The sequence below is a fragment of the Tiliqua scincoides genome, chromosome 3 (assembly GCF_035046505.1).
Source record: "Tiliqua scincoides isolate rTilSci1 chromosome 3, rTilSci1.hap2, whole genome shotgun sequence".
Lineage (NCBI taxonomy): Eukaryota > Metazoa > Chordata > Lepidosauria > Squamata > Scincidae > Tiliqua > Tiliqua scincoides.
Window position 1 is genome coordinate 205,901,681 of NC_089823.1, and position 72,089 is coordinate 205,973,769.

Consider the following 72,089-nt stretch of genomic DNA (forward strand, 5'->3'; position numbering starts at 1 on the left):
GAAGGAGGTGGGGCGGAAGGGGCACCCCAGACATTAGAGGTCCAGTGTTAAGAGTAACTTTAAAACAATTTCTGACCAGAGACACACACCTGATCAATCAGTCCTAGGACTGGATTGCAATCCTCTCCGCAGGGCTCTTTTCCAGGAGTAAGCCCCTCCTGCAACTCTGATTGTCTAGGAATAAGTCCCTTGGAGCTCAGTGAACCCTCCTCGCGAGTAAACTCGCAGAGAATCGCTCTGTCAGATCTCCAGCAGGCTCCAAAAAAAAAAAAAATGCCAAAAAACCTCCTCGGAAGTCAGTTCCTCGAACTGTTCAGGAAATCCCGATTTTAAGGCTGTTTGTAATAAAGGGTGACTTACTTGGGGCAGGTTCCCACCGAGTTTCATCCCCTGATTTCCGCGGGCGAGTAAAACACGCTACCGGCTCACTCACAAAGAGCAATCCTGGACAGGTTTCCTAAGGAAGTCACGCCCAGTAAGTTCAACTGGGCTAAGATCCTATAGTATAGGGTCGCAGCATTAAACGCAAGCCTGTCTTAGGGTTTTCGTTAGCGTTTACTCCCGAGTAAAACGTTCATCTGCCAGCCTTTTCTAGGACAAACGTTACCTGCAGTTGTAAATCCCGTTGCTTTCAATGGACATCGCTTCTAGGGTTGCTATTTAAACGCGCGCACCGTGTAGTAAATCCCACTGAACCTTGCGGGGCTGCTTACTACCTGTGTAAACAGGCGTAGGAGGGAGTGCAAGCGGTAAACAGATAAATAGCATGGCTGGGTTTCCCAGCTCTGTCCGACGGAATAGCACTGAACATGCAAGGATTACCTCTGTGGCTGGCTGTCTTAGGGGCTGCGCCCCCCCCCTTTGGCTTCCTCGCCCCGCTCAGTGTAAATGTGACCCCCCCAGAGGAAGGGGGGCAGTCCGAAGTCCTTCGATTCAAGTAGCCTGAAGATTAATGGCTTGAAGGTTTCCTTCGCCCCCCTCTTCCCGAAACAGAAGACGAGATGGAGAAAATAATATATATACACTTTTTTTTTTTTAACCGTCGGGGCCTAGGAAAAGATTAACATTTAGAATCTTCTGAAACGTAATCTGCATATCTAATTGATTCTCAGCATATCAGTTTAAAGGATAAAGATGTGTATCTGCGCAGGGGGATCATGGCATTAAGAGCCCCACAAATAAAGGTTGAAAAGTCATCAGGGAGCCCTTTGAAGCTCGTGCAGGGCACTTTTTATGGCCCAGCCACACTTCACAGCGGTCTGTTTCGCTGCTCGTTGCTGTTGTTGTTGGAAGAGAAAGCCGAGAAATGAAAGAGCAGGTTAGTGGGGCACCCCTCAGAGGAGCCTCTCCCCCAAAAAAGGTGTGGGGAGGGGAGAACCAGACAGGTGCATACAGTGGATGGAAAAGGTGGTGGGTGAAAGCCCTTTGCCATCTATCCAGGAAACAGGTGGGAGGGGGAAGAAGTTTCGTTTGCTTCCTTCCTTCACTTTTTCCCCTCTCCTCTCTAAAGACGATGGAAGTTGAACTTAAATAAAGAACTTTAAAAAAAAATAAGTTTAAATCCAACACATCTGAAGTTGATCAGGGCTAGAGAGCACTAGAGTGCCAGGCCAGCTCACTCCCCCCACCCCCCAATATAAATTTATAGCCTAGTCTAAATAGAAAGGGCGATCGAGGCTTCTAAAGGCGTTCTCTGAGTCTGTGCTGGAGGCTCAGCACAGATAAAACACAGCACTGGACAACAGTGGGGTTGGAAGGATGGAAGGGAGGACCAAGGTGTGGGACAAATGGCAGAGTTCACATTTACAAGCTATTTACAGCCCAAGCCTATCCATATCTACTCAGAAGTAAGTCCCATTATAGTCAATGAGCTTTACTCCCAGGAAAGTGTGGATAGGATTATAGGTTTAGGCTGCAATCCTAACCACAGTTTCCTGGAAGGAAGCCCCATTGAACATGATGGGGCTTGCTTCTGAATAGACATGATAGGATTGTGCTGCTAGACTGGAGATTTTAATTAGCCCTTATTAGAACACAGCCAGCTTTTTCCTGATCATGTTTACTTACTCCAAGGAAAGGTTGTGGACTTAAAATAACAACAGTATCTTTTCAGATTGCTCCGGTTACTTTCTGAAATGGGCTGCTCCAAATGCAGATCCTAAAATCTTTGTGACATGCCTGCCCCAAACAGAGATGACTCAGGAGTCAGACTCACAGATCTGGAAGGCATTTCCTTCCAGTGCGCTCCAAAGCTCTCCTCCTAGGGAATGACTGCTAAGTAAAAGAGGCATCCCAGTCTAAATGAGTTGTACCTGTTTTGGTTCTATAGAGTAATGGTTATATAATCTGTTTGAAAGTGTATCATCCACCTGGATTCAACTGTGTTTGCTTGGCAGCAATGAGAATCAGAAACCTTCTTTGCTTGCAAATCCTATTGGTTTCAGTTTGCTTGTTGTTAATGATGGTACTTGATTTCCCAAAAATGTGTTTCCATCAAATACAACACAATCCTATGCATGTCTACTTGGAAGGAAGTTCCTTAAATTCAGTGGGGCTTACTTCTGGGACAGTGGGTAGGACTGTGGCCTTGAATACTGTTAAAAATAATAATAACTATTATCTAACCATTGAACTGATCATCTCCTCCTGCTCTGCCAAGTCAGGATGGGAAGAATCCTGTAATGGCTGACTTGAAAGTAAGTCTAATTCTCCCAGGCTAGAAACCTGTTTATTGGCTCCACTTCATACTGCAAATGGATGTCCACACAATTGTATTTATACAAAAATTAATTTTTAAAATCCCTGCATGCAGAAAACTAGCTTGTCAGATAATTCTATAGCTTAGTATATGTGAAGGGATTTATTTTATATTATTTAGCATGCTGTAGTATCCACTCAGGTGAAGATCCACATGGTAGATGGTGTTGCACAGTCGAGGTAGAAGTTCACCACCTCACTGACAACCAGGCCTCAGTGGATTCAGTAAGAGATTAGGGTGGTGACTGAATCCAAATATTTTCCCCTCCCCCGCACCTTCAGATGTCTTTGATCCGAAGATGGGCTGCAGTGCCATCAAACCATATTTCCACCAAAAGCATCTTTAGACTTCAATCTTATGTATTATGACCTGGGAGCACTATGCACTATGTTCCGTTGGCATAAGTGCAGCTTCCAAGTTGGCATGTATACTAGGATCACAGTGTCAAGGTTGCTACTTGGGAATCAATCTTAGTGCTGCTGGGAGTCTCCTCTGTGCAGCACAGCATTTCCAGGTCAGACCAGGAAACACCCCTCTGCAACTCTGGATTACTGCAGCCAATGAGTGTAGCCAATGGGCTGACAGCCCAAGCCTAGACATGTCTACTTAGAAGTAAGTCCCATTATAGTCAATGCGGCTTACTTCCAGTTAAGTGTGAATAGGACTGCAGCCTAAGGGCCCAATCCTATCCAACTTTCCAGCACCTGTCAAACCCTAAGGTCAGAATAAATGTTCCCATATCTTGAGAAGGACTCTGTGACTGCCTCTCCACCACAGGATGCAGTGCCCACCCCATTGGCACAGCTGCACCTGAACTGGAAAATTGGTAGGATTGGGCCCTAAGTCATTTAAGGGAGCTTCCTGTGATGTCTCTCTCCATGAACACATCCTCCTCCTACCCAAAAAATCAGAAGAACCAGCAATGGATTCACTTCAATCAAATTCCCCACTTTTAGATTTGAAAGGAAATGTCTGTCAGGTGCAGGGTGACCAGGAACCCTCTTTTCCCAGGACATGTCCTCTTTTTTTAGCCTTGTGTCCTGGAAAAGAACTTAAATGTCCTCCTTTTCCCTTTTAAGCAGGCCCCTGCAGGCAGTGCATAGCCTTCTTATAATTAATTATATCTAATAAACTATATGTAATATAGTTTTAAATTTAATAATACAGTGTTTAAATTAACCACATGAAATCAATATATGAGTATTTTTAGCTTTTCTTTTGTCATGTCCTACATTTTTCTTGGATGTCCTACATTTTGGGGTGCCTTATCCTCTTCTGCAGTTATGACATCTGGTCACTCTGGCCAGGTGCCTCAGTGAGACCAGTAATCACACTGGGTGGAACCTTCCCTTCTGGACAGTTTTCAAAGATACAACAAATCAGATGATGACAACCACAATCATTCACTGTGTGGGCACATCAGCATCTCCCACTTCTTTTAAAAAATGCATCATTTCTTTAATAAAGTAGGTACAAAAACCATAGCTGGCACATTTTCAAAGAGACATTCCCACTTCTTTAGCACATAATAGGAAACATGATTCCTGCTTCAAGACAAGTGTGTTTCAAAGGAATTCTGTAGAATTGAATAGAATAGTCTTTCTGAAAGCTTAAAACATTTTAATCACTACTTAAAATACAGGTATGTATCATCTAAAAAGAATGAACTATTGTTTTTTACCAATAAGCAAATTGTAATGGATTAATGTTGCCTAAACTGTTATTATTATTATTATTATTATTATTATTATTATTATTATTAATAATATTATTATTATAAGATTTCTTTAATTGGGTCAGAATTAGTGAATATCTTGCCATTAATTTCAATATAATTTCTATATTTTCATTCACAGTTATTTTACTATAGTCCACCACCACCAAGTCCACCAAAAACAATTTTCCAGACTACTTCCTTTTACATCCTCTGACAGCCCAATCGTATCCAGACTTTCCTGGGAGTAAGCCCCATTGACTGCAATGGAACTTACTTCTGAGTACACATGCATAGGATTGGGCTTTCAGATGCTTAGAATCATAGAATGTTAGACGGGATCTTGAAGACAAACCCCTTTCTCAGTGCCTGCAAATTTGATGTCTCCTCTACCCCCTTGTCCAGATTATTTAAAAAGTTAAACAGCACAGGGCCTTTTTGCCAAATTCCCTTTCCAAACTTGGTCTAGAACAGGGATGTCCAAACTTTTTGGCAGGAGTCTCAAGTCTGTGCTGGCAAAATAGCCTTGAGACAAAATAGCCAGCAAAGTCTGGGGCTTTCCTCAGGGGAAGGGAATGAAGGTCCTCTTCTGTCAACAAGGCCTCTGGTGGCTTCACCATGCCTGCAGGATACAGCAGTTTTAGCATTGCTGTTCCTCCTGTCTCTGGGAACCATAGAATTGGGCTGTAATCCTATCTTGCTCAATGGAACAAACACCTATGTCCATGAGTTCTCAAAGATTACAGACAGCAGCTCTGAGATCATGCCCACAAGCTCCTTCAGGATTGTGGGGTGTAACTGCTCTGGACCTGGGGAACCAGATAAGTTCCCTGTGGTTTCAAAATTCTTTAGACAATGCATTTCCATGGGACAACAACACCACTTTCAAAATCAACGGACTCTGTTGTCTCTCCCAGCTCAGAAATGCAAGGAAGTATTCAGAGATGTAGGAAAAATAACAGAGTCTGCCTCATCTATTCAGAGGTAAGGGTAATGATTCAGGCAAGACCTCCCCCACCCATCTCAGCACAGTTTACTGATAACTCTTCTGGACTTTCCAAGTCCTGGGCACCAGTCCCATGTAAAGTCGGTAATGATTCCTTCCAACAAGTTAAATCTTTTAAGTATCTTGGGATTACTTTTCACCACCGACTCAGTTGGTCTCTCCACAGGAAATTGGCTATTTCTTCCACAACACTTCACCTTAATGCAATAGCTTGTTTCCACTTTAATTGTGGTAATCAATATATTCCCGCTGCTCTTCAGATATTGCACACAAAAACCCTTAGCCAACTCCTGTATGGAGACCCCATATGAATTGAGGCCGCGAATAAAGAACTGGACCAGGTAGCGTCCACTTTTCTCAGGCACATTCTGGGCGTGCCTAACTTAATCAGGCTATCAACCATGGCCTTGGAACTTGGAATTCATCTCCCCTCTACCATGGCGTGGTCTTTAGCCTTTAAATATTGTTTGGTCTCCATCTCAATTTTCAACCCGATTCCCTTCTCCATGATCTACTAAAAGATTCTTATACTTCTGCTTGGTTTAGGCTTTTTGAAGCCAAACTACAAGCCTTGGATATTACTTTGGAATCACTTGCCGACATTGGTCTCCAGCAGGCCCACTCTATCATTAAGACCAGACTTTTTGAAGTCGAATCCCAGTTTTTAATTTCTAGCATCAACCCCATTTGTTCTCCCCACTACTTTGGCCTATCTTTTACTTCTTGCCATGCAGCCAATTATCTTAGGGAACTAGTAAACCCAAGTAAGAGGCGGGCTTTTATGCTCACCAGATTTAATATCTTTCCCTCCGCAGTTCTTGAGGGAAGATTTCACAATGCCCCATTCGAAGGTAGGACTTGCAAATTTTGCTCTTTAGAACCTGACGGTGGCTCATATCCTGTGTCTCTGTCCGGCTTTTTGAACACTTCATGATTCTTTTCTAGACCCAATTTTACCTGTCCCTTCTGGTTCTTCTGATGATCTTTTGCGTTTTCTTCTGGGAGATAATTTTGCGGCTACCACTGATTTGGTCGCCAATTATTTGTTAGCCGTTATAAAGAAAACATCCCCATGTGTTCCATTTATCTGAATTTATGCTGCGAACAGAATTTGTTGTTTCTTGTACCCTTTTAAATTTGTTTTATGCCAACAAAGGTTCTCAAAAAAAAGAAGAAGAAGAAAACTCTTCTGGACTCAGAGCCCAGGGTTGCTTACCTGAGAAGGAGACTCTAGTCATGTGGCATAAGCTGCCTCAACCCAACCATTGCACCTATCCTATAGTTGGGTTGAATATTTGTAGGTCTCCAATTAGTTAATCAAGTCATGGTCTGAACAGAACCCGTATCAGATGGTTGCATCTCTTATTTATGGGTGGGAGCACAACAGCTACTGCACCAGTGGCTCTTATAGCCAGTGTTACCTAATGGACCATATGTTGTCTGAAGAACCTGATCTAAGGATGCATTTCTGTTTGCTTTGCCAGGCAGACCATCTAGCTGTCTCAAACCACAAAGGGAGCTGGAATCTTGAAGTGGGGTCATGACCTGAAATCACAAACCAATTCAAAATGTTTATTTTAGTATCCCAGCAAGGGAGAGACTGCAGTGGGCAACCATAATACAAATAAATCACAAAAGAACCACAACATGCAATCAGAAGAAAACAAATTCTACCCATCACATGACAAATTGATACATTAGAAGAAAATGCATCACAGAAAGCAAGATTGTTCCCCTTCCCACCTACCCACCCCTTTCTGAGGATGCCACCACATCCACACAGCCTGACTACTTTCACTTATTCTGTCAGTAGTAGATTACCATAAAGATTAGATATGGTAGAAAGGTGCTCCCTTGTAATGTAAACACAAGAATTCTATTCTGTTCCCAGACAAAGTGCTGGGAAGTTTTCAATTGCCTGCCAATTGCAGGCCAACTCAGAAGCAAGTCCCACTGAGGCAACCAAATAGAGGAAGTGTACTTGGAACTGTAGTCTGAGAAGAATTTATAGGGTCCCCACCCTAGTTTGGGGATCATAATATCATTAAATGCAGTATCATTAATTGCCACATTACAGTTACACTGAAGTTTCTGCACTAACAGCACAATCCTGTGCTTCCCAGCTCTCAGGGCTGCAGCAGTCCTGAAATGGCTACCATTGTACTCAGTGGGGCTGGGAAGCCGTTCGAGGTCTACTCGTGGTAAGAGAGCTTATGCTACCTTATCTATGAAATCTCCATGAAGCCCTGATGGGTCTCCTTGGGCCTGAGCTCACTATCGAGCAGGCGCAAATTCGAGGAGACCTATGTCGTATTTCTTGACCTGGGAGGGAAGTTAGGATATGGCAGTGCACCTGCCAACATCTCAACATCTCAACATGCACCCCCCACCCACACTTACCAGTCTGCTGCCCAGAGCTCCCTCTGTTGTGGCTGGCTGTAATGGAAACGCACAAGATTCCCAAAGGAGATAGGGTGTGTTGTCAACAGTGGTCCCTTGCTCTGGCAGGCAAGCATGGGGTTAACACCAAAGCCTGGGCTTTAACAGTAAGTGTGCTGCACAGTTGCAGCCACTAGAGGCAACATTGTCCTCAGGGATATAAGCAGTACCTGGAGAGGGAGAGATTGTGGGTAGAAGAAGCAGAAGGCTGGAGGAAGGATAGCTGTCTAATGGACCTGCTGTCTGTTTAATGGACTGTCTGACTCTACAGTCTAATGGAACAGTTTAATGGATTGTCTGACTCATGGTACAGTTTAATGGATTGTCTGACTCTACAGTCAGACTGGAACTACTGGAACTGCAAAGGTTGGAGGCTGATGGTTGATGGAGAACTGGGGGAACTAATTAGCTTAAAAGTGGACCTAACTTCTCTGGAAAGTTTGGAGAGGGGACATGGGCAAAACACTAGCTCAGGGCTAGCACTGGCTTCCTTGTGCTAGTATGGTTGTCCCTAAAGAATTCTGTGTATGTTGCAGTGGTGGTTATATGATTTCCATTCCATATGAATCTTCAAACCATTTATTTAATAGGGAACATTCCTGGTATGAACTTCCAAGTAGTATGTGCAATTAAGACTAGACTATATGAACATATAAATGACATTGTTCACTACAATACTACAAGTAGGGTAGCAGTTGCCATATGACAACAATACTCTGTTGAGAGAAGATGATTTTTTTCAGATACAGAGGAAGCGTGAAATTGTGACCCTGTCCAAGTCAATTGCAAAATTCCCTTTGACCTCAGGTGGGGTCATGATTTCACCCAGCTTCTGTCTTTTAAAGGACAGAGCATATTTTTAAAAGATTAACTGTGTAATCTACACGGCTGCCGGACTTTCTGTTCTTGAGCTGAATCCATCAACTTGGCTCCCATTTGTGATTTCTAAATCCCAATAGAAGACAATCGCCTCTCAGATTACTGCAGAAAAAAGGAGCTGAAACTCCAAAGTCTATTTTCAGTTAAAATTTTTGGGTTTCAAGTCCATCTGCTAGAAGAACATTCTGATTGCTTTCTGCCATCAGTTGCACATCTTATTGACCAGATCTTTGAAACTAGATAGAAATTATATTGCCCTGTGTCTGTTTAAGCTATCATATTCTCCATGTAGGAACACTATGAAGTGATTTTCAACAACATAAGTGTCTCAGCAACACTGTGTAATGTTATTGATTGATGAGTTGAGTTGAGTTGAGTTGATTGATTGAATTGGTTGATGAGGTCTCTTGTTATCTGGTGTGCTCCCTGGGGCATTTGGTGGGCCGCTGTGAGATACAGGAAGCTGGACTAGATGGGCCTATGGCCTGATCCAGTGGGGCTGTTCTTATGTTCTTATATAACATAGGTCATCCACTGAGCATAGATAGGTGGTCATGAACTTTCCACCTTAGAGAATGTATTCCCAATAGAGCTGTTGCTCAAATAAATCATAGTTGGTTGATCATATGAATCATGTGTTTAATCATGTGATGATGGCATCTGGCCTGGATGCCTTTAAAAAGCGATTGGACAGATTTCTGGAGGAAAAGTCCATCACAGGTTACAAGCCATGATGGGTATGTGCACTCTCCTGATTTTAGATGTAGGCAACCTCAGAATGCCAGATGAAAGAGAGGGCACCAGGATGCAGGTCTCTTATTGTCCCTCTTGTGCGTTCCCTGAGGTATCTGGTGGGCCACTGAGATACACAAAGCTGATCTAGATCGGTGTTCTGCCAAATCCCAATCCACTGGGCCTCGTGCCCGCTTAAGGCTGATCAATCCCCCTTGTGCAACTCACCAGTGCAGCAAGCAAAAGTGAGTCCAGTTCCAGTCCACAGATGCCAAGTAAACCAGTCCAATCAATTAGAGTTGCCAAATCAGAGTCCAGAGCCAATAAGCCAAGTTATAGTCCAAGGTCAGGTTCCAGGTAGGTCAGTCAAATCAGGGTATCCAAGTCCAAAGCTGAAGTCCAGTCAGATTCCAAATTCAATAAACCCAGTCTCGTCTCCTCTCCTACCTCCAACCTGCACTCCTTCAAAACCCACAAACCCTTTCTGCCTCAGGTGCTCCTTATATCCCTGAGGGCCCTATTGCCTTCCAGTGGCTGCGGCTGTGCAGCACACTCTCCTGGATGCCCAGGCCTTACCCTTAAAGGGGCCACTGCTGACACCACATCTACCTCCTCGCCAGTTCTTCCAGATTCCAATACAATAGGCTTTTGGCTTGATCCAGTGGGGCTCTTCTTATGTTCTTATGAAATTTAGGGCACAAGCCTAACTAATTTTCCAGCACTGATATAAGGGCAATGCAACTCTTAGGTAAGGGAACGAACATTGCCTTACCTTGAGGAGGCCTCCGTGACTGCCCCCCAACTGCAGGATGCAGCTGCCCCACTGGCACAGCTATGCCAGTGCTGGAAAGTTGGTTAGGATTGCACCTGTGTAACACAATCCTATCTTGCGCTGGAACATGCAGGCCAGTGCAAGATAGGGCCCCAAAGTGGCTCAGCCGGAGGCAAGGGGAAACTCTTCCCCTTACCCCCAGGTAAGCCAACACAGCCCCAATGGGTCTCCTCAGACTTGTGCCACCTCAGGAGGTGTTATAAATCCAAGGAGACAGGAACGACTTGCAGCCACTCCATGCTGCTTGGGGAACAGGGTTGGCATAACAGCTGGCTCCCAGCCCCGGCTCCCACTCCCCGCCTGCCCATCCCCACAACTGCCCTCTGTCCACCCTTCCCCCATTCCAGAATGCCTCTTACCAGTGTTTGTCACATGGCATTTGGACTCCCAGTCTGGAAGTAACTGTCTATAATATAGCCAGCTACTTCTGGTGGTACTTCCAATAGGTGAACCATACGAAGTGGTATGGCAGGGGACAAATGTTGAGAAACACTGACCTAGAAACAACCAACTGGAGGCGACCTTGTAGGCCACCTAGTCCATCCCCCTGCTCATAGCAAAAGATGTGTTTCCAATTACCCACTTCCATCAGAAAAAGAGCTGCAGTGTCAGCTGGAACTTCTGACACTCCTATCCTATTCCGTTTTCTAGTGCCGGTGCTGCTGTGCCAATGCGGTATGCACTGCTTCCTGTGGTGGGGAGGCTATCACAGAGGCCTCCTCAAGGTCTGGGGACACTTGTTCCCTTACCTCGAGATTGCATTGCAGCTGCACCAGTGCTGTAAAGTTGGATAGGATTGGGCCCTAAGACAGGCCTGCAGAAAACACATTACACTCTGCAGACTTCAGGATCACCACCATTGGAAGCCAACAACACATGTTCTATTGATTAGGGTTAAGCCCCTTCATACCAGAATACATCTGTTTAGTATGCATCTCCTAGTGGAGCTGGTATGAGTTAAGCCCAGACCGGGCACCCCTGCCTACCTGACAAGGGTCCATTACCGGGTCACCTTACCCAAGTGACCTGAAAAATGAAACAGAATGGTGACATCATTCAACAAAGAAAAACACCAGGTGGGCAGCCCAATCCTATCCTCTGCCCCACAGAGGGATGCAGTGGCTTCAAAATGGTCTCTGCTGCATCCTATGTGGGGGGGAAAGGCTGCTGGTGGGCACCTCGGTGTAAAGGAACATTTGCTCCCTTGCCTGGGTAAGCCCCAGAACCTGCAATGGGACTACTTGGGCTTGCGCCAGCAAAACAGTTACAGCAAATCAGGCCCGTGAAGAGGGATAGGATAGGATATGGTGGAGGCCTCTGCCATGATTTCTACCCCCCTCCTTGGACTGATTCCAGCATCAATGCAGCCATGTCAAAAAGCATGCATGGCATTCTATGGTTGGGGAAGTGCAACTGGATAACCTGCAGGAGGTAGGTAAAAATATTTTGTACTTACCTCCTGGTAGGCTGCCCAATCACCAATAGGTCTCCTCAGACATATGACACATATTTTGGTGGCAAATGTCAGAAGAGAAGAAAGGGGAAGGGAGGTTTTAAAAAGAGGGGATAAGATCTATGTGTCACTGTTGCAGGATCCACTCCCCTCCTGTCTCCTCCCCACCCCTAGTTCCTTCCCCCTCCCAGCCCACAAACACCAAAATCTTATCCAACTTTCTAGTGCCATTTCAGCCACAATGCAACCCACGGGTAAGGGAATTTGAGGAGGCCTTTGTGATTGCCCCTCTACTGCAGGAAGCAGCTCATGCCCCATTGGCATGTGCTGTACTAGCACTGGAAAGTTGGAAAGGATTGGGCCTCCATTCCTCCCACTCCCTCCCCCATCCCTCCAACCTGGATCCTGCTGCTTCACCAGTGGAATGGCACATTCTGCTCCGCCGGCAGATAGGAATGGCAGCCCATTTAATAAAATGCTTTCAGGCAACAATTGAAAATATTCTGCAATGTTCAACAGCATTTAAATTCCCAGTTATATCTAGCAGGTAACACAATCGGTTGTGGTACTTTTGAACAATAGTCATATATGAAATACAGCAGCTAAGTAAGAATTCAAGTCTTAACAATATGGAAGAAGTTTCACTAGTTTACATATAAACTCAGAACACAGCACTGACACCCATAAAGGAGAAGAAATTTTCCTATACAAAATCAAATGTATAAACAGAGTTGTTGCATTTTCACATCTATTACATTGCCAAAAACAAACCACAACACATCTGTTTCCATCAATAACTAACAAGTTTGGTTGTAATTTGCCACACAATTATTTTATTCCTTCCAGATTTATAACTTATCTCAGTACATATTTTGATACAGGAAAGAGAGTTTTACTTTTCCCTCAGAAGTAACTGTCCATAATAAGCAGCAGCCATTAATTACTGGAGGAATAGATAAAGCAACTTTCTTATCTATCTTACAGCTGTCTTGTAATACAGGCAACTGGTTATGCATCTATATAGCAAGGAAAAATAGTATATTTATACAAAAATTATGTAAACCAGATAAATTTACATAAATTTTGATCAATGAATTTTGGAACATATTTGTAATACCATAATATAATCAAGAGTAGTGGTTCCCAAGCTTTTTGGCACCAGGTCCTGTTATCAAAAGGGGCTGTTATGTTTTAAGGGGAATTATTATATTACCCTTTTGGAAACTTCAGGATCACAGGCTAGATAACAAGACAGCGTAATGCAAAGAAATTCCTTTTTAGCTTGAAAAGAGACTGGGAGAAAGATAACTTTCAATAGGATTATATTTTTATTACAAAAACCCACAGGTAAACATAATGCACATGGAAAATTGATAAGTGTATGTTTCTAGTACTTGTGTCTAGTGTACCTAGCTTCTGGTGGTTGCATGTGAGCAGTATTTGGTGCATCCGAGGAGATCAGGAAAAGAGAAATTTGTAGGGGAGGATTTTAGGGGTCCCTGGTCTGCATATTATTATTATTATTATTATTATTATTATTATTATTATTAATAATAATAATAATATTAACAGTATTTATATACCGCTTTTCAACTAAAAGTTCACAAAGCGGTTTACAGAGAAAAATCAAATAACTAAATGGCTCCCTGTCCCAAAAGGGCTCACAATCTAAAAAGATGCAAAAGAATACCAGCAGACAGCCACTAGAACAGACAGTGCTGGGGTGAGGTGGGCCAGTTACTCTCCCCCTGCTAAAAAAAGGAGCACCCACTTGAAAAAGTGCCTCTTACCCAATTAGCAGGGGATGCATAACCCAGTTGCTGACTAAAGATGGGTAGAGAAGGGGAGAAAAAGGGGGGGGAAGGGAAAAGGTTCCAGACGCAAGATATAGTTACCTGTCCTGAGGAGCAGTTGGGGGGTGGGGTGGAGAGTCCTATGGAGGACCTCTGCCTTAAGGGCAGCCGGAGAGAGAAGGAGCACATGGCAGCCTTCTCTTTTAAGGGTTTTTGCTGACCTGAATGACCCGGATGTGGCCTAGAGCTGTCCTGGATGCACATGCTCCCTACACACAGTGGGACACGGAGCATGCAAGAAAAACAGGATGATCAAAGAGTCAGCTATCAGCAAAGGCTGGCCTCCTGGGGTGGGGGGTAGCTGGGTGTTCAAATCTGCATAAGGTACTTAAGAGTGATCAAGCTACAACAATAGGAAACATTTAAACAACGATTTACAGTGATTGAGACAACAATTTGCCCTTTAGACTTTGCTGCTAAAGTCTTTGTTGCTGTGTGCATGGAGAGCTGGAGTTTTTGTAAACTTGTGACTTTTACCAGAGTTTTTGGAAATTGGGCTTGTTTGTTTGGCCTGTATGATATTTTAGTCCATAATAACATAACCAAATATAAAATCACAACTTAAAAGGAAACAGGGAATTTTCACGTAACAGTCCCACTTTTTAAAACGACACTCTGTTGGGACCCACCTAGGTTTACCAGACATTTAAAAAGGAGATCTAGAAAGATATATTTTATTTGTTTGTTTGTAAGCAATAATAACCAGAAAAAAGACCCTCAAACATTTATCTCTCTATATTTACAGGAATTGCAAGAACTTAGTTCCTTGCAGGGCAGTTGGCAGCTATCTTGCAAACAGCAAGAGCTGAGCTCTTTGCAGGGTAATTAGCAGCTACAGTATTTGATTTTTGAATTGCCTCAGCTCTCGAGGCAGGGCTTGAAGCAATTAGTTATCTGATCAGGACATCGCTATTTGTTGACCCACCAAAACTCAGGTCCCAACCCCACAGTATACATGCCTTTTGAGAGTACTGTCTTTATGATCAAATTTACAAATATGAGTTAGAGAAGGCAGAATAATAATTCATTTGTTTCTTAGCAAAGGCAGAACAACAGAAGGCAGAATAACAATTCATTTGTTTCTTAGCAAATTGTATTCATGTACACAATTCATATATCTGAAATCTTGCTTTTCACTGTTAAAACCAGACACAAGGTGACTAACAACTTAAAAAATTAAAAAAAACAACTTTAAAAAATATTTTTAAAAATTACAAAGCGAAAAGGCATTATATAACAAAGCCAGCATTAAAGCAGTTGTCTAAGACAAAAGTACAATTTCACTGAAATAAATATTTAAAAGACTTTGCATATAAAGGTATTTGAGTATCATTTAAAAATAGCTAAAGTGGGAATCAGAGGCCCCTCAAATAATACACTAAACATAAAGCTAGTTTTAAGAGCTGATGGGCTTGTCTACATTTTTCTAAGTAGCAGCTAGATTAGGGCTACAGTGTGGGGGACAGGGGCTTTAGAGCCCAATCCTATGCATGTTTACTCAGAAGTAAATATCATTGTAGTTAATGGGGCTTACTCCCAGGTAAGTGTGGATAGGATTGTGGTCTCTGTTCTCCATCTCTGCTATGGTTCCAATTTGAATGGGGATGAAGGCACAGTTGCTGTTTGCCCCAAGAGAGAAGCTTCTATTGAAGCAATAGGGTAGTGTTTGTGGGTCGCGATGCACTAGGTGGGTCACGAGCCAATTTCTGGTGGGTCCCCATTCATTTCAATGAGCATTTTATTTTTAGTATATTGGACTTGATGCTACCACGGTATGTGGCTGCATTTCAGGAAATGTTACTGATCTTTCAACAGGCTACTGTGTATGTACCTTTAACAATGATAGTCAGTGGGGCTTATTCCCATGTAAGTGTGGATAGGATGGCAACCTTTGGAATGTTTGGGAATTTTTTTTTTTCAACAGTTCAGCAACTGCTTAGGAGCATTAGGAGGGTTTCTCTTTATTTTAAATAAGCTTATAAATTTATACTTCTTCTAAACTTTTAATTTACTTACTTCATTAATTAAATGATTTGATTCTGTCATACGGAGGTGTTAAAAATTTTTCTGAAGATGTCACTTTTGGCCATGACATCACTTCCAGGTTAATGACATCACTTCTGGTGGGTCCTGACAGATTGTCATACTAAAAAGTGGATCCTGGTGCTAAAAAGTTTGAGAACTACTGCAATAGGGGCTTCATTCCATTGCATTAATAGAAAAAGCAGCTGTCACTGGAGCAAAGCAGTACTTGAATCATGGGGTCAAAAGAAGGGGGCCATTAAAGACTTCATCAAGCCCAATTCCTTGACTAGGCCCGATTTTACATAAATCTTAACCACCTTCCATAGCATTCTAAAGGGGGTGGGACAAAAAGTAAAGAGGCCAGACCTCCTCTGGTCCCCTGTAGTTTGTTTGATGCACAAACACATGGTATGTTTGTGTTAAAACTTACAAACAGCACAGTTTTAGGCATGTCCACTCAGACGTAAGTTCCATTGTGTTTGATGGGGTTAACTCCCCAGAAAATGTGAATAGCAGCAGTTCCCAAAGTCCTGCTCCGACTTTGGAATCATTGTGTTTGCTGGGATGGGTCGGGGCAGGGGAAAGCCCTGATGGCACTGCTGCTATTGCACTGCAACTATTGATAGCACTGCAACTGTCATTGCTCTGTCTGGACCTAGGAGCTTTTAACCTTACCTGAGGAGTTGCACTGGCTTCTGGCAGGGTCCAGGGCCTCCCCACAGCTGTACAGAGCTTTGACCTTTGATTAGAGCCCACTTCAGGTTTCCTATGGAGCTCCAACTGGAAACCAGAAGTGGGCCCTGATTGGTGATTTGAGCTGTGTGCAGTCATAGGAAGGTTCAAAGAAGCAGCCTCCCAGACCTTACTGGTTAGCGTGATCACTCAGGTAAGGTTAAAAGCCCCTGGTTCCCCATGGTGCTATGATCGCTGCAGTGCTGTTGGACCACTCATTCATTGATCCACTCTCCTTAAGGGGAAATGGCTCATTTCTGGTTCCCCTGGTAGATAGCAACTCACCAGTTTGGGAACCACAGGCGAATAGGATTGCAGCCTTCAAGAAAACAATCAAGCTCATCAGTCCTAGTAAGGTGCTTATAGTAATGTCTGGTTTGGCCCAGTTGCATAACCTTGGGGAGAATTCAACAAGTATGATGTCCCAATCCAAAAGATTCTGTATTTTTTACAGACTGGAATACAGGCAAATACAATGTACAACTACATGCCTTGCAAAGGTAGCCATAAAGAATAACAATAATTACACAGCCAAACATTTTAATATAATATTTTGAATGATTCAAAAACAACAATCCACCAGCTTCTGGCTCCTTTTGACTATTAGGTCTTGCTGGCAGAGAAAATGTGCATTCTTCATTTGTCAGTTCCAGTGCCAGGTCATGGCTCTCTGAACCAGTGGGACCTAAATAACAAGCTCATCCCTCAATTCTACCCTACCTTTTTATTAACACTTCACACATCAGTTACTTTAAAATTGTTTCACAAAAAACCACATAGGGGGCAACACCACAAAAAACCATGCTGCTCCAGGATCTTTTTTTAACTGATCAGACAAACTTATATGAGCTACAAAATACTTACTAATTTCAGAGAAAGAAACCAGGATTCATTTGTTCAAAGTTGCACCTTCTCCTACTCTTTGATGGGTGCTAACATTGTTCTTTAAAGTGGGGAGGTGAAAGGCACTCTGTACATGCTTAGAGGTACATCATACTTTGGGGTAAAGTTTTATTTATTATTATTATCATTAACAACTTTATTTTTACCCCACCTTTCTCCCCAAAGGGACTCAAGGTGGCTTACAAACAAGGTTAAAAAAACAACTTATAAAACATAATTTAAAAACAGATAAAAACATATCATAACAGAGTTTTAGTAGTTAAGGCCTGAATCAAAACCAGTGGTGTGAGAGAGACTTCTGACATACCATCTTTCTAACCCACTCTTCCTTTACCAAGTACAAAGGGTGCAGACCATCAACCACTCCATGACAAGGAGAAAGCCTTTTCCAGCAGGGCCTCTCCATATGAATGCATGAAGTTTCCATTGGTCCAATACCAGGTAGGTGCTTGGGTTGAAATCCACTGCAGTGTCTTTTCCTGCCCTGCCACTGGCTGTCTCTTTTAGGCAGACTGAACCAGGGACCTGGTACTCTACAGGTGAGATATTAGCCTTTCTACCCATCATGAAATCTGAACAATTTAAGAAAAAGGGGGAAAGTGGCAGGAAGACTAAGGGCCAGAAGTCCCTCCACACACTCACTCCTTTCGGAGCCAGGGCAGATCCGGTGTTGGGGGGGGGGGCATGAGCACTACTTTAACCCATTTTTGCCTGGCCCACAGGTGCACACATTTGGTCCCTGTTTCGTATATGCAATGATGCTTAGAAATGGCTTAACTCCATAGCCCAGGCCAACTAAGGCAAGTAGACTTGGGCTCCTGGTTGAACTTTGGCCTCTGTGGCTGAGGTTTGCTGTGCAGTTAGACCTGAGTTCCTGCCCAGTCCTGGAGCGCAGATCTACCTGCCAGGGAGACCTGAGGCTCTCATTCCGCCTCTTCCAGGCATGTAGACCTGGGCTCCTGGCCATGCTTGGGCTGCTCCCCATCCCGGTGGGTACCCTTCCCCACTGGAACAGCAGTTTGGCGGGCAACACACCCATGGCCCCCCTTGGATCTGCCCCTGCTTGGAACAGGGCCAGGGCTGCTACCTGTTTCCTGGCCAGGCTATGCCTTGAACAGCAGGCAGACGTCAAGAGAGGTGCCCAGAGGTGCAGTGATGGAAAGACGCTCACAATACTAGGCGGAAAGGGGGCAACCCAAAGCCACCTTGCCTGGATAAGGGGCTCAGCCAGAGGACGTTGCCCGCCTCCTAAGGAAGATGGTCCGCTGCCCACTGGCGAATCTGAAGTAGAAGACCAGGAAGGGCAGCGTGGAGCAGAAGAAGAGGCCCACAGCCACCGCCAGGAAGATGGGCAGAGGGACCCACCGCAGCCAGGCGGCGGCCAGCAGCAGCACGGCCAGGACGACGCACAGGCAGCCCAGCACCTTTCTCCAACTCGCGCAGCAGAGGTCGCTGCCGGCCTGCGGGGAGCCGAGGCTGCTGCCCTCCGAGCCGCCGGCCCCGGCCCCGTCCGCGCCCTGGCCGTCATGCTCCGGCAGGGGGCGCTGGTGGGCAGGCCCGGGCGCCCAGCCGTGCCACGGCAGCAGGGTGGCCTGCAGGCACTTGGTGTTGGCGGGCAGGCTGTGCGCGCTGCCCCCGGGCAGAGCCGTGCGGTGGCTGCACAGCGGGCACCTGATGCTGGCGGCCCCGGCGCCGCCTCCAGTGGCCCAACCGCGGGCGGCGCGCAGCTGCAGCTGGCGCAGGCAGTGCAGGCAGAAGGTGTGCAGGCACTCCAGCAGCTTGGGCGCGTGGCGCTCCGCGTCGAAGAGGTTGTAGCAGATGCGGCACTCGCGCTCCTCGCAGCCGGCTGCGGGCGCCTCTGGGGCCAGGAGAAGGGCCGTGGAGGGCGAGGCTGCCCCGCAGGGCTCTTCTCGGCCGCTCTCCGCGTGCTGGGCGCCCTCCGTGGGGCCGCTGGGAGCCTCCTGTTCAGCCATGAGACGCTCCCCTGGGAGGGCTGCCTCCCACCCAGCCCCTGCTCTGGATCTGGGTGCTGAGCCTGGGGGGGGGGAGAGCCAAGCTCCAGCCGGGCCCCTTCCCCGCAGGGCGTTCCAGGGGCTGCCCCGGGAGCAGCTCGTCCGCAAGAGCGCCTGCTGCCCTTGCCCCTCTGCGCTTCTTGGCTCCGCTGGCCACTCCTTAGCCCAGCCCTGCCCGGCGCCTCCACTTGGATGGAACTTTCCAAGGACCAGCCTGCCGGTGATGTCATGCGCAGCATCACATCAACGCAGCAGCAGCAGCTCCTGGACCATTACTTCTGAACGGGATCAGCCCTGTGAGCTCATCACCCCAGAGACGTCGGAAGTGCGTCTTGGCCTTCAGTGGCCTCGTTTCTTCTTTGGGAAATAAGCAGTGGGATCCATATCCGTACTGGAATTGGGGGGGCGGGGATCTGATCCAGGTCTATCACCACCCATTTTTCCCAGGAGAGAAGCACCCATGGGAGTTTTCACTCCTGGTGCAAATTGCAGGCCAAGGGGGCAGTCTGGATCTCCGGTAGCAGGGGCAAAGAGAGGGTGAATGCCCCCATCCATCCATCCCACCACCGTGTTCCAGCCCCTATTATGTCACTTCACAAAATACAAACTTAACAACTCAGAACTAATAATACTTTGAAGATCAAAGTCTTAAGCCACAGGTGAACTGAGAATCTCATTAGCCTCTAGTACAGGGGTCTCCAAACCCCCGGGCCTGGGTTAGTTACTTAGTTTTTTTTTTTTTTTTGCTAATTTTTTTTTCTTAATGGGGGATATGAAGACTGGGGCTGGAGTGTGGAGAAAGAGGGGCTTTAATTCTTTGACCCATCTCCTGTTTGCGCCAGGAAGGTCTCAGTTATTCTATTGTCATAAAATGAGGACAACTTGTCACCTCATCATTCCAGTTAATTTGGCGATTCCCGCTAGCAAGGGGTAAAGCCTAGCCAAACATCTAGTCAAAAATGGATGAATGCTAACAGTTTATAACATAAATCATTTATTGATTTATTTTACTTATGTAAGCTGCTTTGTGAACTACTGTTGAAAACCAGTGCATTGTAATAATAATAATAATAATAAGTTTTGAACTAGATAAATTCCATGTTTCTGGTTATATTGCTGCCCACCTAAAACTTGCATTTCTCCTATTACCTGATTATGTTATGAAAAGATTCAAGGATATTGCATTGCTCTCACTAATTGGTCTCATGAATTTTTATTTTTTTTGTCTTAGAGAGCTCACCTTAGTAAGGTGAACACGAGTGGACCTTGAAGTGTGTGACCAGGGGCAGGCTGACTTGGTGGTCAAATGACTTGGTGTCCAATCCGATGGGCCTCTAGCACCAGTGCTGAGCTCCAGTGCTGGCACTGGGTGTCACAAATGGACAGTAAGGCACGCACACAACACCCAGGGAGGAGTGAGTACCAGCACCAGCCCAGTCCCAGTCGGTGCTGAACCCAGCACCAGATGGATGCTGCCCAGAGAGCCTCACGTGGCAGTGGTGGCCCTGGGAGCAGAAGAGAGGCACTGCAAAGCTAGGGGAAGGCAGGGCGGGGAAGGAACCGAGGCGGGAGGGGGTGAATATCCTCCATGTTGGACTCAAAAGCCCAACATAGAGTTTCTCTCACCTGCACTGGCATAATAGCTGACACAGACTTGAGAAGCCCCATTGCAGGGCTTGGGGCTTTCCCCAGGGAAAGGGGTCAAAAGTCTCCTTTCCTCGAGGAGACCTCCAGCAATGCCACTGGATGCAGCAGTAGCCTTTTTGGCACTGCTGTACCCGCTGGCAGCACCAGGGTTAGGATTGGACTGTTGGTCCAACTCGTCCTCCACATGTTCACCAAAGGCAAGGAGGGAATTGTCTGAAGAAGGGCTGGTGTTTCCATATTAGCTCATCCTTGCCCTCTTCTTTACTTTGAGCAGCGCCAAGGAATAGAATCCTAAAGAACCATCTTAATTCATGTGTTTCTGCCCAACAGCCGAGACCATCTGGGGAGGTTTTGGCTTGGGTTCCCTTGCCAGCTAAGGTATGGTTGGTGAGACAAAGGCTTTTCCAAGATCTGGAACGTTCTCCCCTGGGAAGCCCGTATGGCCCTATCATGGTTGTAGCCTTTAGGAAGGTGATGTAAAAAGTCCCATTCGGCCAGACTTATGGACTAGTGTGAGGGTGGATGGACTATTTTTGGATTGTATTGCCACTCTGTGAATTTTATTTTTGGAGTTATTTTTATTTCTGGCACTGAATGAATATAACTCTGCTCACTGTCTTTCCTGAATGTTCTTTATGAATAGAAAGTCAGTCTAGAAATGTTTATATAAATAACTTGAGAGTTAAAAGTATACCCACATGCATAAATGGATTCAAGGTTCATCTATTGTTGCTGTGAAAGAGTCCCTCAGTCCTGTAAGTTAACAGCTTAACATGAATAATTATTATTGTTATAATTAGTAGTAATATTCAATAGGACTAATTAATTAATATTTTAAATATGAAACAAAATATCTTTCAATATACAACTCTCCTTGCATATATAGTATCAAGTTTTGCACAATCACATGGAAGAGAGCACATGTAAAAATCTGACCAAAGAAATACAAAAAAGCTTTCACCAAAATTCTTACAAACTCAAAATATAGCAGTGAATCATATCAAGGAGGAAACATCAGTCTAAGTGCATTACAAAAGTGCAAATAGCATTAAGTTTACATGTCTACTGCCAACATCATATTGGCAGTGTCGATAGTCAATGGCCCTGACCTGTTCCTATTCCAGTGGTTCTCAAACTTTTTAGGGATCCAGAACTGGGACCCAGAATGATAATCTATTGGGATCTACTGGAAATAATGTCATCCACCTGGAAGTGATGCCATAGCCCAGGGTTGTCAAACTCATTTCATACCAAGGGCCGAACAGCATTCATGGTGCCTGCTGAGAGCCGTAAGTGATGTCATTAGGCAGGAAATGATATCATTAATCAGGTCATAACCAAAAATAAGCACTTTTTCTCACTTAGGAACTCATTAGCTGCAAATGACAGAAGAGAAAAAACACAAATCTTGATCATATTTCAAGTTATGGCAGAGCCCAATTTTCATGTGGGCTGCCTTTTCAGCAGTAACACCTCAACACTGCTTAGCAGCTGAGAGCCTGTGGGCTGGATAAAAAGCTTCCGTGGGCTGCATCTGGCCTCTGGGCCTTATGTTTGGCACCCCTGCCATAGCCAGAAGTGATATAATCAAGCAGGAAAATTTTTAACAACCCCCATATGACAAAATCAAATCAAGTAAGTAATTTAGGGTGCAATCTTAACCCACTTTCCAGCACCAGGGTAATGACAATGCAGCTCCAAAGTAACAGAACAAACATTCTTTTACCTTGAGGAGGCCTCCATGACGGCCACCCAACTGTAGGATGCAGCACTTGCCCCATTGGCCCAGCTATATCAGTGCAGGAAAGTTGGGTAAGATTTGGGCCTGAGTATATTAAAAGTTTACAAGAAGTATAAGATTAAAATTTATTTAAAATAAGGAACCAATAAAGAACACTCCTAGCCCTCCCAAGCAGTTGCTGATCTGAAATAATAATAATAATAATAATAATAATAATAATAATAATAATAATAATAATAATAAAATCCCCAGATATCCCAAAGGCTAAAATCGTATCCACACTTACCCGGGATTAAGCCCCACTGACTATCATTGTTCATACCATCCTATAAATGCTCCGGCTGCACTCAAGCCCAATCCAAGTCCCTCACTCCCTGAAAAGACATGGCATAGTCCCCCCCCCCCACCCTGTGGTCTAGGAGACTTCCCCAAATGGTTGCTGTCAGTGCACAAAGTGAACCAATCATCTCTTTCCCTTCTACCCATATCAGTCTCCCCTCTTCTTGGAGTTTTCTCTCTTCCCTTTCCACTTGCACCTATCTAATGTAATCTTATGTAATATCTAATGTCTTTTTGAAAGGGGAGACTGTCTGGAGCAGCAGAGCTGTGGGTTAAACCTAGGCACTCTAGCACACTGCTCTGCACCTCAATTCTGCCTTCAACACCCTGTTGCAAGGGGAGCTAAGTGTTGCTGGGTAAGGAGAGGGGTGGGTAAGGAGAGGGGTGGAGCAATCTAATAGTGTCATGGGGTGGCAGTGGAACTGACAGTGGGGCATCCCCACTGCCCTCTGTCAAGCTGCTGCCTCACCTCACCTCCTTTCATTAGGGTGCAGGTCATGCCTTCTTTCTGATATCTAGTCTTCTATGAGAAGGGAATTTTTATACATTTGGGGCAGTATTCCATCCTCCAATCATACACCTGTAGTCTGTGATACTATAAGTCCAGAAACAGTTTCACCACATGACCTGCTGGCCAGTAGACTCATGTAACTGAGCATAATCACGTATAATTAGAGCCAGTTCACACTCACATGTACGTACTATATTGGATTCCCAACAACCCAATCTGGGACTGAACTGGACTCCATTGAACAATACTGTAGTTGTCTTGAAAACATCACTGCTTTGAAAATTGTACCTACAGTATTAGATCTGTGATGGCTCCTTCACATATGAAAGTCACTACCTGATATTGTAAACACCCAGCAGGTGTTGGGTTTGGTTTTGGGTACTAAGGAATCGGCTGAACCATCACCATTGTAGCACCAAGTGATGACTTGCATATGTCCCACAGCTGATGTCTACTCATGTCTGCTTTTGGGAGGAAGGAATAGGGGAGGGATGGCCACCTTGGGTGCCCTTTGAAGAGGAAGGCAGGGTAAAAATAAAATACATAATTGGGTCCATCCACTAGTAGTTGCCATTTTGCAAGTGGTCACCATTTTTCCCCCTTAATGAACCTGATATACCATCATTCCAGGACTTGGGGGGGGGGGGTGGCACCTGCTGAACAGAGAACTGCCACTGCTGCCAAGATGCCCATAAATTGTAGGGCATTCAATGGAGAGAACTTGCCAAGAATCCCTTTTAAATCTGAAGCCTGTTCTGCACCCAAATCACAGCTTACACAGCACAAGCAGAACATTCATTTTGCCCATGTCAGCAGAGGTACAGTAATTTTCAATGGGGAGGTTCAGGCATTCATCAGAGAATAATCAATCCTGTGAAGTACATGTATGTCTGAGCTTTTGGTACAAACTCTCTTGTATACTCTTAATATATTGTCCCAGGTGTCCTTAAAAAAAAATACAACAATGCTTTGCCTGCTTCTAGCACTTGCCATTTCTTGCTTCCTCTGCACCAGAGATACTGGTGAAGTCACTGACAAAAGCCTAACTGATATCACTGGAGCTGGGTAGCAGCTAACACACTGACTAACTTGGGCTTAATTCAAACAAACTCATGAGGAAGGGAACCTTTTTTTGGCTGTATAGCTTCAGACTGTACGTAGATGTACATACAGTTAAGAGCTGGTTTACTTCAGTGGCTACACAAGTCTGAACTATAAATCAAGAACTCACTGGTTTGAATCGTGCCTCCTTAAGGCCAGTTCCAAGTGGAGTGTTTAGTCTGGGGTTGTCACATTTTGTTCACTTGCTGTTTATGGGGTGGGGGATGGGGACGGCGAATCCATGACACAGCACCATGATTCAATTGTTGTCCTGTATTGTGGTTGAAGGATCACATTTATTAAAATCTGACCTTTTTGAGAAAACAGCAGCCCAGAAGTGCAATGAGAGCATGTCTAGACATTCTTAGCAAGAAGGTTCCTTTCTTCTGAGAAGCACATGTCCAACAGACCACAGCAGATTCAACAGACCACAACAGAAACAGGGTTCCAATCCTATATGCACTGATTTGGGAGTTAGTCCCTTTCAACTCAATGGGGTTTACTTCAAAGTAGATATACACAGGATTACATGGAGGGGTAAAAGCCCCCCCCCCCATACCTACTGTGGTGTGGAAGGAACGTTGCAATTCTACATATGACAGTAAAGCTTGTGATCCTATACACACTTTCCTGGGAGTAAGCCCCACTGAACACAATATGGTTTACTTCTGAGTAGACCAGCATTCCTCAACCTTTGTCCCCCAATGCATCATTTCACATGGTCCACATATCAGAAGTACCAACAGAAGTAACTGCTGAGAACATCATCACCAGTTGCATCCAGGTTGGGAGGTGCAACATGACAAACACCAGTAAGAGGCTCAGGGTAGGAGGGTGGGCTTTTTCAAGTGCATGAAAACTGCACTGGAACTCTGCCTGCTGAGCTGAACCTCTGGCAGCCATTTGTTGCATCAAGGTCTTGTTGCTGGGTGGCAGGTATCTGGGAATATTGCGCGTACCACTGGAACCACCTTGCAAACTACCGGTGTTAAGTGTACCACCAGTTGGGAAATGCTGGAGTACACAAAGCATAGGATTGTGCTGTAAGTGGACCAGCTGGCAGTACAAAGAAGACTGACTGGAAGTGCCCTAGGAATATTCAGGGCCAAATCCTAGCCAACTTTCCATTGCTGATGTAGCCTTGCCAACAGGGCAGGTGCTGCAACCCGCAAAGTGGAGGGGAGTCACAGAGGCCTTCTCGGAGCTACATTGCAGCTGCATCAGCACTGGAAAGTTGGGTAGGATTGAGCCCTCACGTTTTAATTTAAAAAACAAAAAAATTATGACCAAGTGGCTAAATAACTTGTCCAAAGACCTAAAAGATGCAGCAGTCAAAGCTTTACCAAAAACAAAAATACTCAATTTCCAGCTCCAAATTCCACTTTATTGCTTTGAGGGTACTGTCAGTGACAGTGTCTTTTTCAGTTGCAGGTCTCATACATCTAACGCAGTGCTTTTCAACTTCTTTGCAGGGGTCAGAGCAACCCTGTGCAAAAGAGGGCTTGCATCCAATCCAATAATGGTACTGCCTTATCAAAACTCAGTTCTTGATATAATTCTGTACAGCCTCTTCTCACCGCCTTGCCCCGCAGCTCTGCTCAGGCTGCTACCTCACAGGGTTATTGTGAAGACACAAGAGGTAGGGGGAAGCAGGGTGGTTGGGGATGGGGTGGAGCAGATCAGGTCCTGGATCAGTGGTTGGTCCACAGTCTCATACTTTATTCGTTTGCTTGTTTGTCTATTTATTTGGGTCATGGCATGAAAAAGATTAAGGATCTAATGGAAAGTCTTGTCCCAGTGATTAGTAATTGCAAGCCACTTTGTCACATATGATGGTTTTATTTACAATCCACCTTTCTAGAACAATCTCACATGGCTATTATGATTTTTATTTTTTTATATCCCGTCTCTTTACCATGTATATAAAGTGGCATACAACAACAAGAATCATAACAAACAATATACAGTGAAATGCACAGAAAAGGAGGTAAAAACAAACAAAACCCCATTACAATGGAATCAATGAAAACAATATAAACAACAGTAGCAGCAGTGTGAAGATATAGGATTCTAAAATCAAACCCGTAGCAGCAATCATGGCAAAACAATTTGTATAACAGTTTTGGTCCCAGGACATGAACTAAGGGTGTGGACATTCTTGCTGAAGCTAAGAATATCTGAATGCGAACCTCCTTTCTGACTTGGGTTACACTGTCTAGAAGAACATCGTGGAAGAAAAGTGGGATATAATGTAATCAGTGAACACACTTCTTGAAAAAGAACAGCTTTCACTGCCTCTGTAAAGGCTGGGAATGATGGGACCAGGGGGACCTCTTTTTGGGAAGGTCCCAAATTGGGAAGCTATTTTATGTCTTGGGCACCTCCCAAGAAAGGCACATCTGACTTCATCACTGCTCACCATTAGATCATAACGGGTAAAAACCACGATCAGTGATGACCCAATTCTATACTTACTGACCACTGGTGGTGCTCCTCTTCTGCTGGCAAAGCAGTCAGCATCAGTTGGTAAAACACACTCCAAAAGCTCACTACTTAGCATGCTGCTGTGGACACTGGAAGAAAAGCCAGCCCCTTCTTACCCATGTTAGCAACTCTCCCTTCACCTGGCTGAGCAGGTAAGTCACTTGGATGGGAGACCGCCTGGGAATACCGGGTGCTGTAGGCTTATACCATAGTCTTTCAAGACTGAAGGTTGCCAACCTACCATTGGGAGAGGCATATGGAGGCCAAAACTGGGGAGGGAGGTGATGGGGGGTGGGTAGGTAGCAGCAGCTGCTGCCAAATCCTAGCCCCATTCCTGGTTCCAATCCCACAGCATGGGTCTACATGGATCTGTGCCACCTCTTTAGCTAGAACAGGACTGAGTAGACCGTCCTGCCCTGTGGAGGCATCAACAGAGGAGACCTCTGCAAAGGCCCCCCCACTGCTTGATGCAGCAGTCGCAGGGGACAACGACACAATAGCATTGGGCTCTAAGATGCATAAAAGAATGAGAGTCATGTCTGATCTTGCATTTCTTTACATGTGATTTAACAATGCATGCTTGGAAGCTTCAGACCACAGCATGCATCTTTGTCCTATGGACAGCAGTGTGAACTGTACAAAGATTCCCAGGAGCTCTGAGTGTTGTGGGTCTAATTCTCACCATCCACTTACACTTAGAAAGCACTAGCACAATGAAGGGAATAGTGATCGAAGAGGGTATTCAAGAGCTGCCTATTTGAATGAACGATCCCACATTCCTCCCTCCTCACAATCTCATCACATAAAGCCATGCATTTATTTCAGGCCAAAACAAACTGCACAAGATAGCATTGAACAGACATTAGGGATCTCCAGGATTTCTTTTCATTGGTCAGACAGCTCTGCAAAGGTTGGGAAGCAGTGCTTAAAAAGAGAAAAATAAGTCAGCCAGGGCTCATCTCTCTGAAAGCAGCACCTTCTACATCTTATCTCTGATCTGTGTCTTTCTCAGAGGATTGTTCTGATACAGCAAGGGGGAAAAAAAAAAACACTCTGCACATGCTTAAAGGCACACTCTTCATTCTGGAGCTGAATGTTGGCACAAACAAATAGATGTCAGGGCAAAGTAAGGCCTGATTCAAAATCAACCTTGGAGAAGAGGTCATTGGCATAGCACCTTTCTAAACCTTCCTTCCTGGGGTAAGGGCAAAGTCCTTCTTCCGTCTGTGTGTCTGTCCGTCTGTCCTCCCAGCAGGCAGCACCCAGGCTCTGAGCCCAATCCTATGCAGGTCTACTCAGAAGTAAGTCCCATCATAGACAATGGGGCTTACTCGCAGGAAAGTGTGGACAGGATTGCAGCCTCTATCCCTTGACAAGGGTTGGGGTTGCCACCTATTTTATCCAGCTGGGCTTCTGAGCCCAATCCTATGCGGGTCTACTCAGAAGTAAATCACATTATAGTCAGTGGAACTTAACTCGCAGGAAAGTGTGGATAGGATTGCAGCATTTAACCCCTGACTAGGGTTGGAGTTGCCACCTATTTTTTCCTGCTGGGCTTCTGAGCCCAAACCTATGCGGGTCTACTCAGAATTAAGTCCCATCATAGTCAATGGGACTTACTCGCAGGAAAGTGTGGACAGGATTGCAGCCTCTGTCCCTTGACGAGGGTTGGACTTGCCACCTATTTTTTCCAGCTGGGCTCCTGAGCCTTCAAGGGCAGACGGGGAGCGGTAGCCTGCAGGTCTCCATGCACGGGGACATCCTCCCTAGGAGAGGCTCCTGCCGTCGGCCCGGCTGTGGGGGGTGAGGCGCCCCGGGGACGCCTCCCTGGAAGTGCTGGCTGCCAGGGAGGGCAGGAAGACGGTCCCCGGCTGGCTCCTGAACCTGATGCGGTACATCACGAAGGGCATGGTGGAGAAGAAGAGCAGCGCGAGGGCCACCCCCAGGAAGATGGAGCCGCTGAGCCACTCCATCCAGGCGAAGACCAGCAGCACCATGGCCAGCGCGCAGAAGAGCGCGCACACGCAGCCCGCCTTCCTCCTCCAGCTCAGGCAGCACAGGTCCTCGCTGCTCGAGTCCCGCGAGCCCAGCCCGGCGGCGGGGGAGGCCCCCGCGCCGCTCGGAGCCGGCAGGGGGCGCTGGCGGGCGGGCCTGGGCACCTGCAGGAGCAGGCGCGGCGGCGGCGGCGGCGAGGAGCAGGACAGGCGGTCGCGGAGGAGCGGAGCCCAGCCGTTCAGCTGCAGCAGGATCGCCTCCACGCGCTTGGTGTTCACGGGCAGGCTGTGCGCGCTGCCCCCGGGCAGGGCCGTCCGGTGCCTGCACAGCGGGCAGCGGATGGAGGAGGCGGCCGCGGGGGCTCCGGAGCCCTGCTCCTCCTCCTCCTCTTCCTCGCCGTGGCCCCGGCTGCGGGGGGAGCGGGCGGCGCGCAGGTGCAGCTGGCGCAGGCACTGCAGGCAGAAGGTGTGCAGGCACTCCAGCAGCTTGGGCGCGTGGCGCTCCAGGTCGAAGAGGTTGTAGCAGATGCTGCACTCGTACTCCTCGTAGCTGCTGCCGGGGGACTCCGCGGCCAAGGCTGGGGCGCCGGGCGAGGAGGAGGGGGCGTCCCCACCGGCAGGCCCTCCGCGGGTCCCGCTCACAGCCTCCGCCTGCCCCTGGCCTCCCGCGATGCTGCTGCGGGCGCCCTCGCCAGCGCTGGGGTCCTGCTCAGCCATCGACCCTCCCGCCCACACCTCTTCCCCGCCTTGCTCTATCCGTGGGGGGTGCCTGTCCCTCCCCTACTCCCTTCAGGGCATTCCTGGCGCTGCTGCGCCAGGCTCTTGGCAGGGGCCGCTGCCCGCAAGAGTGCGTGCTTCCTTCCCGGGCCGCTGCCTCCCCGGCCGGCTCCACGCCCCTCCGGCTCCTTCCCCCTGGCCGCCGGCTTCCCTTCGGCGGGCCTTTCCCGCGATGAGCCTGCTGATGATGTCACGCGGGGTTCCAGTTCCCATCAAGCCAGCACGAGGCTGGCCGCGGCCCCAGCCAGGAAAGGATCCCCCTCCCGAAGGTCTCATTGCGCCCGGGAGGAGGAGGAAGAGGAAGAGGAGGAGGACCGCAAGTTAAAGCCATAGAAACGGGAAGGCCGGGCTGTCTGCTGTCTCCCTGGTTCTGCAGGCGCTCTGGGGCTGGAGGTGGGAGGGGTTTCTAGCCCCTACCATCACCAAGGCCGGGAGCTCCGCCCATCATAAAATTAGGACGCTTTTAGTCCAAGCCTAGGCATGTCTACTCAGGAGTAAGTCCCTTTATAGTCAATAGGGCTTACTCCCAAGGTAATGTGCATAGGATTGTAGCCTGTCTCGCCTGCAGCAGGACATTCGACCTGGAGAATTCACTTCCTAAGACTGGCAAGATGCCCTCAAGGCTGGAAGGACTGCAGCAGCTGAGATATTTCCTTTGAACTGCGGAGATCTGCGGAGATCCTGATTATATATATAATTTTTCCATTTCTTCTCTTACAGCAGTGTTTCTCAAACTTTTAGCACCAGGACCCACTTTTTAGAATGAGAATCTGTCAGGACCAACCAAAAATGATGTCATGGCCAGAAGTGACATCATCAAGCAGGAAATTTTTAACAATCCTGGGCTGCAATCCTATCCACACTTACCCAGGAGTAAGTCCCATTGACTATCATTGTTAAAAGCATATACGTTGAAGCCTGTTACAAGTACAGATCTATCACATTTCACCAAATGCAGTCACATACCAGGGTAGCATCAATTCTAAGAGATTAAAAATGAAATATTGAAATGAATGCGGACCCACCTGAAATGGGCTCATGACTCACAGTTTGAGGAAACACTGACTTAAGGACATTGCAGGGAATTCTCACCTTTGCACAGGTAAGTATGACTTCATCTGGTTGAGAATGGATAGCATACAGGCAGAACATATACCAGGATGCGCTCACTGCTGTCATCACTGTGAAAGTGCTTTCATCACCATGCAAGGGGTGTCTCACCACAGCGTGCAAGGGGCCCCTCCCCTTTGGAGCCATTCCAGGCAGGGGGGAGCAAAATGGAGGTGAACACCTGGCTCTGGAGGAGGAGAGGCACTCCGCAATGAGACTCCCCACAAAACTTAGTGCTTTGCACCCCCTCTGGCTATGCCACTGCATTGTAGCATCACCCATTTGTTGCTGTTCTATATTGGCCAGGTTGTTCACTTTCATGGTGCTATATTCCGACTGCTTTATGGGGCACTCCCAAGTACAGGTTCGTATGACATACCCCACTGTGTGCACCTGTAGAGATAGGGGGGAGGTGCCCTGATGCCACTACCTCAACTGCCCTATGGTAGGTGCAAAATCAGTAGACTGAGCTGCCAGCACAGACGGAGACTGTCTTTGGCAGCTTCCCTCCCACCTACATTGAGAATTCTACCAAAGCCCAGTCAGTAGTGTATAGTGCAGCATACCAAGGATGGGGCAGTGGGTGCAGTCCACCCAGGGCGCAGGCAATAAGGGGGACATTGTCTTCCAGCTGAAGTAGGAACTTAATGCTTTGTCTGCCTGCAAGAGGGTCAGAGGAGCATCTCTGTAATCCCTCTTTTGCTGGCACTGACACTGACTGACACTGTGAAGGAAGGCAAGGTAGAGCCCCTCCCCCTCCCCACTCTTTGGAGGAGGGTTTAGCAACCTTGTCTGTGCACTGGGTGTCTGCCTCAGGAACAGAAAAAGTGCATATATGCCACTTTTCATGCCACACCAACCACTTATAGGCACAGAGCGAAGTAGGTGGAGCTTTGCTGTCTTTCTCTTCCCACCTCTTTTGTGACCAACATCTGCCTTCTTGGACTTTGAATATATAGCCCGGTATGGACTGGGGCAAGGCTCTCACTGAGTTCATCACACAGACAGGTGAACAGTTAAATATCCTTGACACACACACACACACACACACACACACACACACACACACACACACACACACACCCGTGTGTAAGTAATATAAGGAGAATCAAACAAGTAGGCTTGGGAAATTGCTTGGATGTTGGCAACGCCCAGGTGCAGAGCTTAATAAAAATTCAAGCAATTACAGGCAAACATAAAATGAAAATATGAAATGAAATGGAAACAGCTCCCTAATTTATCCAACTCTCACTGTTCCCTTGGCATCAACTGTTACCCTGCACATGCCCAATCTCGTCTGATGTCAGAAGCTAAGCAGGATCAGGCCTGGTTAGTACTTGGATGGGAGACCACTTGGGAATACCGGATGCTGTAGGCTTATACCATAGTCTTTCGAGACTGAAGGTTGCCAACCAACCACTGTTCCCTTACTTACTCCAGAATCAACTTGAAGATTCCATCTCTCCTCTTTGATCCCCAGGAAGTAGGTGAGAGCTTGGGTGCACACTGCTGGAAGCTCTCCAGGAGCCAAGCCAGAACACACCCAAGCATCTTTCTGCTTGACCTTGCATTAACCTAGATTTGATTATGTCATTGATCCAGCTTGCTGGATGGATTTACAATCACCTGGTCAGGTGCACCTGGATGCCCAGTGAGCTGGTACATTTTAATCCCAGCAGGTGAACTGGCTGGTTGGACCCAGACAAAGAAGATGGTGAACCTACAAACCAGCCTTCTTGGCCACATGATTTTTCTGATTTCAGAGTGCCCCAAGGAGGCCTCTTTCCTAGTGAACCTGCAGCTTTCCTTAGGGAGAGGCTTTTCTTAGGGGGGGGGGAACAGAAGAGCAGGGGAGCTCAATCATTACAGCACCTCCACAAAGGAAAAAGAGATAAGAATCATGTTGACATATTGACTTGCAGTTCTTTTTGCTGTTTCTCCTATCTCCCCCCCTGCCCAAACAAAATGAAATGTCAAGTGCAAGATGGAGTGACTGACCCTCCCTGTTCCCCCCTTTCCATGCAAATAATAGAAATATGAGTACTAATTTTCTGGACACAGACTGAACAACCTGACCCCGGATAACCAGTGGGGAAAGCACAGGACCCAAAGAAGGAGGGTCCAAAGAGGTGGAGAAGGAGGTAGAGTGATAGAACTGCTGAACTCTAAGATCTTGCCAGGGTAGGAGCCCGACAGAGGCAGGGAGCAGGTGGCAAGAAGACCCAGCCTGGGCAAGAGGGTTCTCTGTGCAGGGTCCTGCCACCCGTGTACCATGTGGAGAACATATTCACTAATATATTGTTACTTACATATATTGTGTATTGTGTGACTGTACTCCTCCAAGAGTACAGTAAAGAGGACCTCTAACCCTGTCAACTCAACAGGAAATGAAAAGACATTGAAAGGGGTACACAAGTACAGAAATGCACAGGTGTGGTATTACCTGGCACAGCTGTGTACATGGTGCTGGGTGCATGCCAGGAGAGTGTGACTCGGGCCAGTCATGTACTGATGGCAAGGAAGTCATGTGCTGAAACAGTTGTGGATTTGCGCTGTTGGCAAGAATGTATCAGTTTCAATAGCCCTTTGGATTAAAGGTCAAACTTTGATACATTGGAGCAATTACCCTCCCCTCCCCACCCATGGCTGATTTCTGAGAAGTTTCGCTTGGAAAATTCCACACCTTGCTTTGACAGCCATTCAGACTTGTAAACAAGGCCACAAACTGAGAGCTTCCTGATTTTGCAGGAAACATGACTATTTGTGGTTACAAAAGGAGTGCTTTCGGTCTTGGCTTCCTTCAACAATTTCACTAGAAACCCAGTTATGAGCTGTATGCTAATTGATGCCCAGAACTTCAGAGCAATGAACTCCCCTGTTGCACCACTCTGAACATAATAGGAGGAAATCATCAAAGGTCATCAAGAAATAAAAGACTGATTCGAGATGAGAACCCTACAATTGCTTTCATGCTTTCTTAGGTGGCATTTCTCTATGAACAGTTTGATCACAAATCCCTTGTGTGCACACTCTCCTCCATTCTATGCCAAGTGTGCCTCATTGAGGCTCCATCAAACATATCCATTCCCTACATGACCCAAGAACTGCTGTGCTAGCAGTATCAAGGATACATACCAGACCACTCTCTTTGTTTCCAAGCCTTCTCCTTTCTTGCATCCTTTTCTCCTAAGCACCTTCCAAAAATCCTTCCCTTGGGAATGTAATCTTGGGGTCCCTTGCCTTGCTTCTCTCAAATTGTTTGAGACTATTACCTGGTACTTTCTGGGTTTGCTTATCAAAGTCTTTTACCCTTCAATGAATCAGGAGATTCTTGTGTGTTGGCAAACTGCCCTCCCCAAGTGAGCCTTATCCCAGCAGGTACAGATGGGCAACCCTGGCCAATTGTTCCCTGACAATCTTTTTATTTGAACTGTAATATGTGATGTTTGTTTGCACGTATACAGGTGACATTTCAGAAGAGCAAAAGCTCCTGTGCTTATGAGAGTTTAAGCCTTAAACTTAAGCCTTAAACAGTGGTTCTCAAACTGCCGGTCAGGACCCATTAGGTGGGTTGTGAGTCCATTTCAGGTGGGTCCCCATTCATTTCATTTCAATGTGCATTTTATTTTTAATACTATTTTTGGAAGGGTTAGGAGGGTTCTTCTTTATTTTAAATAAATTTCTAAACTTTTGATTTACTTAATTAGATTTTGTTGTATGGTAGGTGTTTAAAATTTTCCTGCTTGGTGATGTCACTTTTGGCCATGACATAACTACCAGGCTAATTACATCAGTTCTGGTGGGTCCCAAGGAAGGTTCAAGGTATAAAATTTGAGGTCATAGACCCCCATGTGTCTGTTGGTCCATGTGCTTAGTTCTTTTACTTGTTCCTTTTACCTACCAGCACTATATCAGGCATCCCCACTTCACCTGCTACCCAAGCACCACTGTGCCTTTCTCACCTTCTTCCCCATTTCCCTACTGAGTGCAACCGAGAAGCCACTGCTGTAGCACCTGCTGGGCACCCATCTTTGGTGAGCCACCTCCCAACTTATCCCTTCCCTTGCTTCCCTGGAACCAGCTATGGTACTTCCTAGTCCCTGGGCTTGTTTTTCAAGCCCTTCCCTGCTTTCTTGTCCCACTGTGAACCAGGAAATTACTTGGTCTTGGCAACCTAGCCCCTCAGTTCCTGCAATGTTTCAAACTAGCAGGTACGGATAGGTAACCTTGGTTGTTGACAAGCAGGGTGACTAACCCACAAAATCCCCCCTATTGTTGTGCAGTCATATTCATGAAAAGTTTAATGCTTCTGGCAATGTGTGCGGGAACCAAGTGCAAGTGGCCAGTGGCATGACTCAGTGGAGTGGAATACAAAAGAAGGAAACAAGGCTAAAGATGCAACAATAGAAAATTTTTTACTGTGAGGATGATAATACAATAGCAGGGAGGAAACTGAATTGAAATGAAATGCAATATATTCACTAGTCAGTCACACAACTAGGCCTTGAATGTATTGCATAACCTTCTCTATAGGCAATAGTTTTTAAGACAACTTCACTTGAGGTGTAGCTGCACCTGTAACATGAGACCTGGGATGAGAATTCATATTGATTTCATATCCCTGTCCACTTTTGTAGTTGTAGAGATGATCAGAGCTGGGCACCAATTCAGTCTCAGCCTGGAGTTCATTGCTTGGAAGGAGATCTGCATGGCTCTGTTGGAGACTTCAGCAACCAGCCACTGGCAAAGAACCATCATGCCCTGTGACATACAGATGAAACAAACAGACTTGGCAGCTTTAGAAGCACTCACATGAAAGCAAATATTGCTCTCAGAGGAGTCCTAAAATTATGTAGAACAGTGGTTCCCAAACTTTTCTGCACTGTGACCCACTTTTAAAAACGATACTGTATTGGGACTAAACACTATTGTTTTTATGAGACTTAAACAGTAAAAGATAAATAATATATTTATTGCAAGTAAAAATATATTTTTATTTATTAACAAAAAGCTCAATCCTTTTCGCTTAATGAAGCAGCCCTAATGAACTTTTATGAATACTCTTCTTCCTTTCCCATCTCTCCCCAGAAAAATAAACAAATGAAATCATCTAAGCTTTTTTTTTTATTCTTTATTAGAATGCATCAACTACAACACATTTATTTCTCTAACAGCCCAATCCTAGGCTGCTCTTCCACCGGTGCTGCAGCTCTAGTGCAGGTGGTGCATGTCACAAATGCGCTGTGAGGGAAGGAGGCCACCCCAACCCTCCAAAAGGCTTGTAAGGCCCTCTGAAGTCCAAAAAACATGAGCTTAGGACATGAGCTCTATCTGCTAGAAGGACATACATACACATATACATACAGTATACATATACTGTATATACACACACGCACATATAAAACTTCTATTGTCACTTGACTGTTACAAGTATACATGTTTAAGAGTTCAGGCTATGTATCCAAAGACTGGTCTTAGTTAGTCACTTATCACTGTGCTTCATATGTAAAATGGGCCCACTGTTCTCTAAAATGATCTGAAATCAACATAAGGCACATATTTCTTGACTGTATTTTTCTTATGCTGTGTCGCTTTCTTCTTCACTACGCTTGTGATTGGGTGCAATTGGCCTGGAGCAACTGCCTCCACACTGGCCCGACGCAACTGCTCTCAGCATGAGGGCGACAGTTTGACCTCTCGCGTTAGCTAAGGGATGAGGGCTTCCTCCATTGCTTGCTGTTTCACGTCTGTGATGCAGTAGTGGCAGCAAAGGCTGGCCTTGCTCTGTGCAAGGCCTTTATAGGCCATGAGCTATTGCGAGACCTTCATTCAATCATATAAGTTCATCTTTAATATAGTCATTTATGTAAACTTATGTAAATTTATTCGAATTTTAAATGTAAATTAATTCTCCCTCCCCCCCCGGCCCCTGACACAGTGTCAGAGAGACAGTGTGGCCCTCCTGCCAAAAACTTTGGACACCCCTGCTCTACACACTTGCACTCTCTCTTCCCCCCCCTTCCCTGCCAGAAGCACCAAGCCCTCTTCTGTGCATGAAAAAAGTTGCAAAAAGGGCTTCAAATCACCCCCAAATGATGTCATAGTAGACAAAAAGAGGACAGGTTTGGAAAAAACGCTGGGGGGGGGGGCAAACCGCTGGATCAGAAGGGGCAAAGCCCCCTTGCCACCCCTAGCTACGGCCCTGGTCCTCCTTCTTCCCGAGGAGCCCTTTTGGAACTGCAGATAGTACAACAACAAGAAAGCAAAACGATGATCACAATAATGGAAAAAGGCACGAGAAAGGGTTCGGTGTTGAGGCGACGGTACACGGACACCCCGACGGAGACCAGAGCCAGCGCGCACAGGATCAGCGAGGAGCAAGCCCTCGCGCACAGCCCGCAGGAGCACTTTTCCTCCTCCTCCTCTCTGGAGCCGCTCTGTGCCGCCAGGGGGCGCTCAGGGGAGCGCGCCAAGGACTCCGAAGGCGGCGGCGGCTCTGGAGATCGCGGGGACCCCTTGGCCAGCTTGGTGTTGAGCAGCAGGTTCTGGGCGTCGCCGCCGGGCAGGAGCGTGAGGTGCCTGCACAGCGGGCAGGGGATGCTGTCCGCTTGGCCCCCTTTTGCGCCCCCGGCCTGGGCGGAAGCGCTGCGCAGGTGCAGCTGGCGCAGGCAGTGCAGGCAGAAGGTGTGCAGGCACTCCAGCAGCTTCGGCACGTGGCGCTCCAGGTCGAAGCAGTTCCTGCAGATGGGACACTCCGGCTCCTCGGAGCGGGCAGGGGGCTCTCCCGGGGGCGGGGCGGCGTCTGGCTTCCATCCTGCGCCTCCCGCCTCCTCCTGCCAGCTGCCTCCCTGCGCTGCTTCCCAAGGCTGGACCATCATCATCATCGAAGGCTGGGCCATCGTCATCGCGCGCTCTCTCCAGGAGGGGCAGCCCCCCAAAGCCCGGCTGGCCTCCCCGCCTTTGCCTTTGCTCAGTGGCAGCCGGGAAGGGAAGGAGGGAGGACAGCCTGGGGGAAGGGGATCCTCCGCGACTGAAGCCCGCCGAGCTTCTCCCCTGCGCTGGCAGGATCACCGGGCTCCGCTGGTGGTTCCTCTTGCCCCTCGCTCCGTCCTCAGGCTGCCCAGAAAGCAGCCCCCCAAACCACCGCGTCCTGGTCCTTCTCCTGCTAGCTTTTATCTCACGTTGTCCTCAGTGGTGGGAAGAGGAGGCGCTTCTCTCGCCCCTTCCCCTACAAGGGTTTCTGTTTCCCTGCGCTCCTACGTCACCGGGTGGGAGATTCTTCAGAACTGAACCGGACGGCATCAGGGAGCGCTCGGAGGGCAGGCTTGGGCTTCCTGGCAGTGACAGCACTAGGGCTTGCATCACTGGTGAGGGAGGCCAGCACGTCACCCCATGACGGACTTCCTTCCATGCAGTGGGCGGGGCAACGCTCCAGGCTGTGGGTGTGCTGGTGCACCATTGCCCACACTGGTTTTTTGGGCTATACCTGTGTTACTCAAACTGTGGGTTGAGATCCACTAGGTGGGTTCCCATTCATTTCAATATTGTATTTTTTCATCTGTCAGACTTGATGCTACCATGGTATGTGACTGCAGTTGGGGAAATGTTACATATCTGTACTTATAACAGGCCACTACATGGGACTTACTCCTGGGTAAGTGTGGGTAGGATTGCAGCCTAGGATTTTTAAAACTCTGTTTGATGGTGTCACTCCCAGTCATGACATCACTTCTGGTGGGTCCTGAGAGATTCTCATTTTAAAAACTGGGTCCCAGTGCTAAAAGTTTGAGAACCACTGGGCTATATCATTGGATAGAATAGAGATATTTCAACAGGGTTTGTTTTATTGAACTCTGCATTAAATTACTCATCAAAGATATAGAACATGATCGTATTATTCAAAAATACCAATATTTTAACCATTTTGGCTTGTACTGGTGTGTCACCCCCCTCCCGTATGCATCACCTGGTGTGGCCCACACACCCCTAGCGATGCCACAGCTTCCAAGATCTTCCATGCTTTGTTACTCATCCGAAAGCCAATCGCCTTCAGCCAGGAGGTGGCAAACAGTAGCTGCAGTGTAAAGCATCTCTTGATTTCTCTGCTTTGCCTTTTGCTGAAGTCAGGTTGCCATAATGTAGCCTGTTGCAACATGGTACATGCACGAGCATGTGGTGGGCTACATTGGTAGAAGCTCAAATCCACAGGGGAACGCTGCCTTATTAGCCTAGCAGCATGTGGAGTTAAGGCTGCAAAATGGTAACTTGTAACTTCTCCCAAGAAGTAGTGGATCAGTCCAGAAACCCCTTCCCATGAAGCCAGCCTGTGACCTGTGAGAATAGGCCAGAACAACAATTTTCAGCCTTTTTCATTTCATGGCACACTGACAAGGTGTAAATTGTCAAGGCACACCATCAGCTTTTAGACAAATGACAAGGCACACCATGCTGCAGGTGGGGGCCTCACATCCCCCAGCAGCCATATTGGTAAAGGACCCTTCCCCAAACTCCTGCAGCACACCCATTTACCATTCATGCCACACCAATGTGCTGCAACGCACTGGTTGAAAACAAGAGCCAATGACAGACTTTTACAGCAAAGTGCACCTCCTTACTGTTTGAAATACTGGGTGCTAGAGAAACTGGACAGAGATCTCAAAACACCTGGCTCTTTCTGAATCCAGATCAGTACCTCTCACCCAGTGTACAACTGGCTAGTCTTTGTGAGTAGGAGATGGTGACTCCGGGTGGGGGTGGGAATTGAGCCTAGCTTGCTGAATAAAATCTTTGCAGAACAGTCTGTCTCTTTAGTATCAAACAATAAAGTGCCTTTTATTTGTTATCACTACAGGTGTGATTTTTCAGTGATAAGGAAATAAAAACAAATAATACCACTTTCTGCACTTCAAAAAACCAAAACACCAGAAATCTACCCACCATTTCCTAACACCTAATAGTGATTCGATGTGAGTCATAAACATTAAAGCTGCTCAGGAAAGAAAGCTGTCAGAATGGTGCAGTTCGGCTTCTCAGGGCAAGGTGACCAGGTACAAAGGGGGAATGAGTGCCTCTACCTTTAACCATTGTATAGAAGAGGGGATTTGGGCAGGTTCAGCTCAACATGGAAGGTTTAAAAAGATGCACCTGCCAAAATTCCCTCTTCTACAAAATGATTAAAGGTAGAGGCACTCTCTTCTCCATTGTGTCTGGTCCCCTGGGGAAAGACAAAAGGCACAGTTCAGCAGAGATGGAAAGCTCAGGCAGGCCTTCAAGACAGAGGTAGATTTGAAACAGACGGACTACTGGGAACAGCTTCCAAGAGATAGGAAGTTGCAGTGTCCCTAAAAGAAGAATGTAGAGGATGTAATGAAGCTGAGGGAAAGATAGGGCAGAGGAGGGGAAATAACTCTGGGTCAATAAGGGCCTAACAGGCCTCTGAAGAAGCCTCATACTTCTTCAAGGTAAGGGCAGGAAATTTTTTGCTGGGAAAGGAGTGTGTTACAGCAATGGTTCTCAGACTGGTGGATCACAACCCACCAGTTTGTGGAAAGCGTCCCCTGTTTATTTAAGGGGCGGGGAAGGGGAGAGGCAGCAACACAATCCCCAGGATTGCATCACTAAGGGAAGGCGAGGGTGTAATTCCAAGCTGCTGGAGGCTCCAAGAGGTGTGGGGAGCCCCACACATCTCTCCATAGGGCTCTCCGATGCTTGGAACAATGCAAAATCAGTGGGCGCAAAGCACTTCCTCTTTGCATCACAACCAGGAAGTGCTTTGCGCCTGCTTATTTCTCAACATTCCAAGCATTGGGGAGCCCTGCAGAGGGCTGTGCGGTGCTCCCTGCACCTCCGGAGACTGCAGCAGCCCTGAATTAGTAAAAGTAAGTGAAAGCACACACCACCTTGCCCCCTTAGTGACACAATCCTGGAGATCACGTCACTGCTCTCACCTTTCCCCTGCAAAGACCTACTTAGGGAGTAAATCTCCCTAAATGTTTGAGAACCACTGTGTTAGAGCACTGGTTCCCAACCTGGGGGTTGGGACTCCCAAGGGGATAGCATGCCAATTTTCAGGGGGTTATGGAGAGGTCAGTAGAGCTCTGAAAGACAAGAGCTTAAGAACATGGTTGGTGAGAACATGTGGTGGGAGAGTGAGAGCCTGAGTGTTAGCGGTTGTTCTTAGAGCAATTGTTTGGTGATTAATATACTATTGCTAGACCTCCATTCCAATGCCTTTCCTGTGTGCCCCTCCACACTAGTCATCAACTTAATTTTATTCTATTCATGCATCCTTCTGTTGTCATCCAGAAATTAATTTGGTGCTGTGTATTGCTGCAGTGTGTTAGGACCACAAAATGTTGCCCCCAGGCCTAATATCGTAACTAGGAGTAGGGCTGTCCACTTTTGGCAAGAAGGAAGGCAAGGGAGCCATAGAGGACTGGAGGGTTGTAGACCAGGAAACCAAGGAGCTCTAGGGTTGCCATGATATAGGCTGTGGTGTATCAATATCATTTGGCACCCGCAACCAGGGCTGCTCACAAGCCACCCTCTTTGGACACCACTTTGTATGCCACACTTGATGCAGTTACAGAAGAAGGTGAATGAGCTCACAAGTACAACAGTATGTCCCCATGTTGTAAACATTTTTACTTGTGGAATTCCTTGGGCAGATATTAAAGTCATGGAAGCCTGCTGGGAAGAAAGGCACTGGTGCCAGTAAGGAAATGATTCCCTTCCTTCCCTTCTCGTTGGCAATTCCTTCCAAGGGCAATCTCACTTTCTAGGGCAAAGGTTGCTGCTCTTTTCTTGCAGGCAGGCTTCCGACTGTAGCAGCTGTATCAGAAGCTCAACATAGCTTTCCCTCTGATGTAAAAACCATTTCTGGGTGAATATCTGCTTGTTGTGCCTCTATTAAAAGGCACAGCAGCAGTACCAGAAAAAAGTAGCAGTTTTGGCCAGAATTGCGGTCTGTCAAACCAAAGTCTGGAAACTGAGTATTTGTGGCACAGAAAATGCAGCAATGGAAACACTTCACCTTATGCTTTTCTGCTCTCCTTAGAGCTCCTTATGCACATGGGTTCCACCAGCTTGTACACTGGTTCCCAACCTGTGGTCCACAAGTGGTCCACAAGGCCCTGAGAAGTGGCCCACAAGGTCTCAGGGGGAAAAAAATGGAGCACCTTCTATTACTTCCAGCATCTGCCAAACGAGCACTCCCTCACAGACCACCAGAGCAAACTGCCTGCAGTGGCAGCCCACACTTAAATGTCAACTGTGGCCATGGGTAGTCCCTTCTCAGCCCTCTCTCATAGTCTGTGGGAGAGTGGGAGAGTGCTCACTCCGGAGATGCTTCCTCAGAGACCACTACAGAGGGAGGTGAATGGACCCCCCACAGCCACAGCCAGCAAATTTTCTCTATATGTAATAAATCTAATAAATCTCTAATACTGTAAATCTTCTGTAATTATTACCAATTTAATTGTATTATTTGTGTGCAGCTGGGGTGGGGGTTGCATGTGGTCCACAACGATTCCAATTTCTGTGTCAGTGGTCTGCTGGGTCCTAAAGGTTGGGAACCACTGAGCTAGAAGGATATACACATACATGTAAAACTTACATGTTGCTACTTGACTGTTATTTGTGTTTAAGAGTTCAGGCTATGAATCCAAAGACTGATCTTGGTTAATCACTTATTACGTGCCTCCTCTGTAAAATGGGCCCATTATCCTCTAAAACAGGGGTGTCCAAAGTTTTTGGCAGGAGGGCCACATTATCTCTCTGACACCGTGTTGGGGGCCGAATTAATTTACATTTCAAATTTGAATAAATTTACATAAATGAATATATTAAAGATGAACTTATATGAATGAATGAAGGTCTTGCAGTAGTTCAAGGCCTATAAAAGGCCTTGCACAAAGCAAGGCTGCCCTTTCCTTTCCTGCTGCTACTGCATCACAGACGTTAAACAACAAGCAGTGGAGGGAGCCCTCATCCCACAGCTCACTCGAGAGCCAAACAGTTGCCCTCACGCTGAGAGCAGTTGCATCGGGCCAGTGTGGGCTCCAACAAATCTCCCGAGGGCCAGAGGCTCATTGGAGGCTAGGGGCTCCCTGAGGGCCACATAGAGAGGCCTTGAGGGCCGCAAGTGGCCCCCGGGCCGGGGTTTGGGCACCCCTGCTCTAAAATGATCTGAAATCAACATAAGGCACATATTTCTTGGCTGTATTTTGTCATTCTGCGGTACATCACTTTCTTCTTCACTACGCTTGTGATCTGGTGCAACCGACTTCCATGCACTCTCAGTCCCCACAGTCTCCAGTTGTCATACCTCAGTCCACTGGGCACCCGCCCCACCCACTTTGTACGTGTCCACCCCAGGAGAGCCCTGGTGCTGCACTGACAGACCAAGGCTGGTCACCACCAAAATGGTAGTGCCACCCACTAGAGACAACTCCTCCTCTGCCAGTCCTGTTAGGCGCAGATACTGAAAAATAACATCAGAAAGAAACCGATACTTAAAACTATAAAAACTGGCAAGATATCAAAATTTCCGATCGAACCGAAGTAGATGGCCGCGCCGGCTGTGCTCACGCCCCCCAAGCACAGGATCACCGAAAAGCAAGCCTTCAAGCACAGCCAACGGGAGCGCTCTTCTTCCTCCTCCTCTCGGGCAGTCATGGCAGGAGTCGGGCAGGCGCCGCTCTGTCCCGCCAGGGGGCGCTCAGGGGAAGGCGCCCAGGTCTCCAAAGGCAGCTGCGGACGCGGGGACCGTGGGCACGCCTTGGCCAGCTTGGTGTTGAGCGGCAGGTTCTGGGCACCGCCACCCGGCAGGACCGTGAGGTGCCTGCACAGCGGGCAGGGGATGCTGCTGGCGTGCCTGCTCCCAGTCCAGTGGGAAGCTCTGCGCAGGTGCAGCTGGCGCAGGCAGTGCAGGCAGAAGGTGTGCAGGCACTCCAGCAGCTTCGGCACGTGGCGCTCCAGGTCGAAGCAGTTCCTGCAGATCGGGCACTCCGGCTCCTCGGAGCGGGCAGGGGGCGCTCCCGGGGGCGGGGCGGCGTCCGGTCTCCCCCCAGCGCCTCCCGCCTTCTCCTCCGAGGTGACTCCCTGCGCTGCTTCCCAAGGCTGGACCATCATCATCATCGAAGGCTGGGCCATAGCCATCGCGCGCTTTTTCCAGGAGGGGCAGCCCCCCAAAGCCCGGCTGGCCTCCCCGCCTTTGCCTTTGCTCAGTGGCAGCCGGGGAGGGAGGTCAGCCTGGGGAAAGGGGATCCTCCGCAGCTGAGCGGTTCGCCTCCCCCCTCCTGGGGGCCCTCTGTCCTGGGGCTGGGCTGGAGGCTCACTCGGCTCTAGTGGGGATTCCTTTCCCCTCTTGTTGCTTCCTCAGGCTGCCCCCTCCCGCGGGGGAGCCCTTCTCCCCTTCAAGACCTGCTCGCGCTTCTTGAGCTCATCACCGGCACCAAGAAGTTCCAATGGCCAAGAAGAATTCAGGCATCGCAGCCTGAAGCCACCGCCGCCCGTCCCCAGCCCTTTCCTGATAGAGGCAGGCAGAGTATAAAGTTCAGAGGTTCTGATCTAAGGTTGTATCGATGGTGGGGGGAGGAGGAGCCTTCCCCTTAAAGGCTCCAGGATCTGTTTCTGCTTTCCTGTGCTCTTAAGCATGGGTGGGAAATTCTTCAGAATTGAACTGGAATGGTGGGAGCAGTGGCCTACGAAGGTCATTTGGCACCCCCCATATGACAAAATTAATTAATCAGGGCTGCAAATCCAGGTGGGAGCCAGGTCTACCTGCCCAGCCATGGCATAGCTAGCGAGGGGCATGGTGGCGGTCCGCCCTGGGTACCAGCCTTGGGGGGGGGGTGATGCCACAAATGACCCAACATCGCTAACATTGCAGAGGTTACAAATAACCCCATCATGCTATATACCGTTGGCTTTCCAGCGCAATGCAATGAAGAAACCGGATTGAAATATCTTCTTTCTATCAAAAGGTATTGCCAAAAAACTCGAAACCAAAAAAAGCATGAAGCCCTATGGAAAGTGAAACCGAGCCATATTGCGTGTTTACTTGTGAGTAGGCGAATTTGCCTTTGTCCATCAGAAAGGGTAGGCTGAGAGGAATCCAACAACACCAGAATGGTTCCTATCCAATGAAAGCAGCCCCCCAAAAACACCCAAGGAGGAAGTCTCTCCCTCCAAGCAGATGAATGTATTGAGCCCTATGGAAAGTGAAAGTAAGCCAAACAGTCATGTTTACTCACGAATAAGCAAAGATGCCTTGGCTGCTGGTCAAGTCAGGCAAAGGGGAATGCAAGGCTGGCTGCATGGTCCCAATCTGATGAAAGTGGAGCTAAACTTGCTCCAGAAGGCAGCACCCCCCAAAAGAATAAAACAGAGGTTTGAGCTATACGGTGAATTTTTATTTGTTTTTAGACTTGCAAAGCTAGGTGAGTCCTGACAGTGATATGCTTGAAAGTTAAGAATTTACACTGAATTGGGCACTGGGGAGGACTGAAAATCTCACTGATATATTTGTGGGGGGGGGGTTATTTGCAGACAGGCTACAGAGAAAATTCACTTGGTGAAAGAGGGCTGGCTTCCCCTTATTTATCTGTTTTTCTTTAATTTAATTATAATTATTTTATTTTGCTTTATGATGTCACTTCCAGCCATGACATCACTTCCGGTGGGTCCTGGACTGATTGTCATTCTAAAAAGTGCACTATTCTTACAGGCTGCAAGGCACCAGGATGCAGGTCGCTTGTGATCTTGTGTGCTCCCTGAGGCATCTGATAGACCACCTCATGGTGAGATACAGGAAGCTGGATGGGCCTTTGGCCTGATCCGAAAGGCTCTTACATTCTTGTGTCCTAAGACCTTCTATGTTTTGTTACTCATCTGGAAGTCAACCACCTTCAGTCCAGGGGTGCAAAACAGTGGCTGCAGTATAAAGCATCTCTTGATTTCTCTGCTCTGTGTTTTGCCAAAGCCAGGTTACCATAATGTAGCATATTACAACATGGTATATGTGCATGAGCATGTGGTCAGTTACATCAGAAACAGCGATTGCTCAAATCCACAGGGGAATTGAAGAAAAAAATAAGGACTTCCTGTTAGCCTAGCAGAGTGTGGAGATGGGAGGGAGCTGTAGAAGTGTAACTTGAACCTTCTCCCAAGAAGTAATGGACCTGTGCAGAGACCCATCTGCAGAAACCCAGACTGAGACCAATGAGAATATCCTATAACTACAATTTTCAACCTTTTTCATTTCCCAGCATACTGACAAGGCACTAAAATTGTCAAGGCACATCATCAGCTTTTTGACAATTGGCAAGGCACACCATGCTGCTGGTAGGGGCCTCACATCCCCTAGTGGCCCTATTGATAAAGGACCCTCCCCAAACTCCTATGGCATACCTGTGGACCATTTCTGGCACACCAATGTGCCATGACACATTGGTTAAAAATAGACGAGCCAATGGCAGACTTTTACAGCAAAGTGCACCTCCTTACTGTTTGAAATACTGAGTGCTAGAGAAACTGGGCAGAGATATCAAAGCAGCCGGCTCTTTCTGGATCCAGATCAGCAACTTTAACCCTGTGCACAAATACCGGTTAGCCTTGGTGAGTAGGAGATGGTGACTGGGGATGGGGAGGTAAGTGAGTGCAGCTTGCTGAATAAAAACATTGCAGAACAGTCAATCTCTTTAGTGTCAATCAATAAAGTACCTTGTATTTGTTATCACTAGAGCTGTGATTATTTGGTGATAACAAAATGGAAATGCACAACACCACTTTCTGCACTTCTAATTTTTCTAAAAAAAAAAGAGAAAGAGAAGACACCAAAAATCTTCCCTCCCCCAAAAAAAATTTCTAACACCTAATTATGAGGCAATGTGATTCATAAATATTAGAGATGCTCATGAAGAAAGTTGTCAGAATGGTGCAGTTCAGCTTCTAAGGAGAAAAAGAAAAGGCATGGTTTAGCAGAGATGAAAACCTCACACAAACCTTAAGGACAGAGGTAGGTCCAGAAGCAGACGGACTACTGGGAATGTTGACATAGGAAGTTGTAGTGTCCCTAAAAGAAGACTGCAGAGGATGTAATGAAGCTGAGGGAAAGGTATGTGAGAAGGGCAGAGGAGGAGAAAAAACTCTGAGTCAATAAGGGCCTAATGAGAAACAGGGCCTCTGAAGAAGTCTCGTATTTCTTCAGGGTAAGGGCAAGATAGTTTTTGCTGGGAAAAGAATGTGTTATAGTAGTGGTTCCCAAACTGGGGGTTGAGACCCCCAAGGGGATCACAAGTCAATTTTCAGGGAGTCATTAAGAGCTCTGTAGAGCCCTGAAAGGCAAAGAATATTCTTGGTGAGAACATGGTTAGTGAGGTGGGAGAGAGAGAACATAGAGAGAGCCTGAGTGTTAGTAATTGTACTTGTAGCGATTGTGATCATTTGGTGATGAGTATGTTATTGCTGAACTTCCATTTGAAGTCTTCCTGTGTGCTCCTCCCACCCCGGTCAGCCATTTAATTTTATTCCGTTCACACAGCCCTCTGTTGTCATCCTGAAATTAATTTGGCGCTGTGCGTTGCTGCTGTGTGTTAGGACTGCAAAGTGTCGCCCCCAGGTGTTTTTAGGTCACTTCAGGATTTCAGCTAAAACCAGAAGTGATATTTTTAGGTCTTCTGAGGGCTGGACAAACCAACCGCAGCCTCTTTGGCCCCTGAAGACCTTCTGAGGTGTCCAGAAGACCTTAAAAATGTTCCTTTCATTTTTTGCCAATATCGGGAAGTTTTTTGACCTTCTGAGGGATGGAGAGGCCACACACATCCTCACTGACCCCCAGTAGGCCTCCAGAATACCTCAAAAACTTTCTACAGTGATGAGAACTCGAGTCAGGTTACTCGCATCTGAATCACAAAAACAAGTGGTTTTTTTGACTCATTTACAGTCAAGACACCCATGTCAATGCCTTGGGCACTGACTCGAGTCTGAAGTCACTGACTCAGCACTCGGTCCCAAGCATGCAGACTCCAGTCTGCCTGTGTCTGGGTGTCCTTGCATGTGTTTTTTGCAGCATAAATGACCTTGTGGGTCATAAAAGACCATCATTCAGACCTGGTGAGCAACAGGGAAATTCCAGCCAGGGGACAGGGAAGGGTTAATGTTTAGCTTTTGCATTGAGCAGGATGGGGGGAGGTGGGCTCTCTTTTCCATCTCTGAAGGAACTGAAGGGTGATCATTGGATGGGCAGTCCGATTTGTATCTTTGGTTGAGGTAGGACAGAAGGAGGAGCACAAGGGGTTTCTTACAATAGGATTTGCTGGAGAAGCCCAAGGAGGAGGCAGGGAAGCGGGGAGGGGGAGTCGATTTGTATTGATCACACTTTCCAGTGGCATGGCTCCTTTTGGCTCCATTGTAACTTGGGGGGAGGAAGCCTCATTGAACAACTGGCACAAATGGGACTACTTCTGAATAGAGCTGCAAAGGATTGGTTTGTACTGGTAAGCCTCCCAGCTGCTGCACATGACCCTCCTCCCTCTTATTGCTTCTGTCCCCATTCTCATGCACTCCACCCCACTCCCTCCCACCATGTTTACAGATGGGATGGGATACCAGGGGAGTTTTAAAGAACTTCCACCCACACACACACACCCAGCAGCAGCTATGTTTTTTTTCCTATGGAGCCACAGCTGGCTTTTTAAAGGGAAAGACTCGTGATGTGAGTCAAGTGCCAAAACACTCTGGGTAACATGGAAAGACCCCCAATAGGACTTGTTTTCGAGTCGAGTCATGGGAGTTGGAGACACTTCAGTCAAGCCGCACTGGAACTGCTCATCCCTGCTTTCTAAAGCCTTCGGTTTTTGCCATAGGCTTCCTAAGACCCTGTGAGGGGACCATAAGGACCGGGGGGGGGGATGGGTGATGGGAAGGACCATGGCGCCAACCCCAACAGGTGGCGCCTCAGGGCATTTGCCCCCTGGCCTGTCCAGGTAAGCCAGTGTCCCTTCCCCATCCCTGTCACTACCTTTCTGCCTGCCTCATTCTACATAACATCTTGTGAGTGTGTGTGTGTGTGTGTGTGTGTGTGTGTGTGTGTGTGTGTGTGTGTGTGTGATGCAGTGGAGTGCTTTGGTTGCCTCTGGTTGCTGGTATTAGTTGACAAAGTGTCAGGCTGGGGCTTGTGATCCTTCTGTGCTGCTCCCTCTGTGCCTCCACTCCCCAGCAGCAGTATGGAAACCTACTAATACACATATTTGCAGAGCTGAAAACTAGTTATCTCTAATGGCTTTCTCTCTCAAACACAGACACACACCTACATCCATTTTCCATCCATCCATTTCTGCAAATGGAGCTGTTTATGAGTACAACTTGAAAAATGTGATTTATTTGAAAAGTGTGATTTATTTAAAACAATGACTTTCCTTCCTGCTTAATGTGATCACTTCTGGTCCTGCCAGCACAATGATGTCACTTTATGTTTCATGCTTAATGACATCACTTCCGACTTGATGACATCACATCCAGGGGTCCTGACAGGTTGTCATAGCTATAAAGGAGTTCCTGGAGCAAAGAAAGTGGGGAACCACTGAGAGACTGCACTAAATAGTCTCTCAGTGGCCTTTAGCATGACTAAAATTGAACAACAATAGGAAACAACACAAATAATGGGTGGTGGAGTACACAAAGAAGAAATTAAGAAGAAGTAGTTCTTCTTGAACTACTTACAGTGTCTGGCATTAGGGCTGTGCACTTTTGGCAAGAAGGAAGGCAAAGGAACTATGGTGAGCTGGAAGGCTTTCAACAGGAAACCAAGGAGCCAGGGAAAGGCACCCTTTATATTAACCCATTTACGCCCAGCTCACAGGTGTAGACGTTTGATCCCTGTTGCATATATGGAACTTTGGGCAGAAATGGCTTTTAATTTCTTCATACATTCCTGAGATGAACTCCAAAACAGACAAGAAAGAATAAAGTCCTAACTCAAGAACAGCCTTTGGGTGACAAAGCATCTTTCCATCCCCATCTTACTCCAGGAAGGGAAAGGTTGCTGCCCTCTTTCCAACATCCATTTAAACCATTTTTGCCCAATGTTGCATGTATGGAACAGCGATCAAATGTTTACAGCTGTTGGCTGGACAAAAATGGGATAATAGTTAAACGAGAAGGTGAATGTGTTCATTAGCACTACAGCATGTCACCACGTTGTAAACATTTTTACTTGTGAAATTCATCGGGCAGATATTAAAGTGATGAAACCCTGCCAGGAAAAAAGGCATGGATGCCAGCAAGGACATGACTCCCTTCCCTTCTAGTTTCCAGTTCCTTCCAAGGGCAATCCCACTTTCCAAGGGCTAAGGTTACTGCTCTGTTCTAGGAGGCAGGCTTCTGACTGTAGCAGCTGTATCTGAAGCGCAACACAGCTTTCCCTCTTATGCTGTGAAAACCATTTCTGGGTGAATATGTGCTTGTTGTGTCTCTATTAAAAGGCACAGCATCAGTGACAGGGGAAAAAAGTGGCAATTGTGGCCGGAATTGTAGTCTGTCAAGCCAAAGTCTGGAAATTGTATTTATTATTGTAATCCGCCTTTTTCCCTGAAGGGCACCCAAGGCGGCTAACAACACATTAAAATATATACAATGCATTAAAGTTATAAAAATACACTAGCAATAAAATAAATAATAAAACAACAAGGCCAGCACCTATTTATTCCTGAGTATTCGTGGCACAGACAATACAGCAATCCAGAACACTTCACGTAATGCTTTTCAGGTCTTCTTAGAGCTCCTTATGCACATGAGCTTCATCAGCTGGAAGGATACATACACATACAGTATACATATACAGTATATACTATACCATACCATAAACCTTTATTGGCATTAAAACAATAATTAGCGATAACAATAGCCAGCACAGTGGCTGTGTTGCAGAGGGGGAAAGTTGCAACAAGGGACTGGAAAGGGAGGAAGAGGGGGAAACAAAGGGGGGTATAGGATCAGGATGGGGATTTTAGCTTAAAAACTGTGGAAAGAAATTCTGCTACTGCATTGGTAATGACCGCCAAGTTGTCACTCAGGAGGACAAGTAAGGGATCAGTAAAAGTACCAGAAAAGCAGGATAGCAAGGTTTTCAAGTGTGTATCTTGAAGAGATTGGTGGACTGTGCAACAGAGTAATATATGGCCCACTATACAGTATATACACAGACAAACACACGCTCATGTAAAGCTTCTGTTGCCACTTGACTGGTATGTGCGTTTGAGAGTTCAGGCTTTGGATCCAAAGACTGGTCTCAGCTAGTCATGTATGCGCTTCAGCTGTAAAATGGGCCCATTGTCCTCTGAAAGGAGCTGAAATCAATGTAAGGCACACTTATTTCTTGACTGTATTTTTCTTATTCTGTGCTGTGTCGCTTCACTATGCTTGTGATTGGGTGCAATTGGCTTGCATGCATTTTCAAATTCCACAATCTCCAGATGACATACCTGAGTCCACATGGCACTCGCTGAACCCACAGTCTCCAGATGTTGTACCCATGTCCATGTGGCACTCGCTGAACCCACAGTCTCCAGATGTTGTACCCATGTCCATGTGGCACTCGCTGAACCCACAGTCTCCAGATGTTGTACCCATGTCCATGTGGCACTCGCTGAACCCACAGTCTCCAGATGTTGTACCCGTGTCCATGTGGCATCCGCTGAACCCACAGTCTCCAGATGCCATACCTGAGTCCACATGGCACACGCTGAGCTCACAGTCTCCAGCTGTCATACCTGAGTCTGCATGGCACCCAGCCCACCCACTTTGCACGTGTCCAGCGGACCATGGTGCTGCACTGGCAGACCAAGGCTGGTCATCGCTAAAATGGTGGTGGTTGTGCCACCCACTAGAGACAACTCCTCCTCCTCTGCCAGTCCTGTCAGGCGCACGTCCAGAACAGCAGATCATGAAAAATAACATCAGAAAGCAACCGACACTTGCAAGTACCAAAACTGGCAAGGTAGCAAAATTTCCAATGGAGCCGAAGTGGATGGCCGCGCCCGCTGCGCCCACGCCCCCCAAGCACAGGATCAGCAAACCACAAATCTTCCCCGCACTCCCACTGGACAGCTCTTCCTCCACCTCTCGGGCAGGAGGCGGGCAGGCCCCACTCTGTCCCGCCAGGGGGCGCACAGGGGAAGGCGCCAAGGTCTCCAAAGGCAGCGGCGGCTGCGGGTAGTCTGCTGGAGATCGTGCGCACGCCTTGGCCAGCTTGGTGTTGAGCAGCAGGTTCTGGGCGTCGCCGCCGGGCAGGAGCGTGAGGTGCCTGCACAGCGGGCAGGGGATTGTGTCCGCTTGGCCCCCTTTTGCGCTCCCGACCTGGGGGAAAGCGCTGCGCAAGTGCAGCTGGCGCAGGCAGTGCAGGCAGAAGGTGTGCAGGCACTCCAGCAGCTTCGGCACGTGGCGCTCCAGGTCGAAGGGGTGCCTGCAGATGGGACACTCCGGCTCCTCGGAGCGGGCAGGGGGCTCTCCCGGGGGCGGGGCTGCGTCTGGCTTCCATCCTGCGCCTCCCACCTTCAGCCCAGTGGCTCCCTGCACTGCACCAGAAGGTTGATGGGGCATCATCATCAGTCGCTCTCTCCAGGACTTTGCCTCCCCGCCTTTGCCTTTGCTCAGTGGCAGCCGGGAAGGGAGGGAGGGAGGGCAGCCTGGGGAAAGGGGATCCTCCGCAGCTGAAACCCGCCGAGCTTCTCCCCTGCGCTGGCAGGAGCACCGGGCTCCGCTGCTGCTTCCTCTCGCCCCTCGCTCCGTCCTCAGGCTGCCCAGAAAGCAGCCCCTCTGCGCGGACCGATCGGTGCCTCCTTCGCCTCACAGGCGCGCCCAGAAGGATTCCGGCAGCCGCCCGCCCTGCTCCCTTCTCTGCAAGCAGCACACAAGGAAGCGGAGAAGTTTGTATCTGACTGTTGCCATCGCTGGTGGGAAGAGGAGGAGCTGCTCTCGCACTTTCCCGCAAGGCTTCCCCTCTGCTCGCAATCAGGCGGTGGGAAATTCTTCAGGGCTGAACCGGAGCGCTGGGACGGGCTGGAGGCAGCGGGGAGCCCTGGGGGCAGGAGGCGGGGCCGGGCGGAGCTTGGGCTTCCAAGCAGTGGCGTCACTAGGGTTGCATCATGATGGACTTCCTTCCGTGCAGAGGGTGGGGCAATGCCCCAGGCTGCACCATTGCCCCACCGCACTGGTTTTCTGGCTAAACCATTGGAAAGAATAGAGATATTTCAACATGGTTTGTTTTATTCCACTCTGCATGAAATGACTCATCGAAGGTATATAACACGATCGTATTAGTTGAAAATATCAAGATTTTAACCCTTTTGGCTAGTACTGGTGTCACCACCCCTCGCCCCCTCGCATCACCCGATGAGGCCCTCACTCCCCTATCAATGCCACAGCTTCCAACATCTTCCATGTTTTGTTACTCAATCGGAAGTCAACCACTTCAGCCAGGAGGTGCAAAACAGTGTCTATAGTATAAAGCATCTCTTGAGTTCTCTGCTTTGTCTTTGTGGAAGTAAGTTTGCCACAGTGCAGCCTGTTGCAACATAGTATGTGTGCATGAGCATGTGGTCGGCTACATCGGAAGTAGCTCAAATCTATGGGGGAACCGCAGAAAAAGTTAAGGCTCCTTGTCAGCCTTGCAGCTTGTGGAGATGAGGCTGCAAAGGGGTGACTTGCAACTTCTCCCAAGATGCAGTGGATCAATCCAGAGACCCCGCCTGAGAAAGCCAGCCTGAGACCTGTGAGAATAGGCCAGAACAACAGTTCTAGACCTTTTTCATCTCACAGCACACTGACAAGGTGCCAAAACTGTCAAGGCATGCCATCAGCTTTTTGACAATTGACATCATATTGCTGGTGGGGTCTCACATCCCCCAGTGGCCCTATTAATAAAGGACCCTCCCCAAACTCCTGCAGCACACCTGTGGCCTATTCATGGCCATGGCACACTGTTGGAAATAGAAGAGCCAATGACAGACTTTTACAGCAAAGTGCCCCTCCTTACTGTTTGAAATATTGGGTGTTAGAGAAACCGGACAGAGGTAGCAAAGCACCTCGCTTTTCTGGATCCAGATCAGCAACTTTCACCCTGTGCATGACAACTGGCTAGCCTTGGTGAGTAGGAGATGGTGACTGTGGGGGGGGAGGGATAAGTCCAGCTTGCTGAATAAAATCTTTGCAGAATAGTCAGTCTCTTTAGTTTCAATCAATAAACTGCCTTTAATTTGTTATCACAAGAGGTGTGAGTTTTCAGTGCTAACGAAATAAAAACACATAATACCACTTTATGCACTTCTCATTTTAAAAACAAAATAAAAGAGAGGCCAAAAATCTCCAAAAATATACAACCATTAATTGTGATGTGATTCATAAACGTTAGCGCTGCTCAGGAAAGAAAGCTGTAAGAATAGTGCAGTTCAGTTTCTGAACGGAAAGAGGAAAGGCACAGTTTAGCAGAGATGGAAACCTCACACAGGCATTAAGGACAGAGGTAGATTCAGAAGCAGACTGACTACTGGAAATAGCTTCCAAGAGATAGGAAGTTCTACTGTCACTACTGCCACTGTTAGGACCACAAAATGTTGCCCCCAGACCTAAAAAAAGTCACTTCTGGTTTATAGCGGAAACCAGAAATTACATTCTTAGGCCTTCTGAAGACTGGATATGTCAAGTGCACCCTCCTTGGCCCCTAGTAGACCCTCTGAGTCCTCCAGAGGGCCTAAGAAATTCATTTTCAGTTTTTGCTGTGAAGGGGCCTTAAGGAGGGGGGGAGACAGGTGGCAGGGGAGGGGTCACGGCATCACCTCCACAAGGTGGCACCCAGGGCATTTGCCACCTGACTAAAGATGTAAGATTTCTGGAAATTTTGAAGTTTGGAAAAAACCCAGTTTTTTTCTTCTTCTTTTTTTTTTTTGGAAAAAAATGGAGCTTTTCAGAAAAATAGAAAAAAATGCTACATTTGTACTTTTCTTGGAACTCCTTGCCACAGGATGTGGTGCTGGCGTCTAGCCTAGACGCCTTTAAAAGGGGATTGGACGAGTTTCTGGAGGAAAAATCCATTATGGGGTACAAGCCATGATGTGTATGCGCAACCTCCTGATTTTAGGAATGGGTTAAGTCAGAATGCCAGATGTAGGGGAGGGCACCAGGATGAGGTCTCTTGTTATCTGGTGTGCTCCCTGGGGCATTTGGTGGGGCCGCTGTGAGATACAGGAAGCTGGACTAGATGGGCCTATGGCCTGATCCAGTGGGGCTGTTCTTATGTTCTTATGTTCTTATGTTCTTTCCTTTTCCAGATTGAACATCATTCTGTTACATTAGGAACATAAAATATGACTATGGACAATTTGACTTGGCATAAAATTATCACAACTAGCATGTTAAAACTATAGTGTATCCAAACAATTATTACAAACAGAATTTACTTTTTTAATAATATTTATTTGTAATTGTAACAAATGGAGCAACAATCTCCTGAACTGTTTACTAGTTTATGTGGAACAGACAAGAAAACTTCCACAAAACAATTCTTAAAAATCCAGAAGTAACAATCAGTCATATTTCCTCTCCACAGTATTATAAAAAATAAAACACATTCTCATAAAAAGAATTGAAGAGGGGGGAAGTGTATAGAAGGAAGTGGGACTATGTTTCAATGAATGGGCATGAAATTTAATCAGAATCCTTTTCTGAGCTGTAATTATCGTTTTCAGTTTCTGCTTCTGTAGCTACTCTGTTGTGCCTGTCATTATCACAGTTACATATTATGGACTTCTAAAAACTGAAGGTTTGCCCGGATTGAAACAAGCTTCTCTACCCTTTCACATGTCAGTTTATTTCTTGATTTAGTGTGAGTGTTTCCAAACATAGACCTGATTCTTTCACATGCTGCAGAAGATGGAGGAATCTGAAGAAGGCGAGAAGCAAGAGGAGTCAGAGGCTGTGTGGTGCAAAGACCTTGTCACCATGTTGTAGGAGGAATATGTTTGGCAGAATCCCAGATTGCATTTCTGGACCAAATCCCTGAAGATGTTCTATATTTTTCTTTCCTACTCCCCTCAGGAAAATGGTGAGAGCAACATCTAGCATGTGGAGGCATTTTCACATTACAAGTTCTTCTGAGAAGAAAAATGTGATTTGCAAATATTGTCAGATGAAATATGCATTTCCAAATGCTATGATTTATTTTTAAAATGTAATTTATTAAAAATAATGACTTTACTTCGTGCTTAATTTCATCACTTCTGACTCTACCAGCACAATGTCACTTCCTGTTTCCTGGTTAATGACATTATTTCCTGTTTGATTACATCACTTAAGGGGGTCCCAACAGGTTGTCATACCTAAAAAGGGGATCCCGGAGCAAAAAATTTTTTGGGAAATACTGTGTTAGAGACTATGCTAAAATTTGGACACAAAATTGGACAAAAAAAGGAAACAACATAAACAACGGGTGGTGGAGTGAACAAAGTAGAAATCAAGAAGTAGGCCTGGAAGAAATCCTTACAGAGTGTCTAGGATGAGGGCTGTGCACTTTTGGTAAGGAGAAAGGCAAGGAATCTGTGGATGGCTGGAGAACTGTGCACCAGGAAAGCAAGGAGTTATAGCAGTGGTTTTCAACCGCTGTGCCGCGGCACACTGGTTTGCTGCAAGACTGCCTCAGGTGTGCCGCAGGACCAAGGAGTCAGGCAGCAGCAGCAGCTGCGCACTCGGGAGAAGCGGTCGCTTGGAGCCTCGCACAGCAGCAGGAGAAAAAGGGGCAGCCCACGAAGGGGCTTCAAAACCCCTGCTGTTGCTGGTGCCTGCCCCACGCACTAATTGGGCAGCCAGCTGGGCAGCCAGAGAAGCCTGGAAGAGGTCCCAGTGGGTGGGAGCATGGAGGGAGTGAGGGTGAGCAGTGAGAGCGAGCCAGAAGGTGGAAGCAAGGATGGAGCCAGAAGCAGCTGGCTGGAAAAGGATCCTTGAGACCCTTTTCCTTGCCTGCAATGCCTCGAAGTGACCCTGCCTACATTGTCTCCACTGGCAAGGCTTTGACAGTAAGGGCACTGGGCCACAATCCTATCCACACTTACCTAGGAATAAGCCCCATTGACTATAATGGGGCTTACTTCTGAGCTGATGTACAGAGACTTGGTCGCACTCTTTCTTGAATAGATGAGCTGGCAAGTGATGCTTTTCTCTTCCCTCCCACCTCCTCCCCTCCTGCACACACATTCCCCCATCATAATTCCAGTTAACCCCTCTCACAGCCCTCCCCTTCCTCTTCCCCACCTTCCAAAGTCCAGAATCACGTGCCTGCATTATCTCTTTCTCCCCCCCCCCACCCCAGTGAATCCTGCACTTGTTTCAGCCACATCTCCTCACTGACCCCACATTTCTCCAGTATGTGCTCAGTCTCACCCCTTTGCCAACACTTCCTGGCATATCAAATGATAACAATTTGATCACCGACTTCAAAACATTGTTCCTCCTTTCCAGAAACCACATATACTTCCCTCTCAGAGCTTCTTTCGAATTTCTTTAATTGTCATGTAATGATTGAAGGCTGCAATCCTAACCACACTTTCCTGAGAGTAAGCCCCATTGAACAAAATAGGACTTACTTCTGAGTAGACCTGGTTAGGATTGTGCCCTTAGTTATATTAATTAAATTAATTGTAACATAATAATGTAATTAAAAACTAGTAGAGTGCCTTGACAACTTTAGTGCCTTGTCAGTGTGCCATGACCTGAAAAAGGTTGAAAATGGCTGAGTTATAGGGTTGCCATAATATAGGCAGTGGTGTATCAAGGTCATTTTGCACCAAGCGCCCATAAATTGTTGGCACTCCCTCATGATAAAGTTATTTTCACTAATACTAATGACATGAAATGAATAATAATAATGACCAGGAAAGAAGCACAAACTGTGAACATTTTCTTGGTGTGTCCTCTTGAACACCCCTGTGCAGCATGACAACCATGCTGCAATTCGGCCCCCCTCTTCGTACACCATTTTATATGCCTCAGAGTTGTTACACTTTGTTGAAAAAACTGTACAGAGAGGAATTCTGCCACTTATAGTGTCTATTGTCACTGCATTATTATCACTGGAGTGCAACAAGGGTCCAAGAAGAGACTGCATTTCACATATTCCTATTGACTAAGGGCCCAATCCTAACTAGTTTTCCATTGCTGGTGCTGCTGTGCCAATGGGGTATGCACTACTTACTGTGGTGGGGGAGACAGTCACAGAGGCCTCCTCAAGGTATGGGAACATTTGTTCCCTTATTTCGGGGCTACATTGCGGTTGCACCGGTGCTGGAAAGTTGGATAGGATTGGGCCCTTACTACCCTACTCCTTGGCTTCGGGATTCCAGAAATGGAAGGTAATGTGAGGAGAGAGTTGCCTACTCAAGAGACCGTTCCACAGGGGCCCATAAATTTTTGTCACCCCGTATGACATAGGCTGCAATCCTAACCACACTTTCCTGAGAGTAAGCCCTATTGAACATAATAGTTCTGAGTAGACTTGGTTAGAATTGTGCCCATAATTAATTAATTAATCAATCAATTATGGGCACAATCTTAACCAAGTCTACTCAGAAGTAACTCCTATTTTGTTCAATGGGGCTTACTTAGCTTAGCTTATAAAAATTAATGGGGCTTACTTACTTAGCTTATAAAAATTAATTAACATTTTTATACCACCTTCTTTTAAGCAGCTCAGGGTGGTGTACATGGTTCTTCCCCTTATTTTGTTCTCACAACAACCCTGTGAGGTAGGTGAGACTGAGATATAAGAATAGTCATGACATAAAATGAATAATAATGGCCAGAAAATAAATGCAGTGAATATTTCCCCACAAGCAATGGATGAAATTCTGCATCAAATGGTATATAACATGATGGTATTATTCCTAAAAGCCACAATTTTGGTCACCAGGGTGTCATTCCTCCCCCTCCAAGGATGTCTCATTGGCCCATTTTGAGTTAAGGCAGTGGTTCTCAAACTTTTAACACTGGGACCCACTTTTTATAATGACAATCTGTCTGGGACCCACTGGAAGTGATGTCATGGCTGGAAGTGATATCATCAAGCAAAATAAAATAAATATAAACCATTAAATTAAAGAAAAACAATTAAAGAAGGGGAAGCCAGCCGTTTTACCAAATCAATTTTTTCTGTAGCCTGCCTGCAAGAACACCCCCCCTTCAAAAATGTCAGTGAGATTTTCAGCCCTCCCCAGAGCCCAGTTCAGCGTAAGTTCTTATATTTCAAGCATATCACTATCAGGACTCACCTAACTTTGCAAGGCTAAAAAAAATAAAAATTCACCTTTCATCTCAAGCTTCTGTTTTATTCTTTGGGGGGGGGGGAGGCGTGTTGCCTTCTGGAGCATTTGTTTATCTCCACTTTCATTAGGTTGGGACCATGTAACTAGCCTTGCATTCCCCTTTGCCTGACTTGACCAGAAGCCAAGGCACGTTTGCTTACTTGTGAGTAAACACAACCACGGGCCTTACATTCGCTTTCCATAGGGCTCAAAACATTTGTCTGCTAGGAGAGAGGAACTTCCTTCATGGAATTTTTGGGGGGCTGCTTTCATTGGATAAGGACCATTCCAGTGTCGTCGGATTCCTCTCAACCTGCCCATTCCAAAGGACTAAGGCAAGTACACCTACTCGCAAGTAAACGTGCGATAAGTCTCGGTTTCACTTTCCACAGGGCTCCATGCATTTTTTGTTTTCAGGTTTTTTGGCCATAACATTTGATGGAAAGAAGGTATTTCACTCCAGTTTTTTCCATTGCATTCCGCTGGAATTTCTGCATCCAATGGTATATTGCATGATGGGGTTATTAGTAAACTCCGCAATGGTAGCAATGTTGGATCATTTGTGGTGTCACCCCCCCCCCAGGCTGGTATCTAGGTCAGACCGCCCCTGCCACTCGCTAGCTACGCCACTGCTGTTCCACATCCCTCCTTGTTATAACTCTCTCAAACATTAATGCATTTGATTGCAGATCCCGGTAAAACACACGATACTGCAGAACAAATACAACACTTCTCTAGTAAGCTATCCATAAATGGACATAATAGCCTTGTGAGCAATGTTCCTCATAAGGGCTCCATGCTGCTGCATCGACTGCTTCACTTGATGCAAGGTGCAGCAAGGCAGGGCATCTTCCAGGTTTGCCAATGACATCACACCTCACTGCCAACTTCTGGTTCAACTGAGATCCAAGCTGCACTGTGCTCAGTTTCAAGCTGTGCAGCTGCACAGACAAGCAGCTTACAAGGAACATGGCTTCAGAGGGCTGAGGAAGTATTTAATTTCTAAATGAAGTTGTACCCTCTATCTGCAATCTCACCCCAAATCCAAGGAAAGGCACTTATATATGCTGGAAAGCACCCTCTATTTTTACGTTTTCATGCATTCCTGGGATGAACTCCAAAACAGACAGGAAAAAAAGGGTTCATCAGTCCTAACTCAAGATCAGCCCTTGGGTAACGAAGTATCTTTCCATCCCCATCTTATTCCACGAAGGAAAAGACTGCTGCCTCCTTCCCAACTTGCATGTAATAGTTACGCAAGAAGGTGAATGAGTTCACAAGTACAACAGCATGTCCCCATGCGGTAAACATTTTTATTTCTGGAATTCCTCAGGTAGATATTAAAGTCACGGAATTCTACTGGGAAGAAAGGCACTAATGCCAACAAGGACACATCTCCCTTCCTTCCTTTCTAGTTGGCAGTTCCTTCCATGGGCAATCTCACTTTCCAAGGGCAAAGGTGCTCAGCGGCAGCGAGGGAAAGCAAGGCGAGGGACAGAAAGGCGCGGAGCTCGCGCAGCGGGCCAGCGCAGGCTGGGGTGAAGGCAGAGTGCCAATTGGAGGTGGGGGGACCCCCTGGGGGCCGGATGGGGACCCGCAGCAGGACACAAGTGCCCCACAGGCTGGGGTTTGGGCACCCTTGTGTTAGGCGCACGTCTGGAACAGCAGGTAATAAAAGTAACCATCAGAAAGCAACCGACACTTGCAAGTATCAAAACTGGCAAGACAGCAAAATTTCCAATGGAGCCGAAGTAGATGGCCGCGCTGGCTGCGCCCACGCACCCCAAGCACAGGATCAGCAAACCACAAATCTTCCCCGCACTCCGACTGGGCTGATCTACCTCCACTTCTCGGGCAGTCATCACAGGAGGCAGGCAGGTCCCACTGTGTCCCGCCAGGGGGCGCACAGGGGAGGGCGTCAAGGTCTCCAAAGGCAGCGGCGGCTGCGGGTAGTCTGCTGGAGATCGTGCGCACGCCTTGGCCAGCTTGGTGTTGAGCAGCAGGTTCTGGGCGTCGCCGCCGGGCAGGAGCGTGAGGTGCCTGCACAGCGGGCAGGGGATGCTGTCCGCTTGGCCCCCTTTTGCGCCCCCGGCCTGGGCGGAAGCGCTGCGCAGGTGCAGCTGGCGCAGGCAGTGCAGGCAGAAGGTGTGCAGGCACTCCAGCAGCTTCGGCACGTGGCGCTCCAGGTCGAAGGGGTGCCTGCAGATGGGACACTCCGGCTCCTCGGAGCGGGCAGGGGGCTCTCCCGGGGGCGGGGCGGCGTCTGGCTTCCATCCTGCGCCTCCCGCCTCCTCCTGCCAGCTGCCTCCCTGCGCTGCTTCCCAAGGCTGGACCATCATCATCATCGAAGGCTGGGCCAGCACCATCACGCGCTCTCTCAGGAGGGGCAGCCCCCCAAAGCCCGGCTGGCCTCCCCGCCTTTGCCTTTGCTCAGTGGCAGCCGGGAAGGGAAGGAGGGAGGGCAGCCTGGGGGAAGGGGATCCTCCGCGACTGAAGCCCGCCGAGCTTCTCCCCTGCGCTGGCAAGATCACCGGGCTCCAGTGAGGCTTCCTTCCCCCTCTTGCTCCGTCCTCAGGCTGCCCAGAAAGCAGCCCCCCAAACCACCGCGTCCTGGTCCTTCTCCTGCCAGTTTCCCTCTCACGTTGTCCTCAGTGGTGGGAAGAGGAGGCGCTTCTCTCACCCCTTCCCCTACAAGGGTTTCTGTTTTCCTGCGCTCCTACATCACCGGGTGGGAAATTCTTCAGAACTCAACCGGAATGGTGGGAGGAGCTGAAGGCATCAGGAAGCGCTCGGAGGGCAGAAGGCGGAGGCGTGACGCCAGAGGCATTGCGTCTCTAGGCTTGCGTCACCGGAGCCAGACCGGTGGTGGTGCGTCACCGGGGTGGTGGTGGTGGTGGTAAGTCAGCCTAGCTTGTTGAATAAAATATTTGCAAAACAGTCAATCTCTTTACTTTTAATCAGTAAAATGCCTTTTATCTGTTATCACTGACTGGACCTGAGTGCCTTCTAATAGAAAGGAGACCTGCTACTTCTCTTGGTAAAGACTTCTGCTTTGGGGCTTGGGAATTGGCATCCAAACAGCTTCAAATAGGGTGACCAGATGTCATAACCACAAAAAGGGACAAAACATCCCAAAATGTAGAACAACCAAGAAAAATGTAGGAAATGACAAAATAAAAGCTAAAAACACTTGTATATATTGATTTCGGGCACAATCCTAATGAGGGCTACTCAGAAGTAAGTCCTATTTTGTTCAGTGGGACTTACTCTCAGGAAAGTGGTTAGGATTGCAGCCTTCATGGGGTTAATTTAAACACTATATTATCTATTATTAAAACTATATTACATGTAATTTATTACACATAATTTATAAATTACAGGAAGGCATTGCACTGCCTGCAGGGGCCGCTCACAGGGAAAAGGAGGACATTCAAGTTCTTTTGCATGACATGAGGCTAAAAAAGAGGACATGTCCTGGAAAAAGAGGATGTCTGGTTACCCTGTAGCCTGTGGGCTGCACATCTATTAAGTTCAAACAGTTGGCACCTCATTTCGGTTTTAAAGTGATTCTGAATATCAGCTGCAGGGGAGCACTGGACTCTATGCCCCCCCCCCCCCAGGGCTTCCCAGAGACAGGGTGACCTGATGCAATGGAGGATACAGTGCCTATACCTTAACCACTGTATGGAACAGGAAATCTGGCCAGGTGCGACTTTTTAAACCCTTCCTACACCCTCTTCTATACAGCGGTTAAAGGTATAGGCACTCTGTCCCCCTTTGTAACTGGTCACCCTGCCCAGAGGCAGCTAGTTGGCCACTGTGGGGAACAGAAGGCTGGACTGAGCTTTGGGCTTGATGGAGGACTCCAGCAGCGAGTGGTGGGGCAGATCGGGCCCTTGCCTTCCTGGCAGCCATCGGGAGGGACCAGAACGAGGGCCGCTCAGGCAGCCTTGCCTTGGGTCTCTTCCCCCTCCAGCCAGCTCGGAGGTGGAGTCGCCAAGTGGGAGTCATCGGAACGGGCTGCAGCCAAAGGGGGGCTGGCTGGGTGCCCCCCTCTTGCGCTCCGTCACATTGTCTCCGCCAGAGGGGAGGGATGGGTGGTTTGGAAACTTTTTCTCCCCCCCCCCCAGGAAGGATGGAGGAAGCCACGCCTGATCTCTGCCACGCTCACATGCGCACCAGCAGGTCAGCCCTGCATCACTTCCCAGCATTGGGAAGAGGAGCGCCCTTTATATGGCCAGGCTCTCTTGGAGCAGCTTTTCCTGAGAACTTCCCCAGAAGGGGGGCGGTCCAGGACAACCCCGCTCGAGGCCGCGATCTTTACAGCTGGTTCACGTGACTGGGGGAGAGTCACGTTTCTGTTCAGAACAGGATCCTGAATCCATGTCCACATGTGAACTGGTTACCCTGTAGCCTGGGGGCTGCACGTCTTTTAGGTTCAAACAGTTGGCACCTCATTTTGGTTTTAAAGTGATTCTGAATACCAGCTGCGGGGAGCACTGGACTGTATGCCTCCAGAGGCCAATGACAGCATGTGTGTGTGTGTTCCCTGTCCAATTCATGCGCATCCACAAGGACTTGAGTCCTGGGATCATGTTTTTGCACGATGGCAAAAGAGGATGCCTTTAAAAGAGGGTGCTTTAAAAGAGGATTAGACAAATTTCATGTGTATGTGCAACCTTTTGATTTTAGAAGTAGGCTACCTCAGAATGCCAGATACGAGGGAGGGCACCAGGATGAAGGTCTTTTGTTGTCTTCTTGTGTTTTCCCTGGGGCATCTGGTGGGCCACTGTGAGATACAGGAAGCTGGACTAGATGGGCCTTTGACCTGATCCAGTGGGGCTCCTCTTATGTTTTTATGACTGAGAGCAAAAGCCTAACCTGTGCCACTACAGCCAAGCTGCAATTGCCTGCCCTGTATCCTACGTAGGTTGGGAGCCTGCTGGAGGTTACCTTGGGGTAAAGAGATATTTTTCCCTTTACCCTGTGGTAACATCCCAGACTACCCTATGGGGCGACCTCACAAATCCAAGCAGCCCAGGTAGGGCTTTCAGGCCCGGGAGTGGGGATTAGAATATGGTGTGCACAGCTGAAGTCAACCCCACCCCTCACAGGCCCAATCCTCCCCCATTTCACCCTCCCTCACCCAGAAATACCCCTCCCCACCCCCAAAATGTCCACTCCCCACCCTGTCCCACCCCCTGCACTGGCCGACACAGGAATTGGAGCTAGTACTGCCTGGCAGGCACACATTATTGTATCAGCACTACTGGCTCTCAAGTCGGTGCAAACATGCACAGAGCTGGCACAGGGGGCCTGCACTGGTACAGTGCCACAACTTGATTGGGCTATATCAGTCCTCATTTGGGTGGTGTTCCATTTTGGTGCTGGGGAGTCTTATCAATTACATTCTGCCACAATCCTAACTAATTTTCCAGCACTGATATAAGGGCAATGCAACTCCTAGGTAAGGGAACAAACATTGCCTTACCTTGAGGAGGCCTCCATTTCTCCCCCCCAACTGCAGCACATGCCCCACTGGCACAGCTATGCCAGTGTTGAAAATTTGGTTAGGGCCTACCTGGGAGAATCTGGTTAGGACTGAGCCCTCATTCTCATTCATTAGTGAATACAGTTATTCCTTTGCTGGCTAGTACCATCATGCTGTGGCCATAATCTGTTCCCCTTTACATCCAATCCATGAAACTCTCTCCTCTGCCCCTGGATCTTTATTGATTAGATAACTGAAACATGCTCTTTGTGGAGTTCCTTTATAAGGAAGCTTGGAAACAACAACTAATTCAGACAAAGCCTCTGACAGTAATTTAAAGGAGAGAAACTGCTCAGTGCACATGAAGTTTTTTTGCAATTTTGCAAAAAATTCAAAATGCAACTAATTCAAAGTGCTGGTTTTAAGTGCTGGACATAAGAAACTGCCCCTATTAACTGGTCCATCTAGGTTGGCATTGTCTAAAGACCAATGGTTCTCAAACTGTGGGTCTGGGACCCACCAGTGTGTCATGACCCAGTTTTTTGGTGGTTGGCAAAACTGACAGGGCAGATTAGGCTATGTGAATCAAGGGTTAAACAAGCTGCTATTTGGGGGGGAGCACTGCTGCCCAATCACCATTATAACTACACCCCTTGGTCACCCAGCAGCTTCATAATCACATTTAATAGGAAAAGAGAATCATATAGTCACTTCTGATCATTTCAAGTTTAAAAATATACATACACACAAAATTAGTTTCAAAGTTCATGTATTGTTGCTGCTACATAGTTTTTCCTTCCAAGTAACAGCTAATTGACATTTTCAAGAAATTGAAGCACCAAAGGACATACAACAATCCTTAAACATCAGGTGCTATTTAGTAGGTTGCACAATTATAAGATGAAAGCAATTAAAAGATGATAAATTAAAATAAATATATAATATATATTCAAATATATAAAATACAGAAGGGATTTCACTAACATTTATAACATTCACAGCACTGTGCGGAGTCATGTGAAGCAGAAAACATCAAAAGTACACACTGAAACTGGACTGATCTGGACTACTTTATTGCACTGCCAAATGTCAAGGGTCTTGATCCAGCCTTGCTCATGTACAAATAAGTCGATGCATGGCTAGGAGGGTTGGAATGTTTCTTGTGATACATACTGGTAAGTGAATTCCAATCCCATTCAAAGTCAGAAAGGCATAAGGAAAGAGGTCTCTAAAAGAAACCTCACTACATTTAAGGTCAGGAGGACTAGTGGTGGTGAGAGGGGAACAGAAGTGTCAAGGAGGTTGTCCAAGAAAGACAGGTTCTAAAAAGCAGGTGAAACAATGGGCAGCTTGAATGAAGGAGAGACAAACGAGGATGAAGCAAACCCTTCTAAAGGGCCCAAGGACAGGACTATTGATAACATCCAAGTAAGAAGAATACTGTACAAAAAATAAAATACTTTACCTATACACTCATTTATTAAGCTATGTCAGGGAAGAAATCTAAATATTAAAAGTGCAAATAGTATAATTGCCTGTACCTGTGAGTTTGAAGTATTAATGCCAATCAGAGTAAATGGAACTAGATAATATGAACCAATGACTTGTCTCCACAATATAAGTTATCCCTGCTAACTGGGCAAAGAGGCACTTCTTCAAGTGGTGCTCCTCTTAGCAGAGGGAGAATAATTGTTCCTTCTCACTCCAGCATAGTGTCTTTTCTAGTTATGGTGGCTGGTGTTCTTCTGCATCCTTTTAGATTGTGTGCCCTTTTAGGACAGGGAGCCATTTAATTATTTGATTTTAGGTGCAATCCTAACTCCTTATGTCAGTGCTTTCCAGCACTGACATAAGGGCAATGCAGCTTTGAGGTAAGGGAACAAACATTCCCTTACTTTGAGGAAGTCTCTCTGAGCGACACCCAACTGTAGGATGCAGCACACGTCCCAAAGGCCCTGCAATGCCAGTGCTGGAAAGCACTGACACAAGGGGTTAGGATTGCGCCCCTCATCTGTAAACTGCTTTGTGAACATTTTTTGTTGAAAAGCGGTATTTATAAGTATTCTTAAAAGTTTCATGTGTTTGTATTCATCATTTGATGAGTGGCAACTGCTGCATAGTATTATGACTAAGGAATTTATCAATGAATTTTACAAAAATGCTGACACACCACCATTCTGCAAAGAGCACCTAAGGCAGCTTAATGTAACAATACAAATACTGTAAAATATGAACTTCATATGACCTATATAGCCCGAAGTTAGTTGGTTAGATATACACATACACATACAGTATACGCTCATGTAAAACTTACATGTTGCTACTTGACTGTTATTTGTGTTTAAGAGTTCAGGCTATGAATCCAAAGACTGATCTTGGTTAATCACTTATTACGTGCCTCCTCTGTAAAATGGGCCCATTATCCTCTAAAATGATCTGAAATCAACAAAAGGCAAATATTTCTTGGCTGTATTTTGTCATTCTGCGGTACATCACTTTCTTCTTCACTATGCTTGTGAACTGGTGCAATGGACTTCCATGCGCTCTCAGTCCCCACAGTCTCCAAATGACATACCTGAGTTCATGTGGCACCCGCTGAACCCACAGTCTCTAGCTGACATAGCACCCGCTGAAACCACAGTGCCCAGATGTCATACCTGAGTCCTCATGGCACCCGCCCCACCCACTTTGCACGCGTCCACCCCAGGAGAGCCCTGGTGCTGCACTGACAGACCAAGGCTGGTCACCACCAAAATGGTTGCGCCAACCACTAGAGACAACAACTCCTCCTCCTCTTCTGCCAGTCCTGTTAAGCACACGTCCAGAACAGCAGATAATGATAAAAATAAAAATAAAAACATCAGAAAGCAACCGAAACTTAAAACTATAAAAACTGGCAAGATATCAAAATTTCAGAACGAGCCAAAGTAGATGTCCTCGCAGGCTGCGCCCACGCCCCCCAAGCTCAGGATCACCGAGCAGCAAGTCTTCACGCACAGGAAACGGTGGTCCTCTTCTTCCTCCTCCTCTCGGGCAGTCATGGCAGGAGTCGGGCAGGCGCCGCTCTGTCCCGCCAGGGGGCGCTCAGGGGAAGGCGCCCAGGTCTCCGAAGGCAGCTGCGGCCGCGGGGACCGTGGGCACGTCTTGGCCAGCTTGGTGTTGAGCGGCAGGTTCTGGGCACCGCCGCCCGGCAGGACCGTGAGGTGCCTGCACATAGGGCAGGGGATTCTGCTGGCGTCCCTGCTCCCAGACCGGTGGGAAGCGCTGCGCAGGTGCAGCTGGCGCAGGCAGTGCAGGCAGAAGGCGTGCAGGCACTCCAGCAGCTTCGGCACGTGGCGCTCCAGGTCGAAGAGGTGTCTGCAGATCGGGCACTCCAGCTCGGAGCGGGCAGGGGGCTCTCCCGGGGGCGGGGCAGCGTCCGGTCTCCCCCCTGCGCCTCCGAGATGCCTCCCTGCGCTGCTTCCCAAGGCTGGACCATCATCATCATCGAAGGCTGGGCCAGCGCCATCACGCGCTCTCTCAGGAGGGGCAGCCCCCCAAAGCCCGGCTGGCCTCCCTGCCTTTGCCTTTGCTCTGTGGCAGCCTGGAAGGGAGGGCAGCCTGGGGAAAGGGTCTCCTCCGCAGCTGAGCGGTTCGCCTTCCCCCTCTGTCCTGGGGCTGGGCTGGAGGCTCACTCGGCTCTAGTGGGGATTCCTTTCCCCTCTTGCTGCTTCCTCAGGCTGCCCCCTCCCGCGAGGGAGCCCTTCTGCCCATCAAGACCTGCTCGCGCTTCTTGAGCTCATCACCGACACCAAGAAGTTCCAATGGCCAGGAAGAATTCAGGCATCGCAGCCTGAAGCCACCGCCGCCCGTCCCCAGCCCTTTCCTGATAGAGGCAGGCAGAGTATAAAGTTCAGAGGTTCTGATCTAACATTGTATCGATGGCGGGAGGAGGAGGAGGAGCCTTCCCCTTAAAGGCTCCAGGCTCTGTTTCTGCTTTCCTGTGCTCTTAAGCATGGGTGGGAAATTCTTCAGAATTGAACTGGAATGGTGGGAGGAGTGGCCTACGAAGGTCATTTGGCACCCCCCATATGACAAAATTAATTAATTAATCAGGGCTGCAAGTCCACGTGGGAGCCAGGTCTACCTGCCCAGCAGTGGCGTCGCTAGCGAGGGGCATGGTGGCGATCCGCCCTGGGTAACAGCCTTGGGGGGTTGACGCCACAAATGACCCAACATCGCTAATATTGCGGAGGTTACGAATAACCCCTTCATGTTCTATACCGTTGGCTTTCCAGCGCAATGCAATGAAGAAACTGGACTGAAATATCTTCTTTCTATCAAAAGTTATCGCCAAAAAACCAGAAATCAAAAAAAGCAAGGAACCCTATGGAAAGTGAAACCGAGCCATATTGCATGTTTACTTGTGAGTAGGCGAACTTGCCTTCATCCATCAGAAAGGGCAGGCTGAGAGGAATCCAACAACACCAGAATGGTTCCTATCCAATGAAAACAGCCCCCAAAAAACACCGAAGGAGGAAGTCTCTCCCTCCAAGCAGATGAATGTATTGAGCCCTATGGAAAGTGAAAGTAAGCCACACTTTTAAAAAGAGAGAGAGAGAGAAGACACCAAAAATCTTCCCTTCCCCTCAAAAAATTTCTAACACCTAATCAATATCAATCAGTAAAGTACCTTGTATTTGTTATCACTAGAGCTGTGATTTTTCGGTGGTAACAAAATGGAAATACACAGCATCACTTTCTGCACTTCTCATTTTTCTAAATAAAAAAAGAGAGAGAAAGAAAAGACACCAAAAATATTCCCTCTCCCCCCCACCCAAAAATTTCTAACACCTAATTATGAGGCAATGTGATTCATAAATATTAGAGATGCTCATGAAGAAAGCTGTCAAAATGGTGCAGTTCAGCTTCTAAGGAGAAAAAGAAGACACGGTTTAGCAGAGATGAAAACCTCGCACAAATCTTAAGGACAGAGGTATGTTCAGAAGCAGACGGACTACTGGGAATGTTGACATAGGAACTTGTAACGTCCCTAAAAGAAGACTGCAGAGGATGTAATGAAGCTGAGGGAAAGGTATGTGAGAAGGGCAGAGGAGGGGTCAATTAGGGCCTAATGAGAAACAAGGCCTCTGAAGAAGCCTCATACTTCTTCAGGCAAGATAATTTTTGCTGGGAAAGGAATGTGTTACAGCAATGGACCCCAACCTGGAGGCCAGAACCCCCAAGGGGATTGCAGGCCAATTTTCAGGGAGTAGTGAAGAACTCTGTAGAGGTCTGAAAGGCAGAGAACATGGTTGGTGAGAACTTGAGCTGGGAGAGAAAGAACACAGCGAGAGCCTGAGTGTTAGTAATTGTTCTCGTAGCGATCATTTGTGATCGTTAGGTGATGAGTATGTTATTGCTGAACCTCCATTTGAAGTCTTCTTATGTGCTCCCCCCACCCTGATCAGCCATTTAATTTTATTATGTTCACAAAGCCCTCTGTTGTCATTAATATGGTGCTGTGTATTGCTGCTGTGTGTTAGGACTGCAAAATGTCACCCCCAGGTGTTTTTAGGTCACTTCAGGATTTCAGCTAAAACCGGAAGTGATATTTTTAGGTCTTCTGAGGGCTGGACAAACCAACCGCAGCCTCTTTGGCCCCTGAAGACCTTCTGAGGTGTCCAGAAGACCTTAAAAAGGTTCCTTTCATTTTTTGCCAATATCAGGAAGGTTTTGGCCTTCTGAGGGATGGAGAGGCCACACACATCCTCACTGATCCCCAGTAGGCTTCCAGAATGCCTCAAAAACTTTCTAACAGTGATGAGAACTCGAGTCAGGTTACTCGCATCTGATTCAGAAAAACAGGTGGTTTTTTGACTCATTTACACTCAAGACACCCATGTCAATGCCTCGAGCACTGACTCGAGTCTGAAGTCACTGACTCAGCACTGGGTCCCAAGCATGCAGACTCCAGTCTGCCTGTGTCTGGGTGTCCTTGCATGTGTTTTTTGCAGCATAAATGACCTTGTGGGTCATAAAAGACCATCATTCAGACCTGGTGAGCAACAGGGAAATTCCAGCCAGGGGACAGGGAAGGGTTAATGTTTAGCCTATGGAGCCACAGCTGGCTTTTTAAAGGGAAAGACTTGTGATGTGAGTCAAGTGCCAGAACACTCTGGGTAACTTGGAAAGACCCCCATTAGGACTTGTTTTCAAGTCGAGTCACGGGAGTTGCAGACACTTCAGTCAAGCCGCACTGGAACTGCTCATCCCTGCTTTCTAAAGCCTTTGGTTTTTGCCATAGGCTTCCTAAGACCCTGTGAGGGGACCATAAGGACGGGGGGGAATGGGTGACGGGAAGGACCATGGCACCAACCCCAACAGGTGGCGCCTCAGGGCATTTGCCCCCTGGCCTGTCCAGGTAAGCCACTGTCCCTTCCCCATCCCTGTCTCTGCCTTTCTGCCTGCCTCATTCTACATGACATTTGTGTGTGTGTGTGTGTGTGTGTGTGTGTGTGTGTGATGCAGTGGAGTGCTTTGGTTGCCTCTGGTTGCTGGTATTAGTTGACAAAGAAAGTGTCAGGCTGGGGTTGTGATCCCTCTGTGCTGCTCCCTCTATGCCTCCACTCCCCAGCAGCAGTATGGAAACCTACTAATACACATATTTGCAGAGCTGAAAACTAGTTATCTCTAATGGCTTTCTCTCTCAAACACACACACCTACATCCATTTTCCATCCATCCATTTCTGCAAATGGAGCTGTTTATGAGTACAACTTGAAAAATGTGATTTATTTGAAAAGTGTGATTTATTAAAAACAATACTTCCTGCTTAATGTGATCACTTCTGGTCCTGCCAGCACAATGATGTCACTTTATGTTTCATGCTTAATGACATCACTTCCGACTTGATGACATCACATCCAGGGGTCCTGACAGGTTGTCATACCTATAAAGGAGTTCCTGGAGCAAAGAAAGTGGGGAACCACTGAGAGACTGCACTAAATAGTCTCTCAGTGGCCTTTAGTCTGACTAAAATTGGACAACAATAGGAAACAACATAAACAATGGGTGGTGGAGTACACAAAGAAGAAATCAAGAAGAAGTAGTTCTTCTTGAACTACTTACAGTGTCTGGCATTAGGGCTGTGCACTTTTGGCAAGAAGGATGGCAAGGGAACTATGGTGGGCTGGAAGGCTTTCAACCAGGAAACCAAGGAGCCAGGGAAA

At 47.4% G+C, this 72,089-nt stretch overlaps 2 protein-coding genes across 2 annotated transcripts; both read right to left on the minus strand.

Annotated features, from left to right (window-relative positions):
* Positions 1-18,549: 18,549 nt before the first annotated feature.
* Positions 18,550-19,299, minus strand: LOC136645272 (RING finger protein 228-like). Its single transcript, XM_066621509.1, has one exon. It carries the CDS (start codon positions 19,297-19,299, stop codon positions 18,550-18,552), a length of 750 nt encoding a protein of 249 aa, XP_066477606.1.
* A 17,937-nt stretch (positions 19,300-37,236) lies between these two features.
* LOC136645273 (RING finger protein 228-like) lies at positions 37,237-37,947 on the minus strand. The gene has a single exon (XM_066621510.1). The coding sequence runs from the start codon at positions 37,945-37,947 to the stop codon at positions 37,237-37,239; it is 711 nt and encodes a 236-aa protein (XP_066477607.1).
* Between the last annotated feature and the right edge of the window lie 34,142 nt (positions 37,948-72,089).

Bases quoted from the DNA above. Each gene is read 5' to 3' on its own strand.
- LOC136645272 (XM_066621509.1), bottom strand. From the start codon at position 19,299: ATGGCTGAACAGGAGGCTCCCAGCGGCCCCACGGAGGGCGCCCAGCAC.
- LOC136645273 (XM_066621510.1), bottom strand. From the start codon at position 37,947: ATGACGATGGCCCAGCCTTCGATGATGATGATGGTCCAGCCTTGGGAA.